This window comes from Liolophura sinensis, unplaced genomic scaffold (genome assembly GCF_032854445.1).
Source record: "Liolophura sinensis isolate JHLJ2023 unplaced genomic scaffold, CUHK_Ljap_v2 scaffold_62, whole genome shotgun sequence".
NCBI classification, from domain to species: domain Eukaryota; kingdom Metazoa; phylum Mollusca; class Polyplacophora; order Chitonida; family Chitonidae; genus Liolophura; species Liolophura sinensis.
The window spans coordinates 70,387-135,000 of record NW_027018001.1 but is presented as its reverse complement, the minus strand read 5'-3'; the positions used below and the strand labels follow the sequence as shown (position 1 = coordinate 135,000).

Sequence of the window (64,614 nt, the reverse complement as noted above, 5' to 3'; positions counted from 1 at the left end):
GTCACTGGCGAAGGATTACTCCCGGCACTCCGATTTCCGCCGTTTATAAACCTGGTGTTTATAAGCTGTGAGAAATGCTGTCATTTAAGTAAGAAATTCTTGAGCACAGCCTTGAACTCCAATAAAGTAACCAATCACTCAATCGGTCAAATAATCAGTCATACTGTGTGCCGGCTAAAATTCGCGTAATGTATGTAACAAACATTAATCGCTGGATCCTTAGTATTTATGATAATAGATGAGGACTATGTCATGCCAGTTGCTTCATACATTAATGGTGTGCAAATAATACAGCATTAGACAAAGATAAAGGATGACTACGCGCATACACGTAGTAGATACTCTTAAATTCGTCCCCTTTATGCTGTTTAAAATACGAATCACCCTCAGTCTAAAATTACACTTTGTTAGTAAGGTTTTTCATTAGATGTAATGGCACATAAATCCGTTTTACTTCAGCCTTTCATCATATCAATCAGCCTTGTTTACAAAATTCCCCGTGTCATACGCTTTCCTGTAGAAATCCACAAAACGCTGCCTTGACACAGGTAAATACGTGGAATAAGCCAGGAAAACAGATTGACATTCGCATAGCAAGCGCAATATGTGTATTATATTGTTTTGATGCATATATCTTGATAATGAAAGTTCCTAAATCCACCCACTGTAAATATATTTTTACTCATATGAAGATGTGAAAAAAAATAGAGACTTTTAGCATACATACATTGTAATGTTTTACATCTAATGTAATAAGGAACGAATTATCACCAAATTGTTAGTGAATTGAAGAATGAATTCAAGAAATATTTTCACTACGGAATGAATCAAGGCTTTACATAACGTACGTAATAAAAAAGACACTAAGTATATCTTTTTTCTTTTTTTTGGAAATATGGCACACAAAACAGAATTGCCACGAAAAAGACCACGCCTTCAAGCCGTAGATGTACAAATGTACCTTTGCTAAGAAGAAGGTTAAAACATTATGCTGATAAAACAGCTATAAGTAGGTTAATCTAAGGGACAATTCATGGTAGGCGTGATCGTGCATCTGCTTGAACATGGACCCCTACTGTCACGCCTGTGATCAGCTGTCTCTGATCGTCTCCCGTACTGGGTCCTGGAAGTGTCAGATATCATTCATATATTTATTTTATATATTTGTTTGGAGTTTTTCACCGTTGTCAAGAATATTGCATTTATACGACGGCGGCAAAAATGGGGAGAAAACCGATCAAAGCTGTAGGAAAAAAACGACTATTGCACACGCTGATTTGGTGTTTTACGCCGCACTCAAGAATACCTCACTTATAGGACGATAGTCTGCTTTATGTTGGGACGAACTGGTTTGTAAATACGACCATTCACAGGCTGCTGGAGGACATTTCAACTGTATATAGAGGAAGTCGGCATGAGCTTCAACTCAGAGCGATCGACACAGTGGCAGCCTCATGGGAAGGCAATGCAAATTTATTTTGTATTGTGATGAGCGCTGTGTTGAGGAATATTTCACGTGTTCGACACCTGCCATGGCTGTTGGAGGATGACTGGAAAGAGGGCATAGAATTACACTAAATCTACAGTACTCACCTCCTGCATCCATTCCATCTGAAAAAGAAATCAAAAAATCTAGTATAAATGCAGGCGGAGGTGTTCTTGAATTTAAAAAGGCAAGCCATTACTTGTATACTTCGTTTTGAGAAATATGCCTTTCTCCTTCACTGCAATATAGTTTCACGCTTCACGAGAAATGATGTGTGTTGTATATGATATCGGCATGTGTGTGAGACTAGTTTAAAGACCATGTTTATCTTGTGTGTAGAAACTACATGTGTATTCGTTGGAATATAAGCGCCATGTCCGACATTCATTTACCATTCCTAGTCCATTCATATACCATTCGGAATAGCTGATGGATTTGGAGTTTCGCACAGCGAATCTGGGATCTATATTCCACATGTTCCTGTTTGTCACTAAAAGTGAAAAGTATCGGCTGGATAAGTGGAGCGTTATCAGTTTGAACAACCTACATGTAGACATATGGCTTCGGATGTTTTGGGGCATGACATATAGAAATAAGTAAACAAAACTAAGCTAGCAACGTATTCTGTTTCAGTGTAACATCCTTTGATTTTTTTAGACTAAACTATAGGTACGCTTTAAAACAATCTGTTGCCGGAGTTGAGAACATTATATATCAAGCAGAAGAACGCTACTGTAAATGTCTTATACTGTTGAACCGTTTGAAACAGTCCAAGACAAAAAGCCTACTTTCAGCTTTAAACATTTAGAAAGCTTGTGTAACCTTGTTCCAAGGTGCTAGCAAGTTCTCATTTTGGTGAACTACATATTCCATTGTTAAAGTTCGATAACTTTAAAAATAATTTAGAAAATGCTATGACAAAATCAGATGTAGATCTTCGCAAAGTGGCAGGAAAGGTCTGTTAAAATTAATCGAATAAGGTAAGTTTGTAAGTTCTTAGACCTCTGCAGACTGAATTCTTAAACCCTTACGCAATTGCATACCACCCCATCTAATACAACTTCACAATCTCAGCGAATTCTGACGAATGCTATAGAATGAGTTGCGAAAGTCCAGGTAGCTACCATTATCAAAAAGCAATTAACGCCTAAGTAACCCATGGAAAGCAAGTAAAAAGTCTTTCGAAATGGTTTACCATACCACTCATTGTGCCATGATTGAGCACAAAACTATGAAGATTTGCGTTGAATTGGGACCTCAGTGGCTCAGTTGGTTAGCGCGCTAGCACAGGGTAATGACCCAGGAGTCTCTCACCAATGCGGTCACTGTGAGTTTAAGTCCAGATCATGCTGGCTTCCTCTCCGGCCCGCAAGTGGGAAGGTCTGTCAACAACCTGCGGATGGTCGTGGGTTTACCCCGGGCTGTACCCGGTTACCTTCCACCATAATGCTGGCCGCCGTCGTATAAGTGAAATATTCCTGAGTACGGCGTAATACACCAATCAAATAAATAAATAAATAATTTGCGTTGATTAAAACACAAGCGGACAAACAAAAAGATCAAAATTTTGTGAAAATATCCGTTTCCAGGATACATGTTTTAGAGTTGATTTTATTAAAAATTACCTCAATTTATGGTACTTAAGATTAGTTTGTGTGGGGGGGACCTAGTAGATTATCAGTGAAAACAAATAAATCCCACTGAAAGATAGTTTATTGATTTATTTAACACTTTTGCTCTATTTAACGGCATTTCTTAAAAAGGTATTTACGAGCATACATTTTAAACTCAATAACACGGTTCAAAGAGTATGTCTCATTTGCCATGGCATTTGGAAGCGCAAAATCGAGGTAGACAGAGGAAAGTACATTTGAATGTTGTTCCCGGGAAAAGGCGTGATATCTACTAACGCAGTATCACGAATGATACCACCTGTTACAAAAACTGTTTGCAATGTTACCGCCGAAATTGTGTTAAAATCAGCGAGAAACATGCTTGCAAACCCACAAAGATACAATGACAAAAAGAAAGAGTTGTTTCAGGGGAGACAACCCTAGTGAACATGTGCTTTTATGATTTTGCTGTTGAAATTGATCTGAGTAGTTCACAACATTATTGCGTGTACTAGCCGTATAAACTTGTTTGACTAAAATATAGAGACAAAACTGTAATTGGGTATTGTTGTCTATTAATGGTAAATTATGTAATGAATAATTGGTTTAAATGTACTCATGATTGTCTAGTATGCGCACATGTTATCTGCACTGTGTTTTAGTCATTTTTTTTACATTTTTTTCATACAGGTTGATGTACAATATGGGCCAAGGTCCAGAAGGTTAGCCAGGTACCTAGACCTGGTGAATCCAGCCCCCCCCCCCCACCCCCCACCCCCGCTCCCTGCAAACACACTCCTATTTCCCTCTCCAGCTTAATCAAGCATATACTTGTACGTTAAATTATCTCATTGTTGCGGGAAATTATTCCCATTCTTTGTTCTTCTCTGTCAAATGCTAAAGTTTTCTGGCAACAGATGAGCAAACTCGGATCAGCGACGACGGTGTGTGATTTGGCATATGGGCACATGTAACCGGTTAAATGTGTCCTCTTGTCAAGTTATTCTAACTGTTCATGAGAATTGTTCATAGATCGTGGCAAATTAAATTATTGGTAAATAATTGCCCAAAGACCTCTGCGTGTGTCCGTAGTACATGTGTACCTTGGCTGGGTATGTTTTTCAGTTTGTTTCAATCATCACCAATATAATTAAAGACGTACAGCATAGAGAATAAAACCAGAGCAGCGGCGACAGTGTGATAGACGGCAAATGGTCACATGTAGTTATGATAGGTGTCAAATTGAATATGTATGCTCTACTTCTCGACCACAAAGGCTCATTGCCGAGTCAAACTATTACATTAAATATTGCTGGCGACATGCAAGTTATATATTACTCGTCAAAGATTATATATATTCGAGGTCAGTAATTAACTGACCAGTTTCCAAACCAACGACTAACACAATGCCACAAGGCACTAAGAATGTATACAAAGAAATTAGGACATGGTCTCGTAAAGAAAAACTGTCAACAATCGCCGGTGATGCTGTGAACGCACTAGGATTGTTATGTGAATTTAGTTAACATCCAAAATCGTCCTATTAATTTTTTTAAATAATGGATGCACGTTGCAATTTAATTGATATTGTTCAAATAGTCAATATGGCGATTTTCCTCAATACGATGCTTATACATCCGAGCCCCGGGCTAAGAAGAATTAGATACAGTGTGAAACAGTTCACTAGGGGATACGGAACACGGCGTCCGTAATGCACGCATTGTAGTCTCTTAGAATCCGAACGTACTTGTTGGACAACAGTTTGTATAGGGTTATATGAGATCTACACTGATTTGTAGAGAAATCTATGAATATTAAATAGTTACTGATGCGTCTATCTGTGCTAAGGGGCGTGAAATTTGTTACTGTTTAAACATCAACATGAAGAATTAAAATAAAACCCTGACTGAGGTAAACTGACAAGTGTCCGTACATGTATATTACTGGCTACGTGTGACTAGTTGCCAGTCATAGCACTGTCGTGGCTGCTCTGGTTGTACTCAGTATGCTGTACCTCTGTAATTATTTGATAAAAAGTCATTACAAAACTGTTAATTATCAAAATAAGGCGAAAGTATCTATAGCTAGTATACGAACTGATGTTCCTTGAAGGCAAACTCCACGAAATACTCTCCAGAATTGCTGTAGTGTGACAATGAACGTGTATTATAGCGGAATCTAACAAAATACATAATTTAGCAGCCGCGATGAGTTTATATACAATACGTACATCCGTCCTCAAGCGGTTGGTGAATGGTACACCCGTCAATAAATGCAAATTCCGTTATTTTCATTATCAAGGGAGAATGCTCTTGTGGGCTTATGCACTGTGTAATTTGTTTAACACGCTGACCTCACCTGACCGACAAGGTCGTCAAGGACTCTAAACTGAAGTTTTCAGTTTTGCAAAGGACGTTCGTTCTGCCACAAGGTGACATTACTCTACGTCTCTGAACGGCTCGTTTGTGAGCTTGGGATGCAAAGGTGAACTGGAAACTTTTAAAGACTGGTAATACTGATATGTATGTTGTTGTTGTTGTTGTTGAACTCTCTGTAAAACTGTACGTCTCATTTTATATATAAAGCATTGTTTACATTGTAATATTGAGTCACTGAGTCTGTTTTCTGTTGCTGCTTTCAATACCGTAACACAGTATAGACATGATAGATACAGGTACCGTACCAGTATAGACATAACAGATAAAGGTATCGTACCAGTATAGACATGATAGATACGGGAACCGTACCAGTATAGACATGATAGATACAGGCGCCGTACCAAGATTCATATCTTGTATTATACAATATGCAAACAAGATTACATACACACCCGCTAGCGCCACGGCTCAAGCAGAATTGGGAGAAAATATCACTGGACTAGAATTACTCAAAATGCTGTGTTGCCTATCACATTTAACATATATTGACATTAAAACAATGCAACACAGTAGATGGAAACTGATCATATATGAAACTTGTCGTACACGTCTCTTGTGCTTCAAAGTTGAGAACATGAAAAAAGTCGTCAAACTGCTTTGCCTTAACAGTTGCTTCAACTTGCAACACACCAGTTGACTATTTAGTGTTAATGGGACAGAAAGATAAAATCGTTCCGGCAAATGTTCAGAAACGCCATTAGTTCCTCATCACAGCGATCGTTATTCGCCCATTATCTAAACCACGGCATACTTTCTAGTTAATTGCTCAAAAGTGGCTTATCTACATCGCTCGCTTGAAATGTACTTCAGTGTGATCTCCCCTGTGTTATAAACTACTGCGGTAATTTCAGTTACTCATACAACATAGGTCACTACATGTAAATCAGCAGTCAATCGTACAAATGGACCTCCGAATCCGCAGAGGGACTTCAGCATGTAGAGAAGTAAGTTCTGTAGGAAGTTTAGCCTGTGGTGAACAGAAGTTGGGACCACTGTATTATTATCGGTAGGGCTCAGATGTTTGTGACTGAAATTGTCCCACAAAGATCATAGTTCACCAGCACGATTGAGAACCACTTCCTTGCGTCAAGCCCAGTGTACACGGACAAAATTTCTTGTCTCCGCAAAAAAGATTCATCCTGACCCTAGAAAAATGGATCCAAAGATTTAACTTCTTTAATCTTTGCACACTGTGGTATATATACGTCAGTGATTTATCCTGCATGACTATGTCACGTGACTACGTTTCGAGCGAGGCGAGTAGCCATTTTTTGCCGCTGGAATATTAAAAAGCGAACAACAAATGTTGTTAATGCGCGGGCAACCGATATTCTGGATGAGTTGACGCCGGGATATGAAAGTCATGATTCTTACAGCAAATTGAATTTTTTTGTCAGCACGTGGAGAGGTAAAAGGACAGCACACGCAAGTTTTGATGTAGAAGGTCTTTGATGACTAATTTACCTACCACCCGACGCTGAAATTGTAACGAAAAACGGTGTTTTGATCTCTGTTTCGCTGATGACGACATTACATTGTCAGAGGGACTAATTGCCTTTCAAGTATTAACAGCAGGACTCACAGACATAATACGGAGATGTTAATTTCCGTAGTTTTGTAGACGGATTTAACTGGGATTGTTTGAATTGTAGCTTAAACTCATCCTCAAGGGAAAAGACGCTTGTGCACTCTTGGCATGAAAGCTGAGTCTAATAGAGGGAATATAAAAGATAGACTTACAACACATAAAGCAAAAACCAGATAAGGAACGACAGTGTCTAAGTTGGCAAATTGTCAGACCCAAAAGGTAAAATACGGCGTCTTGTCAGTTTACTTAAGTTAGAGTTTTGTTCCAACTTTTCGTGTATATGCCTAAACAGTAGCAGCGCACATATCCACTAGAAACTAGAAACAAGTAGAAATATTTTAAAAAATGAGTGATGAGAGTTGCAAATTATTAGACGTCATAAGTCTAGTATTACTCAAAATGCAGTGTATCGTCACATTTAACGTACAATCACAATAAGCAATGCAAAGGGACGGGGTCTCTATGATGTCCACCAACACAATCCTAATTTATGCAGGAATACTTGAAGTCCGACACAGTATGCTGTCTTGGCAAGCTTTGTGTCCAGCAAAGTACCTGTAGTTATTGTGATATTTTGTTCATTCATAAAATGAGTGCCATGAATAGTTACCCGATTAAGCATTTGATGTGTTCACGTCACATTTTAAACAGACAAGTACATGCCATGTGAAATGGGGTTGATGGTTATTAACCGCTGGCACTAGTACATCCGTGAAAACTTCGAGCATATGTCTTAGCTCCATGGGCCATAACTCAATATTATTTGTGGATCACTGTGAGTTATCTTTCCTTAGACAAAACGAATCTGGTGCTACAGCTTGTTTTGTATGCCATAACTATGTATCCTTTTTAAGTCTCAATAATCAATTGTACTGTGGGTGCAGGTTTTATGCTTATGGATGGAGAACGCTGGAGTGACAAGTACCTGACAAGCCACCCGATTTAAAGACGTAGAGGAAACACTGAGAAGTAGAAACTATATATACTAAAATAGTGTATGGAAATTGAAAAAGGACACAAAATTCTAATGAAAAGAAAAGCTTTATTATTTCTTGCGTTCTTCAAAAAAGTTAAAATATCACACGATTAAATTGGGTTGAAAACAGAGGCATAATCTTACTCACTGATGTGCGTAGAAAAATATAATTGCCACAAACCCTTTTTTCTGATTATACGCGTTATAACAAATATGTACATGTAATTATTTAACCATTTTCTGGCATAGTGGTTGTCTTGTAAATTACTTTAAATCAGCTAATCCGGGAAGCCCAGTTACAAAACTGCATAACGCAAATAAAACCAGTGGGACTGGGTGTTGTTAAAGACCACGATTCCTCGTTTTCGCACCCCGCACAAAGATATGTCTATGTTTGTTTCATTCCTCTTTTCAGTGTGAATGAATTATGGATTGACGATTCAAAGGGTTGATGAAAGTGTATACACAGAGAAAGAATTGATGATTTTGCTTTCCCTTCTTGTCTTCAGCTGCTGGAACAGCTGATGAAGATATTCATATTTAGCGAACTGTAATTTTTTTTAAAGCAAACATCTTTTTTCTCATTATTGTTTTCTGAACTATAAAGTCATCTCTGTTCAGTTTGGTGAGATTTACTCCACCAATAATATTTGATTGCGGATTACACAATTGGCCATGGTTATTTACATATATATTTATATATATATAACTAGCACCCCCTCAAAGCGCACAATTCAAATCGATCCTTTTCTGAAATATTTCAGTGAATAAAATTTCATTATATTTGAAAGCTAATTGTTATTTCAAAACATAAAAACACTATAAATAAAGAACATACAAAACTTCAATAGAAAAGTTATATTTTTATATCAAAAGATGAAAAAGGCGTTAATTTTGGAAAATAAAAAGTATCTTATAATATAAAACTACATCTGTAATATAAATGTGTGCACATATCAGCACATCACAGCTTGTGTCCAAATACCTAATGCATTATATTTGACGCATATCTCAAATTCTAGATAAATGTTTAAATTAATGTGTTTAAAATTATCACTTATAAATCCACCTGTTTAAACATGGTGTAACATGTGTAGTAAGTACATGCGCCTTAAGGCTTGCTTTTGTTAAAACTGCATTCGGCTAAATAAAAAAATACATTAATAGTAGTCTGTTCAATATCATATACATACACGCATGTGTTAATAAAGCTTCTTAAACATCTCATGCTGAGAATACACACAAAATAAACATATTTATCAATTCAAAGAACAATACACAAGGATCGACCAAAGTGACAATGAAAAAACCAATGAAAATATACACGAATTGTATTGTTTATGTTTAGTTTATTAATTTCTGTTGTTTATGAGATAGAAAATGAAATAAGGGAAAAATACGCTTCCGCTAACACGAGTTGGTATATACATGCATTATTTCAAACATCACAATTTCATTGTTTGACCTAGCCGGAGCCGGCTTTAACAGAATTCACTGTTCCTTATTCTTTTTTACCCCTTTCGAAAAATTGTATGTATTAAGAAGCATACGTATATAATTTCAAAATTAAGGGAGCAAAAGTTATGTACAATATAAGGGAATTCTAGTCTTGTGGATAAAAATAAATAATGGGCATTTGTGTTGCAGATTATGGCTTCGAAAAGTAATGCCTCGTATTTTATTTCTTCTTTTTATTGGTGTTTTACGCCGTACTGAATATTTCACTTATACGACGACGGCCCTCATATTATGTGATGCCCTATGCGTTCAACCGCTGCTATTTTGATGTATGAGTGATATTAACAAAGTCTGGAGTTACATCGTCAATGAAATCTTTGCACTGGTTTTCAATTTGTTGTGTGAGGACAATAAAGAAACATACTATTTTGTACAAAAATATATTATATATGGCGCATATCTCAAATTCTAAGTAAATGTTTAAATTAATGTGTTTATAATTATCACTTATAAATCCACCTGTTTAAACATGGTGTAACATGTGTAGTAAGTACATGCGCCTTAAGGCTTGCTTTTGTCAAAACTGCATTCGGCTAAATAAAAAAATACATTAATAGTAGTCTGTTCAATATCATATACATATATGCATGTGTTAATAAAGCTTCCTAAACATCTCATGCTGAGAATAAACACACACAAAAAAACATATTTATCAATTCAAAGAACTATATACAATGCATTGCAGTTTACAGTGGAATTTGTGAGAGTAATAGACGCACAGATGCATCTAAGAGAGGCCAATATCGATATGCGCTAAACCCTCACGCTCAGCAACAACATCGGATCAACCTATCCGATCACGTATTGGATCTCCGAACTACATTTACAAGTTATTAAGGATCGACCAAACTGACACATTTTTTTCATTTATTCTATTTTGACTAAAATGGAAAAAGACAATGAACATATACACGAATTATGTTGTTTACGTTTAGTTTATTAATTTCTCTTATTTATGACCAAAAAATGGAATAAAGCAAAAAAAAAAAAAAAAAACACACTTCCGCTAACACGAGTTAGTATATACATGTATTATTTCAAACATCACAATTTCATTGTTTGATCTAGTCAAGGCCGGCTTTAGCAGAATTCACTTTTTTGTTATTTGTTTATTCTGTTTTTATATCTTTCGAAAAATTGTATGTATTAAGAAGCACACGTATATAATTTCAAAATTAAGGGAACAAAAGTTGTGTACAGTATAAGGGAATTCTAGTCTTGTGGATAAAAATAAATATTTGGTATTTGTGTGGCAGCTTATGGCTTCGAAAAGCAATGCCTTGTATTTTATTTATTAATTTACTTTATTGGTGTTTTACGCCGTACTGAATATTTCACTTATACGACGACAGCCCTCATATAATGTGATGCCCTATGCGTTCAACCGCTGCTATTTTGATAAATGAGTGATATTAACAAGGTCTGGAGTTACATCGTCAATGAAATCTTTGCATTGGTTTTCAATTTGTTGTGTGAGGACAATAAAGAAACATACTATTTTGTACAAAAATATATTATATATGGCGCATATCTCAAATTCTAAGTAAATGTTTAAATTAATGTGTTTATAATTATCACTTATAAATCCACCTGTTTAAACATGGTGTAACATGTGTAGTAAGTGCATGCGCCTTAAGGCTTGCTTTTGTCAAAACTGCATTCGGCTAAATAAAAAAATACCTTAATAGTAGTCTGTTCAATATCATATCTATATACATATTTGCATGTGTTAATAAAGCTTCCTAAACATCTCATGCTGAGAATAAACACACACAAAAAAACATATTTATCAATTCAAAGAACTATATACAATGCATTGCAGTTTACAGTGGAATTTGTAAGAGTAATAGACGCACAGATGCATCTAAGAGAGGCCAATATCGATATGCGCTAAACCCTCACGCTCAGCAACGACATCGGATCAACCTATCCGATCACGTATTGGATCTCCGAACTACATTTACAAATTATTAAGGATCGACCAAACTGACACATTTTTTTCATTTATTCTATTTTGACTAAAATGGAAAAAGACAATGAACATATACACGAATTATGTTGTTTACGTTTAGTTTATTAATTTCTCTTATTTATGACCAAAAAATGGAATAAAGCAAAAAAAAAAAACACACACTTCCGCTAACACGAGTTAGTATATACATGTATTATTTCAAACATCACAATTTCATTGTTTGATCTAGTCAAGGCCGGCTTTAGCAGAATTCACTTTTTTGTTATTTGTTTATTCTGTTTTTATATCTTTCGAAAAATTGTATGTATTAAGAAGCGCACGTATATAATTTCAAAATTAAGGGAACAAAAGTTGTGTACAGTATAAGGGAATTCTAGTCTTGTGGATAAAAATAAATATTAGGTATTTGTGTGGCAGCTTATGGCTTCGAAAAGCAATGCCTTGTATTTTATTTATTAATTTACTTTATTGGTGTTTTACGCCGTACTGAATATTTCACTTATACGACGACAGCCCTCATATAATGTGATGCTCTATGCGTTCAACCGCTGTTATTTTGATAAATGAGTGATATTAACAAGGTCTGGAGTTACCTCGTCAATGAAATCTTTGCATTGATTTTCATCTTGTTGTGTGAGGACAAAAAAGAAATATACTATTTTGAACAAAAATAAATTTTCGGACAACACTCTGTTTAACCTTAGAAAAGTCAGACCTAGCAGCCACTCTCTATGCCGACAAGGTTTACTTCAGTGCAATTTACAGGCAAAAGTCAGTATAGGGACAGGTCTCTATAGTCCAGCTGTAATTATATCGCTGTTAGTAGTACTTTTTTTTTGTTCAGGCCATTTAATATGGCCCTAAACCGTGTAGTTAACAAATTCATCCGTCAAATTAATACTTCATTCGATGGTAAGGAAGAAGAAAAAATAACCTAAAGATACATATACCTGCATAAAGCCGCGTTTACACGCCTCGCTGAACTCGCTGAATTCGACAAATTGATGAAGTCATCAATCACGTTCAAACTGTGCGATCTGTTGAATGTTACAATCACATGAAAAAGCGCGATTCATCATTTCATTCCACAAACGGCTTAAGTATTTGAATATGTTGAGTTCCGAGCCACAGGTTTTCCGCTGACTTACTGAGCAGCACAGGGGCTATCTTGCAGATTGTTAAACTATTTAGCTTTAGGAACTGTTCGGATGGCCGTCCTCTTCATCATTGTCATATACAACTGGCGGTCCCACCTGCCCAAAGGCAATGCTGGCGTAGGTGGTTGTATTCTCAGCAGGGTGCATGATGGGTTGGGTGCCCACGAAGTCCATGTCTGCGTATATCAGGTCGTGAGGACCTTCCATCTGGAACAGTTGATATTTAGCAAAGAACAACAATTAAAATATCCGCAGATCAATCTCAAACATGTATCACGGATCCTTAACCAATTAACCCCCTCGAATTCTATCCTATTGAAATTTACATTCTATTCTGGAACGTTAGTTTATATGTATCACCTATGTATTAATCACGTTTTATATTCATGTATAGTATGTCATTACCTAAAACCTGTATCCTTATGTCATATAATGCGTTATCTCGTGTGCGCCAGAGTTACTCCCCTCCGTCTTCTTAGTCAATGCAAAACATGTTAGTGTTAAATCACCTCGTTTCTCTGATTCTGAAGAAACGTGAGCTGTACATAACAAAGCCTCTAAGAGGCCTTGTATTATTACCTTGTACATGTATATAACAGAGAAATATTGGCCTAATCAGATGTCTGAATTATATGCGAGAAACAAACAACAAGTGACATTGCTAGTTACATGTACCTGGCCAGGTCTGCCAGATGGTTCCGTTCGTTCAACTTCTACGGAGTTAGAATACATCACTTCATCCCCAGTAAAAGCCGCATTATCAAAGGTGTTAGCAGAGCTTTGGCCTGTGTAAAGACAAGCACGAACATGTAAACCCCAGAAAACAGTTTATCTAGACTGAGGTAAAGATCAAGTGTGGAATATTCAATTCCAGCAACATCTTATCCAGGAAGAGCCTGAGAATAGCTAGGCACGCCCAAATGTTCACTTACACTCAAACCTCATTTTAACAGCATACTAAGGCTACATTGCTTGCCTATCCACAAGACGAGTGAGTGAGTGAGTGCTTGGGGTTTAACGTCGTACTCAACAATTTTTCAGTCATATGACGACAAAGGAATCATTAGGGTGCATGCACGTGTAATGTGCCTCCTTGTTGCAGGACGGATTTCCACCGCTCTTTTATTTAGTGCTGCATCACTGAGACGACTTACCGAAGGCAAGTAAGCCGCCCCGCCCGAGCCATTATACTGATACGGGTCAAACAGTCGTTGTCCACAAGACGACATTCGCCTCAAACGTTGTTTTAAGTAAAGTATTATAATGTACATTATACTGTATATCCCAGTAAAATGTGCATCACTGCTTGTGGTACGTGGTTGATCACAGACGTGTAAAGTGGTGGAACGCTTCGGTGGCCTAATGTTTAGAGCGTTTACCTCGAGGTCAGGAAACCCGAGATTCATAGAGGGTCACACCAAAAACTTTGAAAATGGCACTTGTATCTGACTCTCTTAGCGCTCACCAAAAGACATAGAGCGAGTTTCAAATTCGTTTTCCGTTGATAATGTAAGTCGAACACATATTTAGATACTTCAGCCGCTCTTGGATTTCAACTGTTCATAAATGCACCTAGCCCTTGGATTAAAGCGAAAATAAATAGGACACCTAAGGCTCTGCAGCATTTAACAAAGTTAGAGTGAAGACTTTACACGGAATATAACAAGTTCTTAAAAGCGAGATATGTAGATGCAAAACTGCCGATAAACAACAGGAAATTAATAATTACTTAAATATCTTCCCATCAATTAATCAAATAGTCTTAGCGTCAATTACATATTGATTCGTTAAGTTTCTGCCTCTTTTTGTGATACTTTGGCCAGCGTTGTAGGAAAAAGAATATCAGATATCTTTATCTTTTCATGACCTCTAATGATTCATTTATATTACTGACATTATATTGCAGACGTTTTGTTCGCCAAATGTGACCATAATACATTCACACTAATGTCACCAATCACCAAGTTAAGAAAGGAAGAACGAACTCAAATGTGATAATCGGATCAAAATTGATGTGAAATTTGCTAAATAAAATCCCTTAAATCTCTAACAATTGTAAGATGAACATAATAATCACATTCCAATGGTATAATAAGTTTATAAAGAATGGCATGCAAATTAGTGAACACATTCATGTGATAAAACAGGAGAACTTTGTTATTCTGTCTTGTAATGTAGATCCAAACTACCTGGTGTACACATGTATTGAAAATAATAAGAAAACTGCTAATTTTCTCGAAGTGTAATAAATGAAAAAGACATCACGAGATCCCTGAACTCTGTACATACCTCTGCTGGTCCATAGCCGGCTGCCATAGAGCATAAAACAGTATACGTAACTAAAACATATCTACACATTACTTACGTACTGAAATATTATGTCTTCTACCAGCTAGCATCGTAATTCCAACTCAGTGGTTCAAGCGGTAGCCTTGTTTATTTTGTTTTACATATGTCCGTTTTCATAATACACATATAATTTGCCGTATCTCGTCTACATTATCCCAAATTAATTGAATCAAGTCATGATAACACTAGATCCGTTAAGATGGACACACAGTATAACAGGTGTTATGTGTTTATAAAATTTCAAAGGCTTGGAAAATAAAAATAGACGATGTCGAGTTCCCAATAAAATGAACGATCTTAGCTGATCATGGACTTGTTTCTCATTGTTCCTTTCTTCGTTTTGTTTTGATTGTTTCTATATTTGTATCCCTGATAAATTATACCCGACAATGAAGAAACACATTGAATAGTGCCACTAATGCCTCAACAATCATTAGACCATAAAGGCAATATACTCTACAATGTTTTTGAAGCTTAGTAACGTCTGTAACTGCCTTGAATCTATACACTGCTAACTTGAGCGTGCTATTGCGAATATTGTTCAAGTTCGATTCCGAGTGTTTCGTACAATAAATGCAACCTATTTACATTGTAAAACCCACCATTTCCATCCTTCTTTTTGCCATTGATCAGACCAGTCTTGTCAGCAGGCGTAGGTTTTCCTGTTAAATAATCCCTAATTACAATTAGATTTTAATGATAAGTATAGCAACTTTAGCACATAGAGACACTAGGCCACATACACAATGCATGACTCTTTCGCTTAAGAAAACAATGCACGTATAGTTTTAATTATGATTTAAATGAGAGTACAATCGATCAATCTTTGAGAGCCAAGCTCAAAACGTTCGGTAGAACAGTTTAGGGGTTTATTCCATGTACATGCATACTAACTGCACATACAAACATACATACTAACTACACATACATACATACTAACTACACATACATACTAACTACATATACATACTAACTATACATACATACTAACTACACATACATACATACACTACCGTCTGTGTTTGTTATGTGATTTCTGGTGTCCTTTTTGACTGAATAGTAAATGAATTATCCGTAGTAGATCGACTACTTGACGTTTTATTGTCGCGATAAACCTGAAATATTGTTGAAAGCGACGTTAAAACTTTCACTCACTCACTCACTCACATACATACATACATACATACATACATACATACATACATACATACTAACTACACGTACATACATACATACATACATACATACATACATACATACATACATACATACATACTACACATACACACATGCATACTAACTACACATACACACATGCATACTAACTAGTGCTCGATGGGGAGGGGATCATGAAACCCTACTTCAGCTCTGTCGAGCACTGATTCGTTCTAAGCTAGACTATGACTGCAGTGTTTATGGAGGTGCGTCACGCTCCCAGTTGAAGAAACTCAATACTGTACATCACCAGGCCCTATGGTTGTGCTTAGGTGCTTTCCGTACCTCTCCTGTGGAGAGTCTGTATGTTGAGGCAAACGAGCCTCCCCTGGAGCTTCGAAGAACTAAACTATCCTTACAGTATATCACCAAGCTTAGAGCCAATCCATCCAACCCAGCCTTTGATTGTGTCTTCCATCCGGAATTTGAAGACTTATATGCTCAGAAGCCATCCATTGTTCCTCCACTGGGTGTCCGCATCCAGGAACATGTGCAAGCAGCTGGACTTGGGCTGGATACTATCACCCCCATACGCATCCAGGAAGATTCACCGTGGTTATGTCCTGAGCCTCAGGTTGATACCTCGCTCTCCTCCCTGAAGAAATCTTCCAGCAACCCTTTAGTATACCAGCAGGAGTTTAGTAATATGTGTTCAAAGTATCCATTTTATCACCGCATATTCACTGACGGTTCCAAGAATGATGATGGCGTGGCTTCTGCCGCTTTCCTTGGGCCCAGAACCGTTTCAACTCGGTTTCCAAATTCCTGTTCTGTATTTAGTGCGGAAGCCAAGGCAATTTTTTGTGCGCACTTCGGTCCATTCCAGAGATAGGAGGTAGCAGATTTCTCATCTGCTCTGACTCCCTTTCCTGCCTCCAGGCAATTCGGGCTAGTTCGCCTGTACATCCAGACATTCTGTCTATCAGGGAGATGTTTAAACGACTTAATGAAGATTTTATCATTGTCTTTTGTTGGGTGCCCGGGCATATGGGTATCCCTGGGAATACTGCTGCAGATGCTTGTTTCAGGCTCAATGGGATGACCAGACAACCAACAAACTGCATGATATTCGTCAGTTTGTTGGTCCAGCGCCTTCCCTTTCACGGCATCGTCTCCGCTCTTGCATTTTGAGGAGGTGTCGTATCGGTCACACACGTGCTACGCATGGGTATTTGTTAAAAGGAGAAGATGGTCCTCATTGCTTTGCTTGTGATCAACGGTTCACAGTCAAGTACATATTGCTTGACTGTGGCGACTTTGCTCCTGTACGAGATTCCTTTTATCACGTGAGCTCTCTTTCAGAACTTTTCAATTCTGTAGAAAGTGATACTATTTTTGACTTTCTCTCTGCCATTGGTATTGCAGGAAAGCTGTAATTTTAAACTACCGTCTGTGTTTGTTATGTGACTTCTGATTTCCTTTTTTAACTGAATAGTAAATGAATTGTCCGTAGTAGATCGACTACTTGACGTTTTATTGTCGCGATAAAACTGAAATATTGTTGAAAGCGAAGTTAAAACTTTCACTCACTCACTCACTCACATACATACATACATACATACATACATACATACATACATACATACATACATACATACATACATACTACACATACACACATGCATACTAACTACACATACACACATGCATACTAACTACACATACATACATGCATACTAGCTACACGTACATTCAAGTATACTAACTACACATACATACATGCATACTAACTACACATACATACATGCATAACGACTATGCTACACTTCCAATACGCACAACATATAGCTTAAGTGATAATTCGTCCGAAGTGTCGACTTGCCTTTTGGTTTCCCTGGCTTTGGCTTGAAGATCCCCTTAGCTTTACGGAAAGCACCTTCATAAAAGTAAACCGAAAAATGGGCCTTAATCTGATTTGACATTTATCCATCCATTGTAAACAAAACAAATGGGAAAATAACATAAATGACTACAATTTTCATACCAAATCCAGAGCAGGGACGACAGTGCATGTGCTACATTGTCAGTACAGTGTCACACGTAACCGATGAAATCGGAAATCATGTCCGTTAAGGTCAGTTAGGATATTCTAACTGTTCACGTAAATGCTTAAATAGTGGAAACATACATTCCTTAGCACCAAAATTTAAGCGGAATTAGGTTTAAAGATTCACTCATGATAATAGCAGTTTATTAGACATCACTGGTTAAGAATTTCTAATAATGCCGTTTTGTCATCACATTTAATAAATATTTATGTGAAAACAATACCAAGATACCAGATCTGGGTGATGCTTAGTCTAGCAGAATGCTGATCTGCGCGGAAATACAGTACGGTGTAAGAGAATGCAGCAAAACAGGGACAACAGTATGATAGTCGGGGAAATGGTCAAACATATCAGACGGTGGAAATCGAGACTCTTGTCAGTTTACCTCGGGATTTTCAAGTTTTATGTCTTCATGTAAGATTAAAGAGCAGGAATTTATACATTCACTACCATCATGGAATTGGTATAAACATGCAATGTTATGACAAGTAAGGAGCTTAAAGAACTGAGCTCTCTCCAACTGAACGGATATTACATTGTAAGACATTATGTCGCGGGCTCGGGTCAAGCTTTGGTTTGTTCTGGATCAGGTTTCATGTACAAGGTTTGTGAGGAACATGACCTCGTACTGGCATTAACATTAACGTTTGGCAAAAATCCAATGTCAGCCAGCATTTAAAGAAAACAAACCTGTTTCCTCATTGGCTTTATTCTGAGTTTTGTTCACTTCGGCATACATCGGGCCCTCTGGAGCTAAAAATGAATTGTGATATGTAATTATTGAGTCATTTTCATATTGTAGTTACTTTTTCCGTATTTTCCTTTTTTCAGCCGAGTGAACGGCTTTACACACACAACGTACAACAAAGCATGTCAAATTTTCAATAATTTGCTGATATAGAAAATCACATATTTGATGTTTTTTCTCCCCGGAAAACAGTATTTTTACGGCTGAAACTTGTGTGACATTAAAAAAAATACAAATTACAGTAAAGATAAAACAGTAAAGGGTTGTTTGCTGCTGCCAGCCTAACCTTTCGCAGTTTCACCGGTCTTCTTTGGTTTGTTTACTTCAGCGTAAACCGGCGCTGCTTGTTCTGCAATTGAAGGCCTTACAGTGTAATGTACATGAATAATACATGAGATTTCGCCATGGACGGGATTAACCCCACGTGATTTTCTAGATGATGACAGACTTTTGGCAATTTGGTTCGTCTTGTGTACTTTGTTTTCTTCCGTGTAGACCGGTGCTACATGGTCTTAAACTAAAGATGATGACTTATACAGCCCATGGAGGTAAACTGTACAAAATCTTTTGTCCACATGGCTCCATCTTTAGGTTTGCCCTTTGTCTGCACTACAATTATCATCATCTGATAGTACACCACAGAAAAGTCTATTCAACCCTACGGAACACTAATAACAACGATGCATGCAATTAGAAAGAATACATACGCCATGTTTACCCGATTCAAGCGCTCCCTAATGCCAAAGAATGACAGATGTCTTAATCCTAGATTATCCTAGCAGGCGACAACAAGCCACTGTTACGTTCCTTTGTCCTGTTACGTAATAAACTACTTGATGTTAACAAGAGGGATACTTGTTAAAACTTCAAATTTGCTTTATGTATATAATGTTCAGAGCAACTTCGATCCACATCTTTATCACTGATGTCATAGCACGACAATATAGAGGCATGTATGCACTTTTTTCCGAGTGATGTTGTAGGAGAAGCAGGTTAAAAGAAAATGCTTTAAAGTTTTCATAGCAGCTATCAGACCTTTTGTTGGTTTGGGGGCCTTCTGTGGCTTGTTTACTTCTGCGTAGACCGGTGGGTCTGAAATCCATCATGAAAGTAGGCAAAACTGGGTGACTTCATAATAGAGATACATGTACATATGGTTACAACCTAAACTAAATGTACCCTCCAGTATGGTTCCAGGATTAAATTTTTGGGGGTTATCAGCTAATGGAAAATGCATTTTAGGCGTAAAGGATAATATTTCCACAAAATATTATTTTAGTAACAAAGACAAATGTATAAAAATCGAAAATGTGCCAGGAATTCTGGAGTCTACAAACGATAATAATGGTGCGCCTTAGGAGGAAACCACGACAAAGGGAAGTAAATCTTGTTATACGTGGGAAAGAAGAGCCATCTGCCTACTTCAATTGACATCATTGGTATTCTTGAGACCCGTCCAGACTATCCAACATCGTTCAACTTTTATTTACTCAACTTCAAGCTGAATTTAGTTGAGTCAACAAAAGTTGAGTAATGTTGGATAGTTTGGACGGGCTTTATAAAGCAGGGAAAATCCCTACTCTACAATGAGGTAAAAGATTTAGTCCCCTTTGCTAAGGGCTGAGGAGCCCCATTAGATATTTTTGTCTGCTTACTGTATCGCCTAAATTCCTGGTCAACCGTAGCAGGAATTTCTCAAATATATGATAAAACATAAATTAAATACATACTTTTGTCGGAAGGATTAATTCGCTTAGATGACATTTATAAGTTTATGTACAACTGTGTATCAGTATGGTCTATACCTAGCCCAACTACTTACCTTTCTTTTTGTCAACAACAGCATACAACCCAGCTGGCACATCAGAACCTGTATATATCAAAAGCTTAGTTAAAGGAAAACTTCATGTGTCGTGCATGGTGAATATTTAAACGAAAAAGAGGCTCTCAAACCATAATGATTCTCAGCGAAATCTGAATGTTTAATGGTTCCATTCATCGTATTCAGGATTTATGCATGATGTTTATGCATGATGTTTTACAGGCTAGCAATGGTACAGTGGTCTCTGTTTAAATTCAAGTATTTGGGGGAGGTGATGCTCGGCATGGCAAATTTACGCATTCACGTCGCTGGCCCTATCTTGCTACAGGTCACACCAGCGGAATTTCGAATTTCAACTTTTTTATTGCGAATGGTAAAAATGTCATGCTATACCCTGTGACCATCAAAATTGTTTGACGGCTATTTTTGATTACATTTACAAGAACATGTACGTCTGGAAAAATAAAAACCTTCACTAAAAGAGTTATTTGAAGTAGACGAACGATATAAAAAAAATTAGGAGCTGAACGTCAGGGAACTTTGTGCCATTTGTACTGCCGTAACATGGTGAAACGGGTGTACGGTGAATTATTATCAACCAATGTTGCCTAACGTTCTTGACACATAATAAATTCGTACTTTTAATCTTTAGTGCTTGGACTCATTCATGGTTCTTGGTCGAATGTAATCCTTTGCTGTTTTTAGTTATCAAAAAAGTTGAAAGAAAATTTAATTTGTTTTTGGAGCTGCCCCTTCGTATTTTCTTCTGCTTGTTGGGTTACGTGATTTCGGAGGAAAGGTTTCAAAATTTCATTCTAGTCATAACTGTATGTGAAAAAGTAGTGGAAAGTAAGCGTTTACTTTTAGTAAAGTTTACGGATAATTTCCTCGATCGACCCATATCAGAAAAGTATGTACATTGCTCTAGGCCGATTGTCGATTGTGGCTCTCCATTTGAATATGTTAGGCGCCAGATGCGAGGTGTGTAACTTGTGAGCATAACCAACTTAATGATGTACGGGGATTTCCCATAAATTCTGGCTTCTAATCAACGGACCCTATACTTATCTATAAGTTCTCAATATGGGTTCGCTAAGAGAACTATCTATTTAATTTGTTTTCCTAACTGATCTGATATTCTTGAGCATGGTGTACAACATCAATCAAATAAAGAAATGAATAAATGATATGATGGTTTTTCCCATATTTTAACCGGCACAACACCGGAGAGGGTATAAAGGGTAACTTCGTCGTGTTTTCCTTTCACTTCGTATTCATCAGACTCATATAAGCATTTATTCAAATTAGGAAATATTTATTTATTAATTTATTTATGTATTTATTTAAGTGGCGTTTTAATTTCACGCCATACTCAAGAATATTTCACTTTTATAACAGCGGCTCTTATTACTAGTACTACTAGCTATTATTAATGGCGGAGAAACCCGGGCACAGCCAGATGGAACCTATGACCATTCGCTGGCTGCTGGAAGATATTCCAGGTACGACATGGACATGGACTAACAGAGATCACATTGCTGAAAATCTCCTGGGTCATTGTGTTGCCCTAACATGCTAACCACAATTATATCCAGAAAATGACCCGCCTGGAACAATACCGCTGAGGGAATTATGGATTCTTACTGGAAACATGATCTTATACTGGAAACATGGTATGTATATGCCACTGAGCTGACGTGTTATCGAGACTTCAGAGAGACTACCCAAATTGTCCGAACTCTTTTGTTTATAAAACTTTGCACGAATGAGAACTGCAGATCTTTTGCACTAACACACGGTGCTGTAAACCAGTCGGTAAAGACTGACCTCTTTTAATGTGGCGCATTTACCTGAGTGTGAGGAGCTGGGCATCAGATCAACGTCTTCATAGGCCCCCGTATGGCCAACAGAAGCTGTGGTCTCACTGGAAGAAATTACAAAATGGAATGTATTCGTGATTTTAACCAGGTACTGGCCCAGTTAAACAAGTATCTTGCTTTGATCTGCCTAAAGATGTAAAATGCTACCCTTAAATGTAAAAGAAATGTTTAAGAATAGTGTTCATAAATCAACGACCGGTATCTTAATCTTTTAAAACAAATTGGTTTTGCAAACACACTTAGATTAACAAAATTTTTATTATCGCTCTTATATGTGTTCTTTCCACCACTTCAGTATTTGAAATGACCTCTCTTTAGTGTCCAACCGACCGTAAAATTGATCTTAAATGTTGATTGTTTTCGACCTAAATACACCATCAACACTAAAAGCAAAATGTCATTGTCTGCTGTTAAATTAGGGATATGGATTTGGAACGTGTGCCTCGGCCTGCCTGGATGTTTGTGCGCATTACTTACTGTTCGTTTGCCGGTGACTCAGTACCTGGAAAAAGAGCGGAGATAAGATGTTTTCAGTCTATACTTCATTTTTGATTAAATACATAAAGACGTCATTTATAAGTGTTTATGTCTGTAGTACTGTCAGAGATAGCGGAAACGCATGTTCTACACAACATGTACCTTCCGTGAACAGCTGGTGCAAGTAAGTATAAGTAAGAGAAGTAAACGCTCGTACGAAAAAAGATTTTTCTTTGTGTGACAAAAGTGAACGAAATCAGATGTTTTTTTCTCCCTGTCACCAAACAGATATGCCATTCAGTCATACTGCATGGCATTAAAACTTTACACTTAATCACTGGACACACGAGGTGCCGGTTCGAAGCCGACTTTGTGCACAGATTTCCTCGCTCTCACTGCTGGTGTGGTCGTGTGCGCACACAAACACATGGGAAAGTTTGTCACTATATTACCAAATGTTTTTGGTTAAGGCTGTCCACTCCGGTTTCCTGAACTCATAAACCTGAACGCCATTGTATAAGTGGAAATCCTGATAATAACATTAAACAATCAAAGAAAAAAGTACATAAATAAATAGTTATTACATCCCAAAGCACTGATTGTTCCAAAGAATGGTCACATCTCACCTGCAACGTTTTCATAATGTCTGGCTGATTGCACATCACTTGATACAGCATCCGGTCTCATCTTCCTGAGAGAAGAAAAAACCTCTTTACCGACTACATGTATACTAAAATATCAGTCTATACAACTCTAGTATGTTGTTATCATACACCTGTTTATTTAAATGTATGAGTAACTGAAACGTCTTATGACATGTTGACACTAAAACTGTGAGCTCAGTTAAACCTGAATGGATAAAGCGTTTATATGTCACACAAGGGATTCATATGATCAAACTTACTCTGTTTCTCCTGAGGAACTGTTTTCTGAAAGAATATACAGAGAAGAGTCAAAGTTCCATTTATTGATAGCCTTGTCTGTGAACAATATGCATGCTTACTGAAATGATTTCCATCTTTATTTGGAATTATTGTTTCTTGGAAACACAAATGTTACATCACTTAAGAATACATCATCGAACACATGCCATTTGAATTGATGTTTTCTAAATTTTATCAAGAAGATTAACACTGGCTTTCATAACATCAATGCTCATGCGGCAACCCCACTGTTGTTCCTACCATAAGTTTTAAGTTATACATAAACGGAATTATTTTGAAAAAAAAATCATTAGGAATAGAATTAGGTGGAAGTCAGAATATTCACGTGGTAAGAAGAATATGGCCAAAAATAGAAGAAAAAAAAACGGTTTTAAACAAATCGTACTGTTCACTGCAGGATAAGAAAAATAATCCAAAGATTCGGCAGATCAACTGCCATGAGTCAATACTGCACAAACAGCAATAAAGCAACATTTGCAAGAATATAGCTAGCAAAGGTGTAATACTACAGCAAACAATGCAATTTTTTTTAAAGGCATTTTTTGCTTCTCTTTGTACTACCGTTTGTCCATCTATGGCTTATATGCCCTTAGCTATTTAAATTAATACGGTTTTTTTTCAGCGTACGTCATTACCTTGCTTTCGCCTACGTAAGATGACCACAACTAGAAGCACAACTCCCATTAAAACGATAGCTCCAGAGATGCCGCCCGCCAGGGGGCCGGTTAAGGCTCCGGGGTCACCGGGGGAACCAGGAGGTACAACAAAAACTGCAAAACACGAGTTTATATATATATATATATATATATATATATATATATATATATATATATATATATATATATATATATATATATATATATATATATAATTCTTTTGCTTGGAGGAACTCTACAATCTACATCTATATAGACTTATAGATAGTGATGGAAAGCGAGCGTAGACAGAAGCTTATCCGCTATAACAAGTATACATGTAATACTCTGCTGGTAGAACCCCCCAAAAGAACTTCATATGAGGTTGTGATCGCTTGAATGAGGTCGAATTTCGACAAATGTGAGAATTGTCGAATCTTTCTGTCCTTCGCATTCCATGTATTCCCGTTAGTAATGAGCTATTCTTTATTCTCCTATTTATATTTCTAGCACTAATGCTCCTCTCTTGTTATACCATAATATTTGTTTTTCAAAACATACTTCTACTTTTAGAACCGGTGTGTAGAATGTTTAACAATAAAATGTTCACCATTTTCACATATACATGTACACCTACTTTTAATCGTTCACCTTCTCTATGTCATCTTTGTTTTTCCCTGACTCGGTACCGATTGAACCATGTCTATATGAAGTGTGTAAATTTGTGTTTCTGTTGTATTGTTTGCATGCCACATGACCTTCACATTTACCTGTAACTGTACAATTCGTCTCTACCGTGTCACTTTTATTCCAACTGTTCACACCGTACACCCTGAAGCTGTATTCTCCCCTCTCTTCGAGACCCTTCACCACCTCGCTCACAGCCATATTCTCTCCCGGGTCTGTTATGTTATCAGGTTTTTCAACCCAATGGCCACCCTTCTTTTTGTACTGGAGTTTAAACGTCTGAGTAGAACCGCCATTGAAAGAGGAAATCCACGTCACATTGGCCATACGGTTTTCACAAAATGTGGTTGTTAACATAGGTGGACAAGGACGATCTGGAACATTAAACAACGAATGAAGATATAAATCAAGTTTCCAACTTTTGCTTTGTGCATCAATTCCTTGCCGCAAGTTAATACTTGAAGCTGAAGTTGCCTTATATGATTTTTAAACTGCAATTAATAATTGTTGTACAAACTCTTTTCGAAAATTCAAAAAAAGTTTCAAACATTTTGTTTATGACGCTTTTGAATTTTCATTTGCTATAATTAAAAAGATCGTCGACGTAGACAAGTTCAGCATCGGTGCCAGGGACGTTAAGAGGTTTTTATCAGATTTAGCAACACATTCACAATGAAACAATGTGGGGACATGTGTATTTATGTGTTTGATTGGTGTTTGGCGCCATATTCAAGCATATTTCACTTATACGACGGTGACCAGCATTATTGTGGGAAGACGCCAAGCAGGGCTTGGGGAAACCCACAGGTGAAAAGACCTTTTCACGTACAGCCGGAGAGGAAGCCAGCGTGAGCTAGACAGCGACCACATAGGTTGCGGTGATTAGCAATTTATTTGTATACCATGTATATTAATTTGTTTGACTGGTGTTTATTGCCGTATTCAGGACTGTTTCCCGTACACGAAGGAGGTCTGTGGAGTGTGTGCACGTGGGTGAAAGAAGTGACCAGTCATATAAGCTGAGTAACCTTCAAATTTTACCTTCTCCAGTAAGAAAAATACATTACCTGTTAAGTTAAAAGACATGATGGTCTCAGAAGATCCCACCTCATTTTCAGCAACAAATTTGTATTGCCCAAAATCATCACGTTTAACGTCAGAGATTTCTAGTTCCGCCACGTGACCTGAAAGCTGGACTTCGGCCTTGTTAAATAGAAACTTGTGGATAGCATCCGTCACGCGACTTCGGTATTTACTCTCGGATGAGTTAGAGACGGTTAGTTTTTCAGCTGTACCATTGATAAGTTTGTACCACGTGAGGTTCACATAAGCTGGATAAGACACAAACTTAAACATCAGTTTAATATTTTCACCGAGGGCTGCTGCTTGTCGGTTGATTTCTTTGGGGAACTGTGGTCGAGCTGGGAAAGAGAATGGAGAAGTAAATCCTATACATCTGCGTTAACCACGTCGGCATATTTGTAGCTTTGATGACCGTATCTTAATTATCATTATTATATATATTATCATTATCTTAATTATTATTATTAAGAAATTATCGCCAGTTTATTATGCTCGGTTTATTTATTAATTTATTTTTCTGAAAGATCAAAAGATAAAAACCAGAATTAGGCTCAATATTATGTATAGAATACGTTAATCAACGTCAACTCAAATGCATCAAGGGCATTTCCCTTTTAACATAAAACCACAAGAGAACCAAGACATGTTCTCCAGTTGTCTATAGCTAACATAATATCTATACAATTAAATAAATAAGATGGACCAAGATAGTAAAGCAAATGTTAAGTTCAACATTGGAAATTAACAGCCACCCCTTAATGTTTATATATCAACAGTTTCTTCACTACTCTGTCACTGATGTTTATATCGGCACACTTTCTAATTCACCATACATGAAAGACATAGCAGTAAATAAATCAAACATCATTCTGTCGTGTCATGATCACTGCAGTACAGGACGATGTGAACTTGTGTAGATAACATCTACATATATGCGGAGATTCCGTCTTGTATTCGCTTGGAATGGTGTAATATTTCATCTGCAATTTTATTTCATTCTGTCCAAGAAGGCGACGTAAGAACGCATTGGTTGCGTGATTTGTAAACCCCTTTATTGCTTGGCCGCAGAAAGTGAGTCGGCCAGAGTTTAAACGCCAACGAATAATAGCTCGTGCTGTTCCGTCTAATATGTGAAACAGAATGTGTGTGAATATTTTTTTTTCGGGGTGGGGATGGCGGTGGGGATGAGTTAAATAATAAATATTAATAATTAATAATAAATAATATAATAAATGCCTGCCTGGTAAAATAATACTTTTTGATACTTTCTACAACATTGACCTTTTATTTTCGGTTGTTCTCTGTTACTTATTTTTTTAATATCCCAAAAATGTGTTTTTTCAAAAAAGAAATTTTAACTTATTAAAACGTACACGAAAACCATGCTTCATTCTGAATGGAAGCCATTTTAAACACACCTTTTGTATACTATATGTAAGACAGGTCGGAATCTCCATGCATACTGCCTATTCCAAACACAATTCCTTATAAAGCTTCCTCAGGAAAAATGAATATTGAAATGGTACGAAATTTTAAAATCAGTGAGGGAGTGTGTTCTTAGGGTGTAACGTCGTACATAACAAGTTTTCTGTCATATGAGGACGAAGGAGTCCTCAGAGTGCATGTAGTATGCCTCTTTGTTGTACGAGGGATTCTCACAGCTCTTTTATATCTAGTACTGCTTCACTGTGACGACTTACCGAAGGCAAGAAAGCAATTATACTGATTCGGCTCAACCGGTGGTTGCACGCCAAGCGAGTAAGCTACAACTTCCTTTTTTTAAAGTCTTTGGTGTGACCCGATCCAAAATTGACCCTGGGCTCTCGAAGGGGATGCTTTAACAACTGAGCTATCGGGGCGGTTAATTTGAAAATGAAAACAAAAGTTACTGAGGTTTGATGTACGTGTATTTGCCTAGTACCCCCAAGGCAAACACGTCGTTAGGAATTAGAATGTTGAATTCTAATCAGTTCCAACAAACACGCTGAAATTACAATTCATTACAGGGAGTCGGTGTAGAATATTTCTGAAAACTGATTTGTTTTACAATTAATTCTGCAGATGGAAAACCTCCCCCTCTTCAAGATATTTATGTATCACACCGGCAAATGGGTTGGAAGCGGTTCATGGGTGAGTGGACAAGGTGCTGGTCTATCAATCGCTATGATACACAACATGGGGGTTCAAGCGCACCTTGCTTACAACATCAGGCAGTGAAGCTCAGGTGACCATATGCCCAGTTCAGTGCTTAAAGATCATTTGTCTTCTGCCATTACGGTGTGTATCTGTGTCCATCATACGACAGAATTAGTTTGTCTACTTATCAAAGCTGAGTTAGCTGTAGATAGAAGTCTAAGGGTCTTTTGATGTGATACTCCCGCAATTTTGTTCACACTGAACATTGTATGACAAACAACAGAGGGTGGTTTACTGCGATGGCGGTTTTTTCATCCACCTATAAATCAAACACACACAGCACAGGCGTTTCTAGGCGCCTTTTGATGTGATATTTACACAAATTTATATTCATTTGCATCTCGTTTATACTGGACATTTTATGACAAACATGAACGACGCCCAGGTCATTGAGATCACGGTGATGAGGCAGTGATGTTAGGGAACACCAAACCCAGTTTCAACATTTGTTTCTAATAATACTTAATACTTATACATTTGTTTTATCTAAAGTATCGACAACATTATTGTAACATACATTTTTATTGCTAACTCGAGTGATAAGGCTTAGCCTAAAGAAGTTTAGGTGCGTCGCACCGGCCCAAAGCTCAAGTTTGCCTTTTGGTGACAGTGATATAAAGCGAGTGTTGAGATCGGCACATGCGCTGTAAGGAGTGTGCACAGTTAACACAAGACAACATTAACCGCGCATGTGCGACGCACGTAGGTTTGTTTAGAATGAACGTCATCACTGGTGATTTATTCTTAACATTTTGTTTAATGTTGATTAGAGTGTTGATGATGTGGAAAGAGATCCGCAACTCTTTTTTTTCTCACTAAATGTTCCATAGACACAATATTTAGGTTATTTTTGTCTGTAATCTGCATTTTAAAAATAATATGTTATTTAGTTCCATTAAGAAAACATTTAACTTTGTCGGTTTGCCTATCTTGTCGGCCGCGGAACCCTTGCCGGATGACTTCGTGCCATGAAAATCTGCCGGTGTTATGAACCGAAAACACCTACAAATCATTGACTAATCCATGCATTACCCACTCTTTTACAGAAGCCATAGTATGACTTAGTCTACACCTTAGTTTGTGACAGCCAAGTTTGGCTGTTATCACAGGTGAACACAATAAATTACCCTTACAATGCTAGAGAAACCCGTGATAAAATTCAGAGTAACAATTAGTGATAACAGCCAGTGATATCCTCAACACCTTACCTCGAACCTTAATTTCCAGTTGTCCCCCCTGAACGCCTCCAAATCCGTTACTGGCTCCACACCGGTATACACCCTGATCTCTGAAGGTTACATTGCTTAGGGACAGAGATTTCTCATGGCTGTTGTTTGTCAAGGGTACGAGACAGCCTCGAATGGTACGATTCCAGGCAGAGTAGGAGTAGTTTTGAGGAACACCTTCAGCACGACACCCCAACTTTAAAGGGTTTCCTTCTGTGATATTTTTTCCTGACATCAGAACCACAGAAACTTTCGGGGCATCTTGGAAAATATAAGGGCAAAATCGTTTCAAATGTCCTTAGGAAGAGATGCCCGGTTTGAGTTGACAATCACAACATGAGTACAGCACTACTCGGCTTTTTGTATTTGATCTAAAGTGTCGTGTAAGGCTAAGACAGTTGCTTTACGTTCTGGGATATATGTTGGTCCTTGAAAAGGTCTTTGAAGGATTATTTAGAAGGTCGGACGATATCATGTGGAAAACTCAAAAATTTCAATATGATTTTTTATGATATTTACTTGTGTCTGAAAATACCCTTTCTTGTTGCAAAGTGTTCGGTCAAGTACAGTATTTGTTTGTTAGTAATTAAGGGAGTTTACTCAAGATGGTTTCCCTAATTCGACTGATTTCAGATTAGTGTGTATAAAAACCTCAGTGTCCGAAACTCACCCATATTTCTCATGTACTCGGAGCAAAACCCTGACCCAAACGCGCGATCTAACCATTGAGAGCTTTAGTTGATACTATGACATATTTAATCACATCTGAGTCTTTTATTATTCAAAGTCATATGTAATACAAGTGGCTGTATTTGTTTTATCAGACACCACGTACCACGTATATGTACCACGCTGTGTGACTTTCTCTTTGAGATTTATTAATTCACGTTTGACAGTTCACGTTAACAAATTCAAGCATCCTTAAAAGATGTTTATCCTTAATCATGGTTTTGTTATCTACGTGGGCATTTTTATATACACTAAAATACCCTGAATGTGGAAGTCTTAGTCGCTCTAACTGTCAACTAAACACAAGCAATGATGAAAAGTGAGCGCCAATTGATACGTGACATCAAAGATCCACAAGACGTACTCTGTCAAATATACCATTTAGTGATGTAACACAAAACTAACTTTGAAAAACTGGAAAAGTCGAATTTATGATAATCATAATGATTAACTATGTCTCAGAGAACACTTACAGTACACAGTGACATTGACTGTCCTCTCCACTCCTGTCCCCACCTCATTACTGGCTGTCACGGTGTAGACTCCGGAGTCAGTCCTGCTGATCTTGTTGAACCTGGCCACAGACGTATATCTGTGATTTGTCACGCTCAGGTCACTCGGCTGACCTCTGCGACTCCAGCTTATCGTGGGCTCAGGCTTAGCCCAGGTAGTACATGACAGCTCAGCTGTAACATTTTCCACGAAAATGTACGATGTATTACAGCTGGTAAACATGGGTCCGTCTGGAAAAATAAGCAGTTATCAATTAGTGCACTACTGAGAAAAAGACATGTGAGAAAACAAGCATGAAGTTATCTACAGTGTGTTTCTATTTCGTAAGTTAACCCAAACTATGTTATCATTTTGTTTCACTTGGTCAAAATCGCATTAAAATCCGATGAACGCCCTGAAAATGTTAACGTCGAAGTGTGTTGTCTGTTATGCAGCTACATTGATGATATAGTCATATAATTCTTGCATGAAAAATGCATAACTGAGACAAAAAGGAAAGTTGTTCATAGGTAACTTCGTCCATTACATTGTGATTCAGGGATATACGAGTATAATTGAGTCCATACGCCTAGATATGGTATACAGCTATTTCGTGATACGTATTGTTGATCTAAATTTTGTTTTTACTGGAAGAGATACATCGCTTGTAAGACAAAATGTTGTTGTTTTTTTCGCGACGGAAAGCAAATCAACAGTATGGATTAATATTGTTTACAAGTCTTAAAACTCGTATTTGAGCCCATATGGAAAACACTACAGAAGACTACGTAGTTCGATTTATTTATTTGATTGGTGTTTTACGCCGTACTCAAGAATATTTCACTTTTACGACGGCGGCCAGCATTATGGTGGGAGGAAACCGGGCAGAGCCCGGGGGAAACAAATGACCATCCGCAGGTTGCTGACAAACCTTCCCACTTACGGCTGGAGAGGAAGCCAGCATGAGCTGGACTTGAACTCACAGCGACCGCATTGGTGAGAGGCTTCTGGGTCATTACGCTGCGCTAGCGCGCTAACCGACTGAGCCACTGAGGCCCCTACTGAGTTCGAAGAAGTAAGTGAAATAACCCATGTATGTCCATTTCAATCAAGACTTAGAAACTGATGAACAACAAAACTGACACAAAGCTGAACATGTCTCGGGAGTAAACTTCTTGATACATAGAGATAAATGAAAATGCATGCTTTTTTCGAATGTTTAGTAAAAGTGAAGTAAAAACACACGATGTACGTCGTAATGTCAGTTTACATTTCCACACTTGACACCAGATATTCTCAGTCTTAAAGAAATGCAGACAGGGACCTTCCTCATGCTGAACGTGAAGTGAATGTTGCAGGTTTAATTCAGCCTTTTTCAGTCAAAATTAAGATAATGATCTGATACCATGAAGGCGCTCTTCTGGCTGCAACCCGAGCTTTTAAACTTTGAAATTCAATATTAAACTTTAAATAATCGTTTCATTATTGTCAGTTTTACTCTCACGGCAGCGTCTTTACGGCAATCTGGCCACGGACCATCGAGGGGTCTTGTGTCATCATTAGAGTCTGGACCATAGACATGAAAGAGTGCGAGAAGTTATTCCTACACGTGGTCTTCAATATTTTTTCCTATTTTTCCTTAAGGAGAAAAAACACTTGAAAATAATGTTTGTATAGTGGGTATTTGGGAGCACATTTTGGTATTGATAAGTCTTTGTTTAATAATGTCATAAAGGAGGATGTAACACAGGTTTAATAAATATTTTTGCACTAGAATTTGTTCTTTTCAGCTAACAAATGTATTAAACCTCCATTTGGATCATATTTATATTTTTAATATTCTCATAAATATTATCATAATTTAGGTTAAATGCATATGTTTCGATATAAACAACAAATTTACTCTGAAATAAAGTTATTAGACAAGCATTACATCCTTGTTTAGAACATTATTATGCAACAACGATAAATACCAAAAGTTGGTCACAAATACCCACCATTCAAAAAAATTATTTTCAAATACCCTTTTCTCATGAAAAAAAAAATCCCCCAAAAATATTAAAGATCATAGTTGCAAATACGTTTTGACGCTCTTTGCATCATTTTAGGTTTTCTTCTCCTTTAACAAAAAGTATTTTATTTAATTTTCACTTTTATGTGTTGACAGTCCCTCCCCCATTTAATTAATGCACATAAGTCTACGTATTTGTATTTTGCCATACATCTGTTGGAAATGGTCTTTTCATGTTGTAAAAGAGTATTTTTATACCTTAAAGTAATTATGTGATGTAAATTTCCACACATACAGCGGTAGCGGAACAAGAGAAGTCTGATACAAGTCTGCATCTGTATCGGTATTCAATCGGCCACTCCGAACGAATGAGCCAGTTAAGGCCTGGGTAAAAGGACACACTTGGGTTATGTCTTCACGTGTACATGTATTCCTAAGGAATTGTAAAATCGACATGCTTTCGTAATACTTATCCCATGAGCACGACCATTTTTTTTTAACCACTAATCCAAAATAAAATAGCAACAGTATTCTTATTCAAAACATTTCACGGCTATGAACAGTATTAGTATATAACTGTCGAGGACAGCTGTTCCAGAGTTCGGCTCTGTACGGTTTATATAAATTATATTGGTAATAGTAATGATAGGTACAGAAAAAGGACAACAAGCAAAACAAAAATGAAAAAAATAATCTTCCATATTTGAACTCGAGACTGCCAGGTAACACATACAATATGGCCAGTGCTACAAGCTTAAATAGAGATTATGTGGGTTTGATTTTTGGTTCATAGCTGGGAATAAAATACAGCAAGAACACACTGTTGCACGCTTGAACCCGTTCCCACCGCAAATTATTGTGACAAGTTTTTGCAGTCTTACCAGGATTAAGGCTACATGTCCTATGCACACTCATAACAAGAACAACTATTCCGCTGGTGAACATTTGCTGATTTTTCTTGTTTCATATTTTTGGTGTATGTGATTTATTTTGGTAAATATACCTATGTTAAAGTCATATGGATCGACTAATTTGATAAAAATCAAAGTGTTTAAACCATAGAGTGTTGGACGCAATGATGTGGTAAATTAGAACAAAAATAATATGACGTCTTCTGTGCTGAGTCTGTCTCTAGGTCAAGAATATAAAATATCAGAATATTGTCTTTATGTGATAAGAAGTATTTTAAATATGTCGTCTTAGAGTGAAAACTGCTAGATATTTGGCCTGGGCTCGTCCCTCGTCGTTTTACCTTCCGTCATTGCCGATTCAGTGTACTTTGCAGTGGGGGGATGTTTAGTGTAGCCTCACTTGATGGCATACGGCTTGGACTATGCTGTAATATGTCGGCTGAAACATCAGAAATTAAAAAAAACATACATAGACATTATGACCAATCAACAAATTATAAAGATGTTCATATTAAAGCTGCATTCATAATGAAGAAAGACTTACACCTGACATCCAATGTTAAGTTGGAAGATACACGTTTACTGCTTCTAATACCAGATCTCCGAGCTCCACATCTGATGACGTCACCATCCTGATATCGATCAACTCTCACTTTGTACCTTTGTGTTGTCAGGTAACCGTGATTGTGCCCTGGCGGTGAGCTGACTTCTGATATCTCTGCTGCTGCTATAGCACTGTTGTTGTTTTTCCAGGAGAGGACGGCAGCAGGATTTGATTCACTGGCGTTACATGTAAATGTCACGTTGGTGTTTTCTGTGACTGTGACTGTGTTTCCCGATTGTCCGGAATCTGCTCGGAGCTGTATACTGTCAGGCCCGACTACAAACATAAACAAACATGACATACATTACGGTCAAAAGAAACACAAATACCCCACCACATGGTGCCTATATGCATCATTTTCCCTTGAGAGGTTTTGAATATAATAGTCATCTTGATATAATTATTTGGAATTTGGGCATTATACGATATAAATGTAATACCATCATTGTAACGGTTTGTATGTACGCGCCAAATGTCTTTATATGTAATAAAATATTGTGAAACACAAATACAGCATATATACTTTATTGTGGACCTCCCTGCCTGTACTCCAGCGTGAACTTTTCAATCAGCCGAACAAAAAAGTCTTAATCCCTATACAGTCAGTATACAGTGGAGAATTTCTAACACACCTAATTCATTGCCTGGTAAAAAGAAAGAGAAATCAGAACGGTATCCGAGCTTATAACACATTTATACACCATTTTTGGTAAAGCAGAAAGACTAAATACCAATTCTGCAGACTGAAGGAAAACGACGAAAAACATAACATGATATCCAACGTTTAATCAGTTAGGAGAGATCGAGTATCAAATTTGGAAGGTCTCACTTCCAAAATGTTTATCTTTTTAGAAATCGTGCTAACAAGATAACACATTTCCTGAATAAAAAGAAATGATCAGGTTTAAAACCTATAAAATTAAAAAAAAAAATAATAATAGAAAAAACCTACTTCTTTTGAGGTCATAATTTAACTAGGTTGTTTGCACATTGAGAAAAAAATTGTGTGCTAGAAAAGACATGTGCCAGCATGGGAAGCCTTATCGTGTCAAAGGCAATACAAATGCACACGCTCTAGATATGAGTTGTATGTCAAAGGGGAATCAGTTATAAAGGAGATGTGTAAAATCTACGACGATTTACTCTTCTTGCACTGTTGTATGACACCGTAATAATAAATTAATAATTTTATGTGGACAAAATCTCTGTTATTTTATCTTCGACTACATGTGCATACTTGTATGTTATGTTAGTACCTACGATGAAAGTACAAGATGTTCTATGGTGGTGGAAAATTATTTCACGATATTTTTAACACTCTGTCACCAGTGCCTATACGCACATAAACTTATATTTTATGTACCTAGACTATATCCTACATGTAGGCACCGTCGTATAAATAAAAATATTCTTGAGTGCAGCGTAAAACAACAGTCTAACAAATAAATAAATAAATATAATCACTCAAGCTTTGTGTTTATCATCTATACTTGTCAAAGAGAATTGACAATTATAGTCAATCATATGGAGTCATTGTGCCAAACAAATAATCATTAAATTAAAAATACCTGTTGGGATATGAGGATACATAGATACATATATACATACATACATACATGTACATAGGGCCTACACACGCGCATACATACATACACGAATACACGCACACATACATGTACATAGGGCCTACACACGCGCATACATAGATACACGAATACACGCACACATACATGTACATAGGGCCTACACACGCGCATACATAGATACACGAATACACGCACACATACATGTACATAGGGCCTATACATACATACATACATACATACATACATACATACATACATACATACAGACATACATAAATACATAAATTCTACATACATACGTTTACTGTATTTGTTGAACTTTACATATTGCCATAGATTTAAAGGAGCATAAAACTGCTCGATACACAAATAACTAAATGGTAAACATACTTAAACCTACACGACACATTAAATGTTATGCTTTTCTGTCCTGTCCATCTTGATAACGTCCCGTTTTGACTCCCCTTACATACACACGTCTTCTGGTTTTGGGACGGATCGACGGTTATACTGCTATTGATCTGCTGGCTTCCATCGTTACCAGGGAATGTGTTTGTCTGACCACACCCCGAGGACCAGACGAGTGTTGCTCGGGGATTTCCCTTTCCCACCTGACAGGTCAAGGACAGTTTTTGCCCAGACTCCACGGCTGTGTTGTTAACATAACCTGACACTCTGACGCCATTCTGTGGAGGATCTATGTAAACATATAAACTGCTGTATATTTTACACACATAAAAACATGTTACGTACATACAAACTCATCCGAGAGATGAAGGATATTAATAAGATTACTATCTGCTAAGTTACAGAAAACAAGTTTATATATAGAGTAAGTTGGTTTGGCTTATCACCGTTAGAGGTTGAGTGAAACCTCTAAACTGCTTAACACACATGTAATACATGCAAATTATTATGTACAAAATGCATAGTTGATATCAACAAAAGTGACGCCTGCTCGTTCTAGAAACACACTATAATTGTAGATGACTGGTACATTTAAATTTGAAAATTCAACTATCATTGTTTAACCAAGGTCCGCAATAAACAGATAGAGAACAGAATTTGTCTTCAGTTTATGACACATGTAGCCGCATTAACACATAGTACGACACATTTGTTCCTAGAACTAACAAAATATGCATAATATGATTGTTGTTATTTATGTGAACACTCACACTGTACATTGAGTGAGGAGGCTTGTGATTGCACGGGAGGATCCGTCACGCGGTTGTTGGCTGTACAGTACAGTTCAGCTCCGTTCTCCTCGGCCGTAACAGTAAATGTAAATGTCCGGTTTGTGGTCTGCACCGAGCTGGAGTTCCAGATACAGTCACCTGGGTCTATTTCGGAGACATTACTGGATCTCCGTATGTATGATCTTATACAGGCCTGAGGTTTACTGGCCGAGGTCACACATGTAAAGTTGAAGGGTTGACCGGCTAAAACGGGATGTGGAGGGTTCGTCAGGGTCACCCGAGTTACCATTACTGAGAAGATAAAATATTACACATTTTATTTGGAAAATTGTTTGATGACAATCACAAAGATATATAAAGGCGAATTGTCTAGATCAAGAAGTTTGATCTAATTCAAGGTCTGGCAGCTTATTTGCCTTGCACGCGACCTCAGTTCGCTGTAAGAGCCAAAAAAGTTGTCTGTCGTAAGCATCTGTCACTCTTCAACACGTCTATTAGGCATCTGTCACATTTCTACATGTCCATAGTAAGCATCAGTCATATTTTCCCATGTCTATATATAAGCAACATGTCCCTTTTCTACACGTTTACAATAAACTTCTGGTCACATTTCCCATTGCCGGCAGTGCATGTACATTAGAACACCATACTAACAATAGGGGGCCTATAATTGTAGTTTCCGACACGGATAGCACAGTTGGTAGAGCGTCCGCTTCGGGACCGGTAGATCCAGGATCAATCCTTGATCGAGTCACACCTAAGACTCTAAAAGAGGAAGTTGTAACTCCCTCGCTTGGCGTTCAGCATGAAGAGGATAGTGCAATGACTGGTTGCCGCGTATCAGTATAATGGCTCGGGTGAGGCAGCTTACTTGCCTTCGGTAAGTGAAGCAGCATTAAATGAAAGAGCTGTAGAAATCCGTCCTGCAACAAGGCGGCACATTACACGTACATGCACCCTAATGATTCCATCGTCGTCATATGACTGAAAAATTGTTGAGTACGACGTTAAACCCCAAGCACGCACTCACTCACTCACTATAATTATACATGTAGTTATATTACGACGTTGCCAATATAATCAAGACGTACAGCATAGAGAGAAAAAAAAGAGCAGCGACGACAATATGATAGCTAGCCCAGATATTTAAATATTTACAAGTAGCTAGTAAGTGAGTTAAACATAAGTTTTAAAGCATTTGGAAATGGAGAACAAAAAAATTATAATGATACTACTTCTGGTATCGATTTCAGTAATTACCGATTGAATTCAGTTAAAAAGATTTGCATAATATAACTCAGTTTAATTCTCCTGAATGGACTGTTAATATGATTGATCTGTCAGCATCACCATTTAAAACACACTGGACAATAGTTTACCATTAGGGGATTTCAAGATTAAGAGCACCCTTTCAGCATTGTTGGGCGATAATGAACGATTAAGCCCCGCATTTTGACATGATTAGGCGGAGTTACATGATTACACACAGCGTTTTATCATGATTAGTCACTGTTACACACCCTACAGCAGCTATAATGACATGATGATTACTTTAGTTTTTTTTTACTTGATTGCTTCATCCCCCCCCCCCCCCTCACCCACCCCTTTGATGAATTGGTCCAATCAATGGATACATCACGGCGGCGTTTAGCAGTAGCGCCATTTTGTACACATTCCATCGCGATTTCCTCATCCCCTCTGGGTCGTTCATGTTGGTACTTTAAGCGTGGATAGTTAGAGGATGTAGGTAAGCAGAGACAAAGGGAATTATTAGGTAATGATTGTTAGAGAAGAGCGAATGGGGCTCTCCGGAGTTGCTCCGAGTTGAGAGCAAAATGAAAGACGCTTTGTTAGTAATGCAGCGTGACATTTCTAGTAAATGCTTTAGTCTATAGGTCGGTGAAATTGGCACAAGATTCCAACACAACATTCGACACCATATTCACCAGAATGCAGCTCGTGCAGCTGCGAATATGGAGGTGAATGTTGTGTTGGAATATTAGGTCAACTTTACTTTTTACCTGGCATGGTGAAGTTGGCACATTATTCCACAGCATTCTACTGAACAATAAATACATATTGAACATGTGTGTGACAAGTAATTGAAGATTCCATGAACTTCATTCTCCTGCCATATAAGTTATATGCGATCTTTATTCACATACACACCGCATCCACCTGTTATCAAAATATACCCTCTGAAAATGGCCAATGATTAAGAGATAACCAGCCCGTAAGGTACAATGATAAGACTGAAAACATTTACTTCGTTTCAGCAGCTTTACAACAAGGATTAATCTGCATTACTGTGTCGCATCTTTACATTTAGTGCTATTTTCGACCGCTTGCGATTTGGCACGATGTCAAAAAGTGCTTTCTGAAAAACGGTCTATCCTATACGGTTTTGCCTATACAGGTACATTCGAGTGGTGGGAAAACATATCCTGCGAGTGGCAGACGCCCTGGAATGAGGATTAATCTAGAATACCGTGACTCATCTTCAAATTTAGTGCCATTCGAGAAAGTCTACAACTTGCCACGGTGTCAAAATCCCTTCGGAATACTGTGTATCATTAAAAATATAATCCCTTCTACAGACACATTTAAGAGGTTGGAAAACATATGCTGCAAGTCGCAGACTGGAATGACAGTACTGTGTCTAGCCTTTACATTTAGTGCTACTCTAGACCGTCTGCTATTTGCCACGGTGTCGAAAAGGCCTTCGGGAAAAAAAATCATTCAAAGATAATCACTTATATACACACATTAGAGTGGTCAGAAAACATATGCTACGAGTGGCAGATGCCCTGGGATGGAGATTAATCGACAATGCTGTACGTGTATAAGCAGTTATCCTTCTAATAATATCCACTTTTAGGAGGCATTTTTGACACCGTGGCAAATAGTGGACGGTCTAGAATGTCACTAAATGTAAAGATGGGACACAGAACTGTCAATTAATCCCCATTCCAGGGCGTCTGCGACTTGCAGCTTGTGTTTTTCAACCCCTTGAACGTACCTGTATGTGCGATAATATTTTTAATGATACCCGTTTTTCCAAAGGCATTTTTGACATCATGGCAAGTTGTATAAAGCCTAAATGGCACTAAATGTCGATTTATCCCCATTCCAGGACCTTTGCAACTTACAATATATGTTTTTGATCCCGCCAATATACCCACATAAGGTGTTATCTGTTAATAATATCCGTTTTTGGAAAGCATTTTAGACATCGTGGCAAGATTCAGGCGGTCCAAAATAACAATAAACGCAAAGATGCAACACAATACTGTCGATTAATCCTTATTACAGAGCTGCTGCAACTTGTAGTAGACCCTCTCATCATTGCACCTAAAGGGTTGGGTATCTTTCAAACATTGGCCATTTTAATAACTTGCACACACACCGCAACCACCTGGTATCAAATATACCTGCTGGATGCGGTGTATGCAGATGAAAATCGCGTTTAATTTAGGTGGCAGTTGAATGTCGTTCATGGAACCTTTAATTACATGTCACACATATGTTCAATATGTATTTATTGCCCAGTAGAATGCTGTGTTGGAATACTGTGCCAACTTTACCATGCCAGGTAGAAAGTTAAGTTGGCGCAAGATTCCATCACAACATTCAATTCCATATTCGCAGCTGCACGATCTGCATTCTGGCGAATATGGTGTCGAATGTTGGGATGAAATCTTGTGCTATCTTCACCGAGCGTCACTCTATGTACAATACTACTGCAAAAGTTAAGTTATTGTGTAGAAATTTTGTGGCATCTTCACCTAGCTTCACTCTATGTACAATACGACTGCAAAAGTTAAGGTATTGGAAACTATAGCCCTATTGTGCATAAAGATATTTGCTAAAGACTATAGTTGCCTATCTGTATGAATGCTTGCTTTAGGAAACAAAACTGCCTCTGCGCTACCCGTTTTATAAGGCTATGTAGCACTTGTAATCAAGGGCACATCCGAAGATTTGCTCGCGCACACAGACCCCCACACACCATAAATTACAACGTGAGTGCAGGGGGGAGGGGTAGGTTTTGAAAAACTTCTGATCACCACTCTGGAAAACAACCACAACTATATGTAAGTGTTTACAAAATTATGTCTTTGTAAATGCGTGTAAATATATACTGGAAAAATATGCAGGAATAGACATTAGCTGATAAATAATAGAGAAAAATCCTGCATACTGCCAAAACTGGCACGTCTCTGGCACGCCGATACTACGTCTACACTACTTGAAGAATACCAATGCCCCACCGATTGCAGACCTTATAAAACATTGGAATTTTTTATTTGAGTCCTAATGTAAGCATTTACGGGACCGTCAGTTAGTCGATGGATCGAGTTTTGGTTAGCGCACACATCTTTTTCAAATAGCCTGAAGTAACCCACAGAAATTAAATTTCTACAAACAAATTTTTCTGAAAACCAATACGTCAAGGTAAAGGAATATCAATTTGATATTTTACATGGCAAACATATGTCAATTATCTGCTCCCTACTTGTGACCGATCCACATCGCACTCTGCAGATCACTTCGGCTATATGTACATTTGGCCCAAGTGGAAAACGCACTAAAGAATGGCTTATACGCCACCAAAACAGTTCACATTTGTATACTTTTTTTACATTCCTGGTTTGAATATATGTATTTACTTCTGCTTTAATGAATATGTTATTAATGACATTTTTACTGAAGTAGTACTTAAAAGAATTTCAGTATATCCTCATTGGGCCTATATGGCGGCTAAATACAAGTGGGTCCGTTTACATGTATACACCGGTATAATTTGGCACTGAACCGTGTAAGTGAACTTAAATAACAGATGGGATTTGAACTTTGCTGGAAAAATAGCAAGAAAAAAAGCAAAAAAAAAAAGAAAGGAAAAGCAAATGCCGAAAAGGATTACGACTGTTCGTTGTTCCAAGGATTCCAAACAGATTTCACCAATGGGTTTCGGCTTCTGCATTAGTACATGTCAGTCTCAGAGCATAATGTCAGTAAACACAGTGGTGCCGGTATTTTACGACGCTAAGCTGCACATCTGCTCTCTGCTTCATTGCGTTTGGTTGAGTTGTGGAAATTCTGTTTCTGTTATCAATTGGTATTGGTAGATACATATAAATGTAGCAAAGATTAAAACACCACCAACACTCTAATTACTGCAACCCTAAAGCATGTAGTATCAAGTCAAAACTTACGTCGTGAGTTCGGTATGCATAAACAATTACTTATTTATTGATTTATTTGATTGGTGTTTTACGCCGTACTCAAGAATATTTGACTTATACACGGCGGCCTGCATTATGGTGGGTGGAAACCGGACATAAACAATTACCCCAGAGAACTGAGTACGCTGCTATATGTATTAAACCGAGTACGCTGCTATATACACGTACATGTATATCTATGCAGTATATATGTCGTTAAATTTTGGAATTTTATGTTTGGAAAGGTATATTTTTCCGAGCTTCTTAAAAGAAAATATTTTTATTGCCTTTTTATTTTCTGGTCAGATGGCTACTGTAAATGCAGTAAAGCACAATTTCAAAAATTAATTGTAATATACAGAAAAAATACTAAAATGGAAAAAAGGGAAAAAAACTAGAACCAGATTCTTCTTCTGCGGATTAAATTGCATCTAATGTCCTGCCCGGTTTCCTCGCACGATAATGTTGGCCGCCGTCGTATAAGTGAAATATTCTTGAGTATGGCGTAAAACACCAATCAAATAAATAAATCAATCAAAAAGTTACCAACAGAAACAAGAACAACAGCAGATTCTGTGTCACTGTCACGAAATACACCTGAATACACCGGTGAACATGCACAGACGGAATGGTTAGATTGCCCTGGGAGAACAGGTGGTAGAGCAGAATCATGCTTGTTCCCTGTTGATGCCATTATACCACAAACGACTTCCGTTCATTGAGTTCGATTGGTTTACAGTGTTTCAGCAGCAGCAGCTTTGAACCGTATTTCAGCAAATGTAATGACTTATAAATGGGAAAGTTACACATTTTGTTTCCTTTCTACAGTATTTATCGGAAATATATGCTTGGTGAAATTCGTTCATCCTATATCAGTACCACCAAAAATGGAGCTTCGACCACATGTCAGTCTTATGATTGCCTTTGAAGTAATCGTTGAAATCATGTTGTGCATAATTTGTATGAAAGATACTGCATTTACATCAATTACAGTATGGCCGCCTTACAGCTGAATGTCCAGCATGGCTCGGCGGTCGGCGTATGGTGAGCCCACCATGGTCGGATCATGCCCTTATTTTACGTGTATAGTGGGCGTAACGTATGGTCAGGATTCGCGTATTATGGCGCCACCATGGTATCATCATGGCCGGACGATCCCAGCATGCTTTTTCGATGCTGTGTTAAAATTAACTTTCATGAAACATACTTCCAAACATGATTTGTATACTGATAGATTTGCTGTCCTCAAATCAAGTGGTCCATCTTGGTGACAATTAGTGATCAGTCAGCCTGGCTAGTACACAGACACTCCTCATAGTTGGGACAATACAAGGGCACCCAAAAATCTGGACTTTTGCAACTTGTAAACATACTGTCAGCAAATTGGAATTAATGGCGACACTCTATTTACTATGTCCTATGGAAATATCTGGTAATTCTGTGTCACCCCACAGATAGGTCTGCCGATCAGCCAGGCCATGTACCCGATTTGGCTTGGACTAGTAGGTCTATTGTTCAATAATCCCACAGCTTGCGCCGGCAGGCGTTTTGATAAGTAATCCTGTAACTTCTTTTAACCTGCTTGTCTAGCAAATCAGAGCGTGTCAGGTACTTGTCAAGTTAGTGAGAGAACAGGTTCTAAGTAGATGTTTGATTTAGTATAAAAGGCCTTACCTTAAATTGGTAAGGCAGATAGGAACTTACTGTCACATTAGTAGGGTTGTGTACTCCTACATTGCAAATCCAGAGTGTGTTCTGGTTGGCAATAGAAAGCCTATTTCATGTCATTTAATCAGTTGTATTAGATGTTCTTAACATTAATAAATTGTACATAGTTCTTGTTGTGTTACAACACTGTCTTCTGGATTTAATTTTGTGATCATCGAGCCACATCTCCGCTAGCTCCCCAAACAGCAATTTATGGATAGTGGCTCGGTGATAATATCACAGATGTCCCAGCGCATGAGAAAGCGTGCGATTGGCATGTTCATTTGCAGAATGTCAGTGTGGGGGCACACTTAAATGCGAATCATTCCATTATAGTTGGCTTGACAACACGTGTCCTAGAGACCAGGAGCACTGTAAAACGCCCACATGGCCAACCATCACGTGCGATTGCTCAGGATCTTCACATGCGGCTCCAGCACCTCCAACATCGGCTCCGGCCGACGGCACAACAGGCAGACTTCAGCCCAGTCCGAAACTGCCTGAGGAAGAACGACCTCCGAGCCCGCCGACCACACCGTGGCCTTGACATCATGGCTTCCGGCGTCAGATCCGACAGGTCTGGGCCAATATTCCATACTGTATACTGACATACTGTATCTCACCCTCATACAAAAACTGGTCGATAGATCGTCACATTCCACCTTTATGCGGATAGGGGCACCTGCCGGCAAAGTCTTATAATGGTATATTCTCCATACAAGGATACCCAATACGATCGTCTGCTTGATCAAGATAAATGGGGAAGGGGCAAGCAGGAACGCTTTCCGCTTATTATTGCCTAGTTTATCCATCTTGTACAAAAGCTTAGTTTTTTGCGTAATAAAATAAGCAAAAGGCTAATCAGTATGTAACAGAAATTTAGCGTGTTTAGTTTCAGCTAGCTGCAGGCTCATCAACTCCTGCTTTTCTACAGGAATCACGTCATTTTCGCGCAGACAGTCTTGGATCGCGATCCTTACAGCGGCGAGTTTGCTCGTGCTGATCCTTTTTCCAAAGGTTGCATTCCAGTGTCAGGAACCAGACGCTCTGTTCCCCATGGCGAAAGCCGAAAAGCAGATCTGACAGCATATCTCTCTTTTTCAGGTCTGTCGATAGCGAGCAATCGGCGATTATATACAAGGTTTTCTCCCCTTGGAACCATGTAACAGGCCAGTAAATAGTCATGAAGTCGTTCAGGAACTAGATGCTCTGCACCACATGGCGACAGCCGAAGACCAGCTCTGACAGTGTACCTTTTTTTTATCTTCTCCTCCCGTTGGAACCAGGTAGAAAGCCAGTAAATAATCATGAAGCCGATCGCAGGGATCTACAATGTAGACCTCAGGTCATCCCATATACAGGGGTTCTGTGGATAAGCCCTGTTCACCGCACGATAGGACACAAGATCACTATGTACCAAAAGAAGCCACGGTTAGGGCCCTGGAAATGCCTAGGATGGAAACTGTTTCCCACATCCTGTCTGCCCACAGATGATTGTCGGGTGGCGGTCTTTCCAAAGTAAATCGTCAATACAATGCATGGACAAGACGGCCACCTTCGATGTTGGGCTGAGCATTCAAAAGCACTCGCTGCATGTTCTTGTTTTGTGACCTGAATGTGCCTGCCAGTACCGTGTGACTGGTTGTCATCAGAATGAGCCAAAGAAAGGAATTCTACTACGGACACATCAGCTAGGGCGAGGTGTTTCGCAAACATTGCAACATCAGGACAACGCTTACTGACGCGAGAGGCGGCGAATCACCTCTTGACCTCGTTCCACAGATGGTACGTACCTGACCTTGACTGTAGAGTTGGTTGGCAACGCCCTTGATTGTGACTTTTACCTTTTGTTTTTTTCGAGGGTTGTAGAAGGCCTCTGTTGCTGAAACAAAGGCTTGTTACTGCACTACGTCCTTAAAGATCATCAGGATCATTTGCATGCTGTGGTTGGGGGCGTTGAAGTTGATGTTCCACAATGTTTCTCACTTGCAACGATTGCTTTTGTGGTGGCGAAGGACACGGTTATACAGGATCGAGAGGTGACCAGTGTGCTCATTGCGAATCATGCGCTGGGTCACCAAGTCATACCCAAGACTGATATTTTCGACGCATCGGTATAGTTTGTGGCCTTTAAATGTGAGCTGATACTCGAGGTGGTCTCTTAACGCAGATTGGTAGGAAGACATTTGGCCCTTGAGCGAATCGACGTAGATGGGATGTACGTTTTTAATTATATTCCTGTATAAACCGGGATTCTGCTGGTGGACTAAGTGTTCCCGAGATCTGGTCCTTTTGCATTGTTCTAATGTAATTGTATCTTAAATGTGGTGGAAACACACCATTTTGAGTACTTTGAGACCAACAAGGTCTAATAAATTGCAATTAACATCTCCCCATTTTTTATACCTAATTCTGCTTAAGCCACGGTGCTAAGGGACGTGTGAACTGCTACAATTTATGTATTTATATGAACAGTTAGAATAAACCCTTACTGCGGTAAACTGACAAGAGGCCGTATGTTTCAGCGGTTACGTCTGACCTTTTGCAGCTATCAGACTGTGGTCGTTACTCTGGTTTTAAACTATGTGCTGTACGTCTTTATCATATTTTACATTAACAAATTATATCTGTCAATGATATGCCCTAGATACAGGTTAAAGTATATTGTATATACCAACACCCGTAGGTCTGTGCATTTCATGCAGGTACATGAGAGGGTTACTCAGCACCGATTTGTTCACGGCTACGTTGCCACTTGCGGCCGTTTTCTTTGTGTCACTATAACAGTGATGGGTTTTGTTATTCATCACGTGAATGGTTTTGTATCCCTAAAGAACATCGTCGTTCCATTGAATTTAAATATATGAGAAGTATAATATAGGACAGAACAGTTGGGAACTGTCACCGATAAGTTGCATTGTGTGTCTCTAATTCCTGATATGAGTTTGATTGTTATAAAGATTGATATGACTTGTTTACAGTTTACACACAATATAAGTACAGTATATATAGTTATCAAATGACTTTTACAAAAACACACTAAGAAGAGGAATATATGAGTAACCATGAAGCTCATATTTGAGTCACCTTAGTCACCAATTGCTGAACTGACAAGAAAAAAGAAAGCGAGATTTTGTGAAGAGAGAAGGAAATTGAACGAAGGAGAGGGACTCCAACAAGAACGCGAGATTCATTGGGTAATCGGAGCTTTTATCGAGGGGGCGAGATTTAAACGAGATTCTCGACTAAAGGTCGCTCTGTCGCCTGAATGGCACTCTAATGTAGTCTAAATCTCGCACTGTAGTTCGAATATCGATGCTCTTGCTTTGGGGGCAAATAATTATGAAAGAGCATGACCGTATCCCTCTTCTATTTAAAACAGAACACATCAGAAACGAACACATGCGGGTTCGCTTTTAGACAAGTCAATCACACAGGCCAGGTTAACGTATATAGAAAAGAGGACAAAAATCCAAGATGGCCGTCAAGTCACGTGATAAAAAGGTTTCAAGAGTTTAGTTGCACAACTTCAGGTCTTTACTGCTGAAGTTTTATAAATGTCAGATTAGCTGTTTTCTAACAAAATGAACCGCTCCACAAAAACGACAACAGCCAGACGCATGTTTCAATCTTTCTTGGTAAGTGGGAAGACCTATCAGCAACCTGCGGATGGTCGTGGGTTTCCCCCGCACTCTGCCCGGTTTCCTCCCACCATAATGTTGGCTGCCGTCGAGTAAGTGAAATATTCTTGAGTACGGGGTAAAATACCAAAAAAATAAATAAATACTACTTGTGCATAACGGTATACAGCGATCAAAATGGTGAAAAAAGTATACATTGGTATCATTTGCTATGTTGTCTCCGTGACAATGATACTATAGGCTACTTAAGCGCCTCGAGGTATGTGGCGTGTTGGTCACAGTTTAGATGTCCCAATATTACTTTTCATTTTTTTATTAATATTACTTTTTACAAAAATAAATGTATTTAACTAATGGATGGCTTAATGTACATAGCTTACTGTAAATAAGCCCGGATATAGGTTTGAAGGAATTTGGGCTAAAGGCCAATATTAAACGAGACTAGCGACAAAAAGTCCACAAAAAATTTAAAGACACTACTGAGTAATAAATAAACGCATATACTCTGACAAATAAGCCGTTTTACGCGACCGGAAGTAACATCATCAAAACCGGATTTTATCGCATCTCCTTTCCAAATGATTCAACAGATGTTGGAGCAATGCCATTACATTTTCCACGGCAAGGAGACAACGTTTATGCAACCCGGAGGTGACGTGATCAAAACTGAGATGATGATCTGTCCTTTGCATATAATCCCAAACACACAGGAAATACAGAATTAAATACGACTAACTACTGACAAAAGTTATATGGGAAGTTGTAATATTATATTATGTTGCTCTTTGTAGCCAAATTTAACATATATAAATGAATTTTATGCTTACTTATCTTTTATGCAAAGTTGATTGGCTAATGGCTTCTGTCACACGCACTGTCTACAATGGTTAATCAATGTAAAGCTCTACCTAGGCAACGAAGACTTCTTTTCTGTCAAGTACTAGTATATCACACAATCACCTGAACGACCTCGTGCAACCTCCGTTTTGCAGTATGTTAAGAGGGCATTGTTAAAGTGCCCTCCTTGTAAGTTTTTCCTATATGTCATTAATATTGTCTATGAAAACTCGTTGAATGGTTGTCAAGGTGAAAACACTTCAAAGCTATGTTTAAAAAACATAAAAAAGGCTGAGTTTGAATGAAATTTGAAAAGAGGTGAAACTGCAAACACTCGTAGTTGGTTTTAAAATTCCATCAGTGTCTTTCTTACAATTACTCTCTAATTTTTTAACTTGTAATCACCGTTTTTTATTTGGAAAAAATGTGTACTTGTTTACACCAAGGAAAATTTTTTCTACAATAATTTTTAAATACATGTATGCCAAAAAAATTTTCAAGGAATGCCAAAACTATATTCATTGTGATTTTTTATGTACTCTATGCAAATGCATATGTGCATTATATTTAGTCGCGAATTTGCGCCGTTTGTAATGTTCAGTTTACATGTCAAGCTTATTTGCAAGTCTTATCGTGGCTAACTGTTCATTTACTTTTATTTTGACCCAACAGCCTCTCACCAATGCGTTTGCTGTGAATTTTCAAGTTCAGCTCATTCTGGTTTCTGCTCATTTATTTGGAATGATTCTCTTTACGCTTCTGTCAATGTTCATCAGATATTCTCACACTAACATTGTAAACTAAATCATCATGGGGGTTAAGCGATGTTGGAGAAATCCGGAGACGTGGAGATCTTTCAACAGACTGTCCACAGGTATAGTATCATACGTACATGTACATGTTCACCACTTCAGTTCACAAAATATTGCTCGTGCTTTTGGCATATCAAAGGTCGTTTTCTTTTCGAATCGCTGGGTATTTTTAACGTCTCCAAATTGAACTCTGAGCCTTTAAATAGTTCTAAGCTATTAAACTTATATGTATGCAAATATGAATGTGTACCATGACCTCGCTACTTGTCTTACTAGTTATAAGAGTTTTCCACATTTGATGATAGTGACAAGTTACATGTTCCCCGTTCCTTATTCTGAAATAGGTGAGACGCAGAGGCTGCAAGAGCATGTCGACAATTCGCCAATTTAACGGTCTGCGCATTTTCCTCTTGATAGCCGATTTTCCATGCCACTTTCTCGTAGAAGGCACGTTAAATATACCCCATTGTCCACCAGTCACACCAGTTAGTTAGTATGAGTAATGATTGCGAAAAATTATTTTTACTCGTTCATGTAGACTCGAAAATCATCCAAAAGTATGGCATAGAACAGAGATCTAATATGCTGAGTATAAATGGTTCTGCTGACAATATCACAATTTCTAAAGCTTTCAAAAGACACGCAAATGGCTTGGCGGACAAAACAAGTACTTATGCCGCTCTAGAAAAGTTTCTGTGCGCTAAAAACATTAGATATGTCAACCATACATCATATTTTCATTGGGGAAATATGGGGTCTTCATGTTCTATATGACCCTTAATTAGAGCCTTAAATCTTTCTCTTTGCATTCATACCTAATAAGACAAGACTGTGAAATCGCATTTGTTTTTTAATGCTGCTCTATTAAATTAAATTTTAAAAAAAATGTATTTTTCCCTTCTTATGTCCTCTGTGGTGCACGTCACTTCAATTTTAGGTGAATAAAATAGGGTCCCCCTGCCTGTATAGACCCCACAATGACCCATATATACAACAAAAAACTTAAAGGAGAAGAAAATTTAAATATCAGTCAAATACTATTGAAAACACTTTGCATTTCCTCGCAGGTGTATGCCATAAAAACTTCCAATACGTACCTCAAGTTGATAAATTATGAATGAAGTCCGCGGCAACGTCCGCTGTGGGCGACTCCATTTTGCATATGAATTAGCCCTGAAGTCTTCTTTGTTAGGAGGAGAAGTGCCGTCGGAAACCGCAGAAGTGCTGTTCGTACATTTCCGGTAGAACTCTTCTTCCCAGAAAGTAGCGAACAGTACAGTTCGTTTTCCGCCCGACGATCGGGAAACCAGAATGTTGGAATGTTCCGAGTTTACACTAACAAGCCGGCAGTTTTAACGACTCTCACTGGCTGAGAGGCAACACACCCCCAGCATAAATTACAGGATGTTAAAGATGGAAGACGCGATGGACGCTTTGCCGTATTCAGGCTTTACGTGTATGGCGAGGAAAAATCGCAAAATTATGCAACAGGCAACACCAGATAGAAAAAATGTGCTCTTTTTAGCCTATAGTGTCATGTTTTTAAGTTGTCTTCTCCTTTAAGTCTCTTATGTACAATTTGAAGGGCTGTGGTGACAAAACGGCCATTTATGCCACTCTCGAAACACATATTCAATACAAGAACTTCCCGTCCAATTTTCATCAGGTAGATATGGGATCTTCATGTTCTATATGAACGTTAATTAGGGCCTCCCAGCTTGATCGTCGTATACAAAGCTGAGAGGAATGGGCTTTGGAATCACATTAGGTGCTTTCGTTCTGCTCTAACGTGCTGTCAGATCTCTTCAAACACCCTCTGCCGTGCACGCCAGTTCAAGTGCAGGTCAATAAAATGGGGTCACCCTGTCTACATAGACTCGAAAATGACCTCACATACAATAAAAAATTTAAGTCTAATATGTACATATTAAATGGATATGGTGAAAATACCGTCATATGTGCCGTTCTAGAAAGACATTCTGTAATAAGAGATTCAATACATGAACGTACCGTCTAATTTTTAGGAGATAAATATGAAGTTTTCATCCATGATCTACATGACCCTTACTATGTTCTCTCATCCCGATCGTCTTAACCATACCTGAGAAGAATAGGCTTTGGAATTACATTTTTTTCTTGCAAAAACAATACGTAGAAGCTTAAGCACAAATAGAAGCCACAACGAAATTATTCATAACCTTGCAACTTTGTAAGAATCAGTTCCTACCTGAATTCACACGATCTTGTGCTTCTAAAATTTAATATTCATGACCTCTCCGCTGCTCACGGTTCATTTGTAAATCTCGAATTTCACAGATGAAGATGGCGCAGAGCATGCTATAATTCATCACTGCTGTACTTCGGTAAAGTAATAGGACCCACCAATTTTCCAGATTCATGTTTGACATCAGTGGAAATGCAAAAAGCATACACAGCTCACTGTCTTTGGCAATACAAACCTACATGCCATGATGCATTCATGGTTAAGAGTTACGACACATAGGCTATGCGTTATATTCAGCCAGAAAAATGAAAGTTCCACCCGAAGTTACAGAAGGAATCGATCCACAAATGAGAAGCACAGCGTCAGTATTCTGTTCTCGTGTTTTGTTGAGGCTGCAAAATAAGAATCCCAACCAGACACGTGATCGAACAAAGCATGCACAAACCGCTGTCAACCTTTCCGATCCTGCCCCCATCGCTCCTCGCGCCACTCCAAACCTGTCGTCTTCTTCCATTCGAAACGCAACGATTATGCCTGCTCAATCCCATGTAGCTGCGCAGTAAGTAAATTCTCACCCAATTTTCATCAATTCTGTCTTATCGTTTCCCGTACAATACATCAGGTGATTAAAAACCGTACACCGCCAATAAAAACTTTCAACGACAGACAATGGTCGTGACGTCACGAGAGAACATTGTTGCGTCCTATTTGTTTGTGCTTTTTAGTAATATTATTAAGAAACGCTCCATGGTAACATGATGATACGATCGTTCTTAAGACATATTACCCAGCAAATAATTTGCATTTTTGTTGTAATTTAAGAATAAAGATTTATTAACCTTTTTCTGTTGATTGGGTTATGAACAAAGAAAAAAAAATACGACGGCTTCTGGGCTTTTTGCAGTTTTCCAAAGGCGGCGCAAATTCACGGCCGAACGTAGTCCGATAAGCTACTAGGGTGGTACGGAATATACAGAAAACTGGTAGCGCAATACGGAAAAGCCCAGTCCGTATTACATTGCTAGCATGCATAGGGGTATGATAGATCAACAAATGACCATATATACAGCGAATGATTGCGCTCTAATATGTACTATGATTACATATTTGGTTCTAAACAGACAGGAAAACGACAGAAAACCAGAACAGATTTAATAGCGTCACAAACGAAACTAATGCCATTCCATAGCCATTTCTTCGCAGGTATGGACAGGACGATCAAGATGTGTAAACCTAATTAAGAGTCATAGAGAACATAGACCCAGTAATTACCCCCAAAATATTGCACGTAACGTTCATATATCGAATCCTCCATGTGCACAATATCTTTCTAGGGCGGCACTAATGGCGGTCATGTCATCAGAGCCATTTACATTATGGATATTAGACGTTAGCGTTTTTCTGCATATCTCGGGGATTTTTGGGTCTATACAGACAGAAAGACCCTATTTTATTCACCTGAAGTTGGGCTGGTGTGCACGACAGATGATTTTTTAACAAACTGAGTATACATTTAGAGCCGCACAGAAGAAACCACTGTGATTTTTTTGGTATCAGCATGTGTGGGCCTAATTCCCTAATTAGGGATCGTAGAGAACATAAAAAACCCGTATATACCCAGTGAAAATTGGGAGAAACGTTCATATATCGAATCCTCCGTGCGCACAATATCTTTCTAGGGCGTCACAAATGGCGGTCTTGTCATCAGAGCCATTTGCATTATGGATTTTTGGGTCTATACGGGCAGAAAGACCCTATTTTATTCACCTGAAGTTGGACTGGTGTGCACGACAGATGATTTTTTAACAAGCTGAGTATACATTTAGAGCCGCACAGAAGAAACTACTGTGATTCTTTTGGTATCAGCATGTGCGGGCCTAATTCCCTAATTTAGGATCATAGAGAACATAAAAAAACCGTATATACCCAGTGAAAATTGGGAGAAACGTTCATATATTGAATTCTCCTAGCACACAATGACATTATAGGGCCACATGAATTCATTCCTTTATTTCACTCCTGAAACCCAAGATGGCACCAGAGGTAAACACGTAAATTTACATTGATGACGGAACACAATAGCAAATACCATTCAGTGTTGATGGGCACTATTTCAGTTATAAGGCTAAATACAATATATAATTCTTTTCTATTTGTTTTTGATTCGATTCAGTTTTTTTCAGAAATGTAGATAAATCCACTTACGTTCTAGTTCAGTAAAAAGTCTCCAGAACCGTTCAAATATAATGAAGATATATTTCCCCTTGTCTCACAGCAGATTGGCACATAAAATACCCACTATACCATTTTCAATTTCAAATACATGACACTAAGAGAATAATTAGATGATACTCAGATGAGGTCATTTTGTATGTCTGTAAAACAGTCACTGTCAGAATAATGTATTTCATTTATTTATTTGATTGGCGTTTTACGCCGTACTCAATAATATTTCACTTATACGACTGCGACCCGCCTTACGACCATCCACAGGTTGCTGGCAGACCTTCCCACGTATGGCCGGAGAGGAAGTCAGCATGAGCTGGATTTGAACTCACAGTGGCCGCCATGAGGAGAGGCTCTTGGGTCATTACGCTGCGCTAGCGCGCTAACCAACTTAACCAGCCCCCCGTCCCCCCGTCAACATAATTAGAACTTTCTGGTGGAACCTAAGCACTACCAAAGAGAAGGTTTTATCTGAATAACATGTTCGATCCTTACCTCCAGAAAATATACGGAAATATAAGTTTACGTACATTTTTTATCAAGTATCGAAATTAAAGACTTTTCATCCTTACTATCTAATCGTTTTTTCAATACATTTAAATTTTTAATGTCAACTATGTCTGCATTGCATATTTTTGATTCTGTAACAAAAAACAAAAAACAATTTACTTGCTGGTATATACAAGTAATCGGTCGACTGGGGAGCTCTCATGTCATCTGGGTGAAACCTAGTATACGTGGATAACTCATTATTTGTCAAAGGTTACATATCTAACTGTATACCTACAGACTACGTACATATTATCCATAGTCAGACCACGTGACCCTCATTTCCGGCTTGTCGCATAATAATGTAAAGGCAGCGACGTGTTTCTACGACTTCAGCCGGGAATTAATCCCCAATACCGTGCAATTTTTTTTTGCAACCTGTCTCTTTAATTCCCTTTACTCGTAACTAGAAAATTTGGCGACGATTAGGGCATGCTTTGGATGTGGACGACATATTCGATTAAGTCGCTCAAAATCAATGTCATCTTCTGTATCTAATTTTTCTTTCAAGAACTGTATTCACCTCAAGATCCCTGTAATCCATGAAAGAGCAGGTTGTCTCTCATAGATTGTGTTTCATTGTAACGTGTGTCTTGTTTAACTTTTTATAGTTCAAGTCTCAACTGTTGATTTTCTCGTTGGTGAATGGTGTTTTTAACACCATTCAGTTCATCCTCGTTTCCATATTGTCTCGTTCAATGTCATCAAATATTTCATTAATGCTCTGAGTGCTTACGTACAGCTCTTGTACTGATCTACTCAGATTTTTCATTCCAGTCTTTATTTTCATTACATTTCCCTGCACACGAGGTGTGTCGCCTTTGAATCTTTTAAGGGAAGTAACCTGGGCCTCAGTGCGAATCAAGCGTTGTTTCAATTTTTCCAATAGTGGGAAATGTGTGGTGTTTAGTACAGCCTGAGTTCAAGTGGAGAACTTTGGACCATGCAGGAACTGGATCTGATTAGGTGGGGAGCCATACAGGTGTCGGCGTGCAGGGTCCCTCAAGTTTCCCTCAAGATACTCGATGCCTCAACTTCATTGTTATGTAGTTGTAAATCTCTGGGATTTGAAGGGTGCTCCGAAGTGAATAAATTCATCGACTCTGGTGTCGTCGTCACTTTTGTTTCCTGTTCCGACGTTTGCCTTTTTTGGTACAACCCTCATTTACCATATCAATTTCCTCAAGGTTATAAGATGTAGTAGATGCAAAACTAAATAAGCTTGCAACGAGATGTCTCACATTTGACTTCTCTATTTCGTCATTTTGAAGTTGTGTTTTGTCACCAGAGACAATTCCATTACAACTATTCGACGTTGTAAGTCTAGGTCATTTTTAGTTGTAAACAAACAGGAAAACCCCATTTTATTGACCTAAAATCCGGCTGGTGTGCACAACAGATGAACTTTGAACAGATTTACTAGCAATGTAAAGCGACACAAAAGGACCAAATGCGATTCCTTAGCCATTTCTTCACAGGTATGGATAGAACGATCTACATGGGTGGCCCTAATTAAAAGTCATAGAGAACATGAAGAGCCTATATTCAACCAATGAAAACTTGGTGGAACGTTCATATATTGAGTTTTCCTTGTACACAATGTCTTTCTAGGGCGGTACAAGTGGCGGTTTTGTGACCTGAGCCATTCATTTACGAATATTAGACGTTAATGTTTTGCTGTTTATCTGGGTGATTTTTCGGCATATACAGATAAAAAAAAAACAACATTTCATTGACCTTGAGTTGGACTGGTGTGCACGATAGTTGTCTTTTGAAGAAATTTAATAACACTTTATAGCGGCACAAAAGAAACTAATATGACTCCGTGGCCATTTTTCAGGTATGGATAGGACGATATAGATGGGAAGCCCTAATTAACTTGAAAACCCCTTACTTGCCCAATAAATATGGGGTGGAACGTCCATATATTGAAATGTTCTGGAACAGAATGTCTTTCTAGAGCGTCACAAATAGCGGTTTTGTCACCAGAACCATTTACATTACAGGTATTAGATTTTAATCTTCTGGTGTATGTATGGGTCATTTTGGGTCTTCACAGATGAAAAGACACGTGAATGTTAGGGTGTATTTGTGTTGTCATTTGGAGTTGATGTTGTAAGGAAGATGCGTTTTTCCCCACTTGAAATAAGACTGGGGAGCAGGATGGGGGATTACTGGAGATATTTGAGCGATTTTTGAGCATCACAAATGCAACTAAGGCGATCTGAAATCCATTTCTCTTCCAATATAAATCAGAACAACTAAGGGCAAGCCTTTTCGTGGGGTCATACAAAACAGAATATAACGGCGTGCACAATTGCGTTCTTGGGAGGCACAAATTATAGTCTTATCACAACGGCGCTTTCCATTCACATATATCTTTCTTTTCCGACAGCTATGCATCCATTTGCGGGTGCAGATGCATGGACAGGAATAGATTTTTCCACCTTAAGTTAAACTGGTGTAGACGTCAGTAAATATTTAAACGGATTTAATAGCACTTTAGACTGGCAAAAATGCGACTGATGAAAGGCTAATAATCCAAGCCTTCTCCTTCATATGGATGAGCTGTTGACGGGTGAGTATGTATTTATGAGCTATACAGAATATGAAAATCACAGATTTACCCAGGAAAAGTAGATCTAACTGGGACTTACAGAATAAATCAAATTCATATTTGCGTTTGGGGACAGCAGAAATGCCACCGTCAATATCCGGCAGTAAAATTTTGAGCAAAACCTTTATTCAGAAACACCCCAAAACAGACGTGCGGGCGACGACAGACAGAGAGATGGGTGGACGAGAGTTGAACGGAGACAGAAGATGAAATCCTTATTACACGCCACAATATATGTACAGAAGTATATGCCTAACGAATGTCATGTATATAAATCAATATATACCAGTGAAAGATCACCCCGCCCTGGAGCGCCGACTACAATAAGGAACCTGGAAAACGTTACCATTCGCTAACTTCCGCTTCTTTCCAATATTTGTGAAGACTCTAGCAAGGGGGACAGACTACACCGGAACGTGGTTGCACAATGTAAAGCGTTTTGGTTATCTCCCTTTTGTCACACGTGTAAAGAACAAGAGTATGAAATACCTTCTAACTATTTTTTTCTTTCTTAATGCCAGTGATAGTGCCCACATCCGCTTCCATGTGCCTTTGATACTCATTTCTAGATGTTTTAATACATGGCTGACAGATCTAGTTTTGTTTTTTCAAATTGTTTTGTTCTATTTTTTGGCTGTGTGTGTCCCTTATAACAAGTCAACGATGACACCTAATCAAGTGCCAGTATCAAGCACTGTGCTTAGTCCTGTTTTTGTTTTTTGTTGTGTGTTTTTTCGCGGGAGAGGGGAGTGCAGTTTTGGAGAGCATGTGTGAACGTCACGTGAAGCCAGTTAAAAGTGAACTATTTATAGAAGAAAAACGTATGACAGGTTTCACAAAACATGTTTCTTTTAAACATGTTTGAGTGGAAAGCAATGAAAATCTCAGAAAATGCTATCCACCTAAAACTACATGAAGGAGATCATCTTGCAAAGAGTTGAGACATACCCAAGTCAGTTAAAACAGATCAGTTTTGTCTTTTGTGGAATAAGTAATATTTAACTTGGAATACAAATTACCTTGAACATCCAGAGTAACACTGACAGTCCTGTCTGCGTATTGACAGAACCAAATGAGCAGTCCCGTGTCTTCTGTGACGTTGAGTATCGTCACTGTATAAACCTCTTCATCGTTGATGTTCTGACATCCCGCTGATAACCCGGTTGGTGGTTCTGATGATAGATTCATTGATGCTGCACACTTACGGGAGAAGTATATACGGGACGTGTTTTTCGTATTATAACCGTAACGCCAAGCCGTACTATTCCTGTCACCTTCCGATCTGGTTATATTACACTGCAGGGTAAATGGACGACCAGCCACGACATCACCTGGTGCTGTGATTTTCAGATTTGACGCGGATAGTGCTATCAAAGAAATAAAAGTTATGCTCATATGTCTACTCGAACTATAAAAACAACTCACAGAGAGATTAAATTGACACTGGTAAACATGCCTCGGTATTAGTGAACCCATATAAACATTCTAACCAAAAAATGAATCATTCCGCTCGTAATCTGGTCTTACAGGTGGAACTTTTTACTGTGATAAAGATGAATATCCATTTATTGATGATTTTGAATAAAATGGGTGTTAATTATTACACAAAGCAGTTAAAAGAACAGTGCAACCTAAAACACTTTTGTATATTTATTTCACTGTCATTTGACGCCAAACTCCAGAATTTTCATGTGTGATGGCGGTGAGTTTTATGGGCAAAGGAAACCAGCGTAAACCAACGGTCTCTGACAAATTGTTGACAAGAGTTTATTTAAATGTGCTGCTATTATCATGACGAACGGATATGGAGCCAAGTGGTCAACATGTGGTCTCAACGAAAATCAGCAAGGTTTCACTTAGATCTCCACATGTGTGAGTGCTGGTGACTGTACATATTTCCGGAATTAAACCCGTACTTCGCGTGTCCTTACTATTCAAGCGCCTTTAATGACCAGCTCCCAAACTCTTCCGTTTAAGACACATTTTTTCTTTAAACTACATGTAAATGTATATCTGACATGTATGTTTATAATGTACATCGGAAAGTTTGCCAGCAACCTGCGGATGGCCGTGGGTTTCCCCAGGGTTCTGCCCGGTTTCCTCCCACCATGATGCTGGCTGGAGCCGTATAAGTGAAATATCCTTGGGTACGTAAAACATGAATCAAATACATAAATAACAAAATGTATGCTTTTGTAATAGCCTATTTGACGAGTACAGACAAACTAATAAATCCTTCCTTTATAGACTCGATCTTTTATTTCTTTCACGTCGTATGTGGGAAGGTCTGCCAACAAAGAGTGCACGAAATTACATGTGATGACGTAGACCAATGGAATAACAGCGTGTGCAAGAAATCGCTGAATAACTGTGGTATTAAGGACTATACTATTACGCGAGGATGAATTGAACAACAATCAAATAGTTTGTAGATTCCTGCACCTTGAAATCACTCAAAACAAATATTATAATCGAAGCAGTTTTATTGATTTATTTATTCGATTGGTGTTTTACCAGAACTTCCAACTTAGGGCCGGAAAGGAAGCGAGCATGAGCTGGACTTGAACTCACAGAGACCGCATTGCTGAGAGGTTCCTGTGTCATTACGCTGCTCTAGCTAACCGACTGAGAGAAGTAATTATAGTGGCAATATATAAACCTTTAGGTTCGATAAGATAATGTACCACCAGAAAGTGTACTAACCTGCAGTTGCGATACAAGCGATTTTAAGTAAATTCGCTGCCATTGCCGTCATCAATTTCCCACAGCCACAATGTCGAGCTTAGTTATACATTGTAGAAGAACATTTGAAGGGCGACAACTCCCCAACCATCACACTCCCAAGCGTATTATTTCATTATTTTTCGAGGCAAGTCGTCGTCCGAAACCCGTTCTTTGTAGAATGCCGGCAATTCCTGATATACTAAACATCCAGATGAAAAGCTATAAAGGTGGAAGTGTCTTGGAGAAAATGATACACGTCGTCCCTGGATGAGTAGTTGTGAGCTGCATGGTGATGAGGTGTATCGAACACCTATGGACTTACCCAGAAACACGGTAGATTTTTTAGTCATGCGCATTTACAGTCTTTTACATCATTGAATACGCGCTCAGCAAATCCTGAACAGACGTCGTTCCGAGAGCTGCCTATTCAGAGAAAACAGACGTTGCTAATCCTGTAAGTACTAAAACTGTAGAAGCTGTCAATAGCTACTTAATTTCACCCCTGGTTAACTGTTTGATTTAACTGACTTTATTTAAATTTAATTATGTATTCCAGAATTTTTGACTTCAGTGGTAGTTACTTTTATGGCGGGGAGGATCCAGAGTGCACGCTGTAAATAAATATAACAAACTGATGGCAAGCAGGTCATCTTCAACGGACTTTGTGTCAGGTAACTAAAACTACCACATCGGCACTGTTCCTCTCCTTTATGTCCAATATATCGGCGTGCTGATGCCCTGTCTGTGTATGGAACTGAACCCCAAGACCGAGTAGCCTATGTCAGATCGACTGTGTTTTGTTTGACTTACCAGTGGCGTATTATTCATGCCTTAGACAAGCTGCTATTTTTCCTACGCCATTATCCTCGCCGCCACTTTTTGCAAATCGCTGCAGGGTTAAACATTATTTCTATCCTAACACATATTAGGATCTGGCACTATGTGGTTATATTAACATAACACTTAATATTTCGTACAGGACTTGGTATGGCAGGGCGAAAAATTGGCCCCATTGGAAGCGAAACTGATCACAACTGAGAGTGACAGGTACTGACATTCTTGTAAGGTCACATCTTTTGTCCGTTCCGTTTTAAACCGTCCTTGTTGTTATAATACAGGCGATGTTTGCAAAAATTTTGCACTGTTCCATAAAAGAAACTTGCAACTTGAGTATGCCCTTCTAGATCCACCTTATTGTAGAGCCATCACAAATATGCTCTTTGTCGACCAAGGCGGCCATTTTGTTCCAGCCTTTACCGAAAGAGACATTCCTTAAATGTCGTTGCAACTGAGCATGCTGTGATGGCAAACATGACATCTTTACTGGTATTGGGATGGTCCTAATGTACGCTGGTGCAATCTGAAGGGCACTAGGCGTAAGTTAGAGAATTATTTGCATACCCTACTGTGAACCCCCACCATATTTTCCTACTAAGGGGAAGTTGATATTTGTCTGGTGATTTATATATACTTCATTGTTATACGCTGTAATCATAAATATTTCACTTATACGACGGCGGCCAACAGTATGGTGGGGAGGAATGACAATGTGATGGGCACGCATGATTCTCTTGTGCGTACATGTGACGCAAAGATTGCCATCTGTGTCTGACAGGCAATATAGAGCCCCGAAAAATCGAAATCCTTAAAATAAAAACTCTCACTGACGTACTTTGGTTTCATCTTTATTCTGTTGACTCTTCTATGCCTTACGAACTTCATCTAACACTGTTTAACAATACATTTATTTCGTGTCTAGCTTAAAAAGTTCTTATTTTCTTGTGTGGAAGAGTTTCCCATGTTTTCCATTACGTAGTCCAATGCTTTGATCAATTGATATAAATGTGGTGTGTATTCTTTCAGACTACTCATGATTACCTTATAGTGGAGTTTTGTTACCTCTAGCTTCGCAACCATGTTAAACGAACAACTCCACCAGGTCCTTATCACTGTTCACATCATTACGTGCTGTTCAAAATAGTCATCTAGATGCAGTACACCAGAGTAGAAAATGGAACTGTCCTCATCTCTGATAGCCCAGCAGGCCTGAGCGTAACTTGTATGATTTCTACGGCAATATGTGAATACTACAGGAAGTTATTTGATGCACATGTCCAGTATGAGTAATATAGAAGGTTTGTGTGGTGTACAAGAAAAAGTTGCTTTGGTCTCTACTAGAGCTTCTCCACAACAACTGTCTTGTAAGTAATCATCAATGATCTGTGTAACAGCTATTTCAGTTTCCCGCTGTATCTCGACCGGCAATGGTGAAAATAGGTTGATCAAGTGGGTTGACATGTTGCATGGATATGGCGTTAGCATTGGGAAAGTCATCGTGTGTTTTAATTTCCACTGAATTTAGCCGTGGCGTTTCTGTCTTTAAAGCCCCTATGACAGTAATTCCATGTCCTTGGAATGGACCAGGTCACTTTGGGATGAGTGACATATATCTTTCAGAGTCTTGTCCTGTCTGCGATTAGGGTTTAAAACAGACAATTCCTCACTATGTTCCTTCTATGCTTCGATCGGTTGGAGTGATAGATCAGTGACATTGCTATCCAGTGAAATTACATGGAAGCACGTGTGGAACTGGGGTTGGGTTCTGTATTATCAAAAGCTGCTGTTATAAACATGTTTGACTATTACAGAACTTTACTGAACGTTTTTCCCAGTTGTAATGTCCACACACACACACTGTTACCCAAGGACCATGACGGCAACAACCCAAGTGTCTAAAAGATCTTGTACGGCTTCCTGAGATTGGCAGCCCTTGGTGTTTCTCTATTTGTGATGTTCTGGGACTACTTTTTTAATGTATCGCTGTTGTGCCCGTTGTCTTGCAACAATTATTGGGCTACAAATGGTCGGTTTCTTCAGTGCGCTCAAAGGCAATGGCGAGAGCGATTAACGTTCACTTGTCAATACTGTCTACATGTTTAGCTTACCACCAAGACAGACATTGACACTTCAACTGCTATGTTATTCCATACAGTTACACATATATTGAGGGTAAAGGGTTTTTCTATAACGACGCTGTTAATCTGGCGGGCGTTGTACTAAATGGATTCATAGTAAATATGGACAATCATATCAGCTGTACTAGAAAATTTGTCTATCAGCGTTAATTTAAAGTCCGCAAAAATGCCATGTACATGCACTATGACAAGTTAGTGGAAGACAACTATGCATGCACTCTATCATGAATGACGAATTCCGATATAGTAGCGACATGTACGCACATACATGCATGGTGATTATATACTTTAGTACCTATACCTTCTATTTTGTGGTAGCACTTTATTAAATACTAGTAGACCTATTAATAAAACAAATCCAGGATTTGAACTCTCTGTCTGAAGGTTACCAAGAGAGTTTGGTATTTCTGTGTATTTGAATGCTGCTTTACACCCATAGCTGGAACATTATTTTTTAAGTGCACAGTTCATATATAAGTAAAAATGGATGGAGTGTTCACTCTTACGCTGCCCTTTATTATGTGTGTTATTCCGCTTGAGTAGTGGAGAAAGACCGAGTAATTGTACATGCGTAGACAATAATGACCGAGGCGCGGACAAGAGCACAGAGATTTACGATGAGAGAATAGCCAGTTCTGTCTAAAACATGCAAATGGACTAATTTTCTTACGCTAAACTGAAGATGTATCCATAGGAAACCAAATTGGTCTGAAACACACTCGTTAAGCGAAAGGTCGGTTATGCATACAAGGATAACCCCAAAAGACCATTGCGTTAAAACTGTGTTTCAGAGGTACATGTGCGATGTGTATATTACACATTTTGGCTAGATTTTAAGTTGGCCTTCACTTTTCATGGATTTTCTCAGAACTTCCTTTCCACCTTTCACTTCCTGCAATGTTACCAGACATTGAGTAGCCGATGACTGGCATTGAAAATGCGTCATCAAATTTACGGTAATAACCCTTATCTTTGACTAAACATGCTTGTTAGGCCTACATATTGTGCAGTTTTTGTTCCGGGTGAGCTCGGTAAGTTAATCATCGGTAAGAAGGCCAAAGCCGATAGGTTCATATAGGTTCATATCGACGCGTAGCATCGACAATGCGATGTTTCGTCACACTGACCTGCAACAGTGTGAAACCTATCATGGACGTACAAAGCTTTAAACTCGTTAGTCGTTAAGAATAATTTCCAGTTAGAACAATATGGTGACGTGTCTACTGGCAGTTATCTTTTTGTGTTATTTTAACACTTTGGACATATAAACGGCGGCAATCAAAGGGGAAATGAAATATTCTATTACCTTTGCTTATAAATATTATCATGGTGCGCTATTTTGATTCTGATTTGATTGATACGCCTAGGGTGCGTACGTCATAATTGACTGGCGTTGTACTTTAAAATGGAATTTAACTATCACCAAATGATCATCACAAAATAAAATGGCATGAAAAAAAATCGCACATGATTGTACATCTATGCTA

General features: G+C 38.4%; 2 protein-coding genes and 1 long non-coding RNA gene across 3 annotated transcripts; all 3 read right to left on the bottom strand.

Annotated features, from left to right (window-relative positions):
• Positions 1 to 12,689: 12,689 nt before the first annotated feature.
• On the bottom strand, positions 12,690 to 20,975 carry LOC135481411 (uncharacterized). The gene is made up of 7 exons (XM_064761237.1): positions 20,931 to 20,975; positions 20,144 to 20,200; positions 19,051 to 19,113; positions 18,135 to 18,188; positions 15,700 to 15,759; positions 13,424 to 13,533; positions 12,690 to 12,955 (listed from the first exon to the last, which is right to left on the bottom strand). Exons 3-7 carry the CDS (start codon positions 19,097 to 19,099, stop codon positions 12,785 to 12,787), a joined length of 444 nt encoding a protein of 147 aa, XP_064617307.1. The 5' UTR covers positions 19,100 to 19,113; positions 20,144 to 20,200; positions 20,931 to 20,975; the 3' UTR covers positions 12,690 to 12,784.
• Positions 20,976 to 23,911: 2,936 nt separating this feature from the next.
• LOC135481412 (uncharacterized) lies at positions 23,912 to 25,003 on the bottom strand. Its single transcript, XR_010446008.1, has 3 exons — positions 24,867 to 25,003; positions 24,192 to 24,216; positions 23,912 to 23,978 (listed from the first exon to the last, which is right to left on the bottom strand). It is a non-coding gene; the product is annotated as an uncharacterized LOC135481412 (long non-coding RNA).
• Positions 25,004 to 34,707: 9,704 nt separating this feature from the next.
• LOC135481410 (nephrin-like) lies at positions 34,708 to 37,879 on the bottom strand. Its single transcript, XM_064761236.1, has 3 exons — positions 37,570 to 37,879; positions 36,861 to 37,088; positions 34,708 to 35,081 (listed from the first exon to the last, which is right to left on the bottom strand). Exons 1-3 carry the CDS (start codon positions 37,877 to 37,879, stop codon positions 34,708 to 34,710), a joined length of 912 nt encoding a protein of 303 aa, XP_064617306.1.
• Between the last annotated feature and the right edge of the window lie 26,735 nt (positions 37,880 to 64,614).

Bases quoted from the DNA above. Each gene is read 5' to 3' on its own strand.
- LOC135481411 (XM_064761237.1), bottom strand. From the start codon at position 19,099: ATGTATGCCGAAGTGAACAAAACTCAGAATAAAGCCAATGAGGAAACA. The intron at 18,189-19,050 runs GTTTGTTTTCTT...ACTTTTATGAAG, and splicing joins TAAAGCCAATGAGGAAACAG to GTGCTTTCCGTAAAGCTAAG. The intron at 12,956-13,423 runs GTACATGTAACT...CAACTGTTCCAG, and splicing joins CATCTGGCAGACCTGGCCAG to ATGGAAGGTCCTCACGACCT.
- LOC135481410 (XM_064761236.1), bottom strand. From the start codon at position 37,879: ATGGTAACTCGGGTGACCCTGACGAACCCTCCACATCCCGTTTTAGCC. The intron at 37,089-37,569 runs GTGAGTGTTCAC...ATGTTTACATAG, and splicing joins CTCCTCACTCAATGTACAGT to ATCCTCCACAGAATGGCGTC. The intron at 35,082-36,860 runs GTAAGGGGAGTC...TTATGTTTGTAG, and splicing joins AAACCAGAAGACGTGTGTAT to TCGGGCCTGACAGTATACAG.